Below are 71,862 nucleotides of genomic sequence, written 5' to 3' on the forward strand. Positions count from 1 at the left end.
GCAGCGACAACAGTCTGAACAGCAATGCCAGCCTGCCGAGCGTTCAGAGCCACCGGCGCCACACTGAGAGGAGAGTGGCCAGCTGGGCTGTCTGCTTCGAGAGACTGCTGCAGGATCCCGTGGGAGTCCGCTACTTCTCGGTACTATAACAGCACATGACTGGTGTTTGCCAGTGCATTGACGTAACAGATATGTGCTGTGTTACAGGCTCAGTTTCCTTCAAATGGACTTTCAACAAACCTTTCTAACGTAACAATGTTAAAAGCTAAAACAGCTGTCAGTATTGTGAAGAGCTTATCATATAAGTATATATAAGTAGCGTTGTGTTGGCCATATCTCACACTGCCAGATTTTAGAAATGTGCCTTGCAGCACTTTAATGACACAATTACAGGCTGTATATGAAAATCATACACAGCATTGTTGGATGGGCATATTCTGCACGTCTGTTATTTGACAAATGAGTTCATTTTCAGTTTTTATTGTGTAACGCCTATAGCGTTCAAAAATGTGTCTCATGCAAGTGTTTTTTCAAAATGTAAACCCCCCCCCCAAAAAAAAATCGCAAAATGTCGAGAGATGCAGTACAACCACTGACTGCATACATGCCATACACCAGCTGTGTATTTGTGTATTAATTGATTTTCCTCATTTTCCATCCACATTTAATTCTTTTGCTGCAGGAGTTCCTAAAGAAAGAGTTCAGTGAGGAGAATATCCTGTTCTGGCAGGCTTGTGAGTTCTTTAGCCACGTCCCTGAGAATGACAAGAAGCAGGTAAGGGACCTGCATGAACAAGCACTATTTGATCACGCACATATATCTACTTACACCCCTCTAGAAATAATGAGGGACAGTTGTATGTGTTGATCAGCTCTTCGTTCTTTATCTTCTCCTCTTTCTTTCTTTTCACCTTGTCTCTTTATCCACACCACCACCTCCCCTGCTGCCACTCATGCTGCCTGACCCTCCCACCTCCTTCAGCTCTCTCAGCGTGCCAGGGAGATCTACAACAGCTTCCTGTCCAGTAAAGCTACAACACCGGTCAACATAGACAGTCAAGCTCAGCTCGCTGACGACATACTCAACGCCCCCCGACCTGACATGTTCAAGGAGCAGCAACTGCAGGTAGCGTACACACCAACACACAACAACACACAACCTTAGCAACTACAGCATCTGCCCCACAAGTTGTACTTGGATGGCACTGACCTCTGACCTTCCCCGTGAGGGGGAAGTGAAAAGAGGCTTTCCCCGAAGGATGCGTTTGAATGATTTCCTAGATGCGCCCGTCGTGGAGGGCATGAAGTTACTGAAAAGTTCCATTGATTTCAACAGCTGAGCTCAGATGTTCAAACTCTGATAAGCGTCACAAAGGTTACAAGGATATTCTCACCACCATCTTCCATATTTTTATACATAGAACATGCACACATGTTCTCCCAAAGTTGCAAAGTACTGGGATTGTCAAGATCTTGTGGCACCTTTGACTTACATATAATACCACCACCACCACCAACAGCAGTAATAGTAATAACAGTAATGATAATAACAAAAGAGCTAAGGTGTTGTTATCAGTGTCAGAATCTGCAGGTATTCAAATAAGGTGTTGGAATCAGATTGCAACTGGTCTAACTCTACTTTTGCCCTATGCCCTCAATAACATCCTCATATTTTCTGCCCCATTAGCTGCGTTTTACACAAGAAGTACCCAAATCTAACAGGCAAATTGCGATGGAAATTATAGAGCTCAATGTTCCCTACAGGGCAGATCCATTTGAGTTTTATGACCCATAGCCTTGGCCTTTCGCACTGTGCTTTGGATGAATGTTAGATTTTAGGACTCCACGAAAATAAAATTAATTGTGTTCTGGTAGTCATCTGTGAACACGAGGAGCCTCAAAGGGGCTGGTGGGATGTTAGACTTTAAATTTTACCTCTCTCCTATGTGCTGTCAACATCTATGAACATCTTGTCATTATTTTTTCAGTATTTCCCTCGGTTGTTCTTTAGCTCGCCATCCTTAGACAATAAACTTCCTTTCTCCCTTCCTCCTTTCGTTCTGCTTTCTGAATTTTAGTTCTTCTTGCCTTCCGTCACCTTTCTGTTCTTGTTTTTCCAGCCTCCATGTTATGAGCTCGCTCATTCCACTGATTACTTCTTTCCTTCTCTTTCACATCTTAAGATCTTCAACCTGATGAAGTTTGACAGCTACACGCGGTTCCTCAAGTCCCTGTTGTACCAGGAGTGCATGCTGGCGGAGGTGGAGGGGAGGCCCCTGCCTGACCCCTACCACATCCCCAGCAGCCCCACCTCCAAACACAGCACCACCGGCTCTGACCGCTCCAACCTCTCCACACCAAAGAAGGTAACACTGTTTTACAATTTTGTGAAATTTGTCTTATGAATAAATCCTAGGCTGCACGGTGGTGCCACAGGTAGTGCGCGTGCCTCACAGCAAGACGGTTGCCGGTTCGATCCGCGGGCAGGGCCTTTCTGTGCGAAGTTTGCATGTTCTTTCTGTGCATGCGTGGGTTCTCTCCGGTCACTCCGGCTTCCTTCCACAGACCAAAAACATGCTCATTAGGTTGATTGGTGACTAAAGTTGCCCTTAGGTGTGAATGGTTGTTTGTTTGTGCCCTGCAATCGACTGGCGACCGGTACAGGGTGTACCCCACCTCTCGCCCATTGACAGCTGGGATAGGCTCCAGCCCCCCCGCAACCCTGAAGGGGATAGGCGGTATAGAAGATAGATGGATGGAGTAAATCCTAATGATTCAAGAGCTGGAATGATTCTGAGTATTGCCTTCTGGTAGAACAGATAATCCTCTGTGTCAACCCCTGTTCATTCATTTTGTGTGTGTCTTCTAGGAGGACAAAAAAAGCAAGTCGGGCAGATCTTTAAATGAGGATGATTCCGGAGACCGGAGGAAAGGCATGTTCTTCTCCTGGTCCCGCAACAGGAGTTTTGGCAAAGGCCCGAAGAAACGCGAGCTGGCCGACTTCAACTACAGTCAGTCGTTTTTTAGCATTTAATGCGTTCCTTCAGCTAAAAGGTTTAAGTCTCAACACAATCTCAACAATGACACAGTTGTTTCTTGTTCAGTAACAGAGATTACCAAACAGTGATTCTGTAAAGTTCATGTGATATTTTTAAACTGTGTTGCTAATAGAAGAGACCATAAGATAAAATAAGATAAGATATTGCTTTATTAGTCCCACAGTGGGGAAATTTCCAGTATTACAACAGCAAAGTAAATCATCAGTAAAAAGACATTAAATAGCAAACAAGCACTATAAACAATATAAACAAGGAATATTGACAAATATGAACAATTTAAACAAGGCTCAATACAGAAACTAGCAACCTAGTATGAGGAAATGTAAAATATGGGAGTGCCATGGCACAGAGGAAATACCAATCTTGCACCTTGGAAATTAGAGATTCATCAGGTACTGATCTTGCACATTGGATGATAGTACTCCTGACTGGAGTGTTGATATTGCACATAGGAGTAATAATACACCTGATTGAAAGATTGATATGTTGCACCTTAAGTTGAATAATTTCCGTTCAGTCATCATGGAATTGAATGTAAAATACAGTTTGTCCTGTTGGTTGTGATTCCCTTGTTTGTCTCTCTTCAGGACACTGCTGATAAGTGTGTGTTGTTTTTTTTTAGATTTCTCTGGCAGCAATGGTCGCCGTGAATCCCAGGGTTCGCTGTCTTCAGGAGCCAGTCTGGAGCTGGGGACGTCAGGGTCAGGCAGGAACGAGGTCAGGCTGGAAGGAGACATCACCGCTTAATCAGTTTAGACATTACACCAATGAGCACATAGACGTTCATTTCAGCACTGAGCAGCTTTATCTTCACCTTCTTCCTCTCAGTTTATCTACTTTAAAAGTAACTCAAACAAACAACACTTGTGTTTTTCCTCCTCTCAACCTCCATTTCCATTGTCTCTCTTATTTTTGAAACCCTCCTCTCACTATCTCCTCTCCCCTCCCTGTCTCTGTCTCTGTTTTCCCCCTTCAGGCTGATGTTTCTCGTGGCGCTGTATCAGTGTCAGCAGAGCGAGGAGGGGGCAGCGCCCCCTTGAGGCAGTGTAACATAAGCTTGCCGGATGGCTCGTGTTGCTCAGTGCCACTGAGGGCCGGAGTGTCCATCAGGGACCTGCTGCTCGGCCTGTGTGAGAAGCTCTGCATCAACCTGGCAGCTATAGATCTCTTCCTGGTTGGAGGGGAGAAGGTACAACATGAGAGGATGTGGGGCCGTCTTAAATATCTTTGTTTTGTCTTTCAAAGCTCTTAAACATATTATCAACAACCAAAAAAACAAGGAAAGATGATTTAAAAGCAGCACTGATCAATATTTTCATATCAAGAACAGGTCAGAGGGATACGTGTAGTGTGACAAGTGTCACTCGTGGTGATAAAGCCACAGAATTATCAGTTCATGTCGGTTCCACAGAGCTGCTTTCTGTCTTTCCTCTGGTTTAGCTGTTTAAGTCCACTCTCACTCTCTTCACTATTAAGTTCTACGTCCTCAAACACAAGATAAGACTACCCACCAAGAAGCGTTTCATATCAGTCGGGGTCAGAGAGCAGCGTTGGTCTCAGTGATTACACGTTAGGGTTGGGCAGTTATCTGGACATCTTTCAGAGGACTCTTTTCTGTTTCGCTCCATCAGCCACTCGTTTTGGATCAAGACTGTATGACGTTGTGCTCTCGGGACCTCCGACTTGAGAAACGCACTCTCTTCAGGTACAGTAATATTCCGAAAGGTTTGAAACTTTTCAAGTCATCCCAGGAGTGAAACTGAGAGTAAATGTTGGTCTTGAAACCACTTGAGCTGCTCCTACAGAGTCCCTACATAAAACACTCATTCTGCTTTCTCATTCTCCAGACTTGACTTGGTCCCTATTAACCGTTCTGTGGGCCTAAAAGCAAAGCCCACCAAGCCAGTGACTGAGGTCCTCAGGCCTGTGGTGGCCAAATATGGCCTGCACCTCTCTGACTTGGTAGCACGCATTGTAAGTCCTTCCTCATTCTGACTGCTTGTGGGTGCACAGAAAGAAATAGGCACACAGGTAGAGTGTATGATGTCAATCTCCCATCATGTGTGTGTGTGTGTGTGTGTGTGTGTGTGTCTGTGAGGCAGAGTGGAGAGTTGGAGCCATTAGATTTAGGTCTTCCTATATCCAACCTGGACGGACTGCGAGTGGTATTAGATATAGCAGAACACACTCCTGGTAAAGGTAAAACACACACACACACACACTAAATGAAACAAGTGAACAGAAAACTAGTTGCTTGTCTGTTATTATCATTTTTGAATCTGTATCTCTACATTTGCCCTCTCTCCTTCTTTTAGCAGACAAACAGAAGGTAGTCGTCCCCTCGACAAGCAGAAACCAATCAACAACAGTAAGACCTCCTCCAGCTTCTGATTTCCCATTTTCTCCTCACTCTGGAATGTTCCATAACCCACCGAATGTCTCCACTTCCTGGTTGATGATGTCACGCTACTAAGTGTCTCTCGCTCGTCTTCAGTCACCCATGTCTATTTGCAATGTGTTGACCATGTGCGCAGGTGAATGATGTGTGTCTCTGGCAGCGTTCGGGCTGTGTGTGACTTCATGTGCTCTGTTGCTGTGGGGCCGAGGGCCTTGTCACACTCTCGAGGTTCCTAATATTCCATGATTGTGGTCTGTCTGTCGGCCAAATGCATCATCAACTTCTCTCTCTGGTTTGCTGGTTCTCTTTCTTCCGTAACTCACCCAGTGGCCGGGCCGTGGGAGCCCAGCCTCGCAGACCGTTTTTTGGCTCTCACAACTTCAAAAACTCCTCAGCTGGAAAGGACTTAGCTGGTGGTGGCAGTCACACTTTGGATTGCTTTCAGCCTTTTCTTCTTATTATTGGGGTTTTAACCTGATTGCTGACCTCCAGAAATGGTCATTTATTGCTTTCTGGGTTGATCTAGAAGTACCTTTTTTCATTTTTTTTAAGAACACCTTCAGAAAAGGTTTCCCATTTCAGTAGTTTTGGCTTTGAGTGGTAGAATGTTGGTCCTTCTGGTGTGGTGGTGTGTGTTACTGTTACCCTACAGGTTAGTAACACTTAGTGCGCAGAGTGATGGACATTGTGGTTGTCTGAATGGAACATCCCACAAAAATATATGTTTTTTATAGTATTATTTTTGAAATGTCACTGATTATTAATTACACAAAACCAACAAATTCATTATCATTTTACTCCCATTTAATTGTCCCTCTCAGTAGCAGCATCATTGAAATCTGCACCCCCTATGTCCCATAAAATTGTTCTCATTTTATATCACAAGTTGTCACCCTCCTCGCCATCAGTAGCGCTGCTCCCCACGTGTTCTCATTACTTGTGCCCGTACTTGCACCATCATGACTCACCAGGGCTCTAATGCCCTGCTCCGTTCTCCTTATGGCCCCCAGGGGGAGGACAGGCCGTCAGGGAAAGCCGGTTCAGCCCACCCCCATGGGGAAAATGGCAAGGCTGGGCCCAGCCCTGCCACAAGCAGCCAGCCTTTACCCAACCACTCTGTCTCTCTCCATAAGGCTCCAGAGAAAAGAAAGCAGAAAAAGATAAATATAGACGAAGCTGAAGGTAAAGACTGAACGACCTCCCTCTCTCTCTCTTGTGTTTCTGTAGCTCTGTTGCTGTGACCACACTAACCCTTTTGCCTGTCTGCAGAAGTGCAGAAGCAGCACCAAATGCTTTCAAAGCTAGCTAGCTACATGTAGCACAGTCACCTCTGCTCACACTGTATGTAGCTTTGACTTGTCTAACTGATTAATACACCCTCTGCTGCATGATTTCTGAATTACAACGTGTAGTTTCATGTTTTTCATGACGTCATTTAGGTTGACTATTCATTTGCGTGCGTGTGTGTCTGTGCACGTGGGTGTACATCTGCTTGTGTGTGTCTGTACACCTGCTTCTGTTTGGTGTGTGTGTGTGTGTCTGCAGAGTTCTTCGACCTCATATCCAAAGCTCAGAGCAACCGAGCAGACGACCAGCGAGGCCTGCTAAACAAAAGCGACCTGCAGCTCCCAGACTTTCTGCGCCTGTCGCCAGTGGCAACCAACCAGGCTGCACCTCCTCCCTACAACCCTGAGCCCAGTTGCTCCACCCCGTATTCCTGTAACCCCAACAACGGCAGCTTCTCTAGCAGCGGTCGTCTGGGCAATAAGGCGAACAGCAATGACAGGGGAGGAGGAGGCAGCAGCCACTTGCTCAGTGCGAGCCATCAGTCCCAGAGCTTGGACTCTGCACTGGGCACTGAGAGTGGAGGGGGGAGGAAAGCCAGGCCATCTCCTCCGTTTCCTGGCACCATCTCCCCCATCCACCCATCCCAGGGTGCCCAGCGTTGTCTCCTCCAGGACTCTGTCAGGGGAGAATCGGTCCAGATGTTGGAGGAGGACACCCTGTCTGATCTGACTCTTGTGGGAGAGGGGGACATTAACAGCCCCAGCCTCAACTACGTCACTCCCTCAGCCCTCCAGTGCAAACGCCACCCCCGACCCCAACAACAAGCACAGGACGGTCGGCCTAGCTCAGGTACTTCCCCCGTGTGAACTCGTGAAGCTTTTCACCTCTTCCTTCACCTGACTGCGAGCGTGACTGAAGACCCAGTGAAGTCAGTTTGAAGTTCCCCGTTGGTCACTCTTTGGTCTGTGGCTGAATTTCCCAGAATGCATCCACATCTCCTCCCTCAGCTTCATAAATCACTTTGTCTAATTAGAATTACGGAACATTTAATTCCATATTAAAGTGTAAAATACAGTACATAATGTAACATGCAGTAGATGTGAGTGTTAATTTAGTCAACAGTGGATATAGTGAGTTGATATAGTGATGTATGCTCTACCCTTTGACCAGCATCTACTGTAAGTCAACAGCAACCCGAACAATCAGACGCAGGAAGAGAGGAAAGATGGATGCATTAGGCTCGGACAGACCCTGTCCTTGAAATTTCCCTGTGTGGTGTGTCTCTGTGTGAACTTTGACTGGACTTGCTGTGGATTTCTTCCTGAGAAGTAAGTTTGACGACGAGCGCAGCGTGGATTTGTGATGACCAGTGCCAAGCCCCGCCCCCCTCCTCCCCAATTGTACAGACTCTTACAATGCACTTTAGCCAATTACAAACAAGACTTTACAGGTCTTTACACTTTTTAAAAATCTTTTTCTCCCTGCTCTTGTTTTTTTTTTTTACTTTAACCTTTAAACCCTGCTACAGTTGGCTAGTTCAGAAAACAGTCACTACCCGTTCCAAGTCCAAGGCGGTATGTAGGCGACGTTAGTGCTCTAAGTGGAACGTATATAATTTTCAACTTATTACATGCTTTGGAGCACACTGCATGCTGATACAGCAAGCCTGACCCCATAAATGCAAACATAATGCTTCAGCACTATAAACACATGCATCTGCTCAGCTGTTCTTTATCGTCTGGAGCACAGTACTCTCTGTGTTTCCACCGCATTCCTCTCACCTCAGGCCTTTCTCGTGTCACTCATGAAGACAGACTATAGAGAGTGCACACACGTAGCCTGGCTCTCTGACCAAATGATTCGCAAACTTCTGCACACGAGCTATTTTCTCTTCCTCATCTCCATTTTCCCTCTTCGCAGTACATCACACAGCAGCACCTGTTTCTGTTCTTTGCACAGTTCAACAGTGTTTCAGACCGTCGTTCTCTGCAGGGTTTTAGCTGGAAAAATTGGTTCTAACATGTCAAACCGTTTCACTTTTTAAAGGTTTTACTCTAACTTTATCCCGCGCTATTAATTTATCCCACGTCCTTTTCATTTTTACGATCTATCAGTTAAAAGTATTAATTTGTATATAGTCAACTTTGTAAAAGCATTGTGCGTATTGCTGTAGTCATTGTTGAAATGCAAAGCAGCCATGCTGTTTCTTCAGCTGTACCGCAGTAGAAATCAGTTCTCCTCTGTTCTGTTCAGTTGACTGTACTGTCTGTAAATAGATCAAATAAATGTTTTAAAGGTTGAACTCTCTCTGCAGACCCTCATATGAGCGGCCTCCTTTCTTGTATTTTCTCTTCTGTTTTGAGCGTGTGCTTGAACTTCGTCCTCAGTACTTCTGTGCATGGAGGTGCTGACTTGAGATCAGTGTTTATGTGTAGTTTTTCATCTAAGGTTAAAGTTTGAATGTGCATCTTCATATCTTGATCAAACAGAATATCACCAAGGGAAAAACCAGCAGTGGAATGTAACTGAGTCTTTCCATCTTCTGCTGCACTTTATACTTCTACTCCACTGTATTTCAGAGGGAAGCACGTGTGTTTCAACTCACTACCTTTATCTGACAGCTATAGTTAGACATAAAATAAGCGACTGTTTTATAAAGGTATATAAAATAGTTGAAGTCGGCTCCACCAGCCACAACATTAAAATGGTGCTAACATGTCCATGCCGTAATAATGATCCAAGAACATAATGCATCTTTCTGCTGCATAATGAGTGCTTTTACTTTTGATACTTACTATTTCTTCACTTTTCTTTGAATAAGAATCCTTGACTTTTACTTGTAATGGAGTATTTTTCTGTTTTTATATTTCTGCTTTTGCTTAAGTAAACGATTTGACTATAACCAAACTAAAACTTGGACCGTCTGAGGTTATCACTCTCCAATTTTCTTACTCTTGAATTGATGAACAGCTATCCTAGTTTGAAACATGCCAGCTAAGAAAAAGTGATAGATTCTTCACTTCATTTTTTCTTGTTTTTGACCGCTGACCAGCTCACTCCATCTGCACAACCTCTTTCCTATTTATCTTACTTGATATTCCTGTCCTCTCTCTCTCTCTCTCTCTCTCTCTCTCTCTCTCTCTTTTTCTCTCTCTCTCTCTCTCTCTCTCTCTCTCTCTTTCTCTCTCTCTCTCTCTCTGTGTGTGTGTGTGTGTGTGTGTTTGTCTGCAGGACAAGCCTTTTGTTGCGGGGTACAAAGGCTTTTGGGGGTACTGGGCTATTAGCTATGCATGGGTTCCCCCTTGCTCAATGGCTTGTTAGGCAATCTTTGTCATGCTGGGCTCTTTGGTAGCCCACAAACAAAACTAGGTTCTGTTTCCTCGTCATCCTCACACACACACACACACACACACACACACACACACACACACACACACACACACACACACACACACACACACACACACACACACACACACACACACACAGATACTCATTTCCACCTCACACATGCATGCTCATACTCATTTCAAACCACAGGGTGTCTACATCTCTGTGTCTCTGTTGCATCACATGATGATCTTATTCTGCTGCGGTTTTCTTTAGAATAATTCTTCAGTGTTGTGTTTGTGTTTGTGTTTCCTCTGGGACTGACATGTGACAACAGCAGCAACTGTATTCAACCACTTCATATAATTTAGCAAAGCATGTCAGCACAGAGACAGAGAGAGAGATTTGTATCTTCGCCTGTTCCAGTTCCTCCCCTCTCTCTTACGCACACAGACACACAAAAAGCTTCCTGTCTGGCTGTGATGTATGAGTCTGAGGAATTTTTTGAAGCGTTCACCAGAAGACTGTGTCAGGGACGGTGTGAGGAGAATAGATCGGAAAAGACAAAAACAAGGATCTGTATCTGTGAGCACAGTGGGTACTGAAGTTGTCTCCTTTGTGGTATTAGACATTTCAGATGAGGATCACAGAGGAGCTTTATGGATGCTGATCTGGTCAAACACATTTCTCTGAAATCTTGCTGAAAATCATTATTTGAAAATCGAGCAAGGGCTGCTTTCAAGGAAGGAAATGCTGCAGGACCCAGTGAGTTATCTGATCATTACTGTAATTGCATGGGAAAACCTCGCTCACAGTTCATGAATACAGTTTTGGCCCGGTGTTCCCATTCGCTGGCTCTTCACTGGACCATTTCCCATGTCCACTGGCCAACAAAATAATTTGTGCATCAGCACAATTTAGCATTTCATCATAAATGGCTCCATCTGGTGGTGAGAGAAGGTATTTAAAAATGACAAGCAGGGAGAGGAAAGACGTGAGAAAGAAACCGCTCTTCAGCTGTGGTAAAACAAACTAGACTGTATTCTATTCAGGGCTGAAAGAGCTGTAGTTACTGAATTGACTTCTGTTTTTTAAATTTACTTGTAGTCGCTTTAGTGCACTTTAAAATCAGTAGTCTACAGTTGCACTTTTCTGGCACCATCATTAAAGCCTCTGAACACCCACACAGGTGTTTTCAGTAGAAATGGTAAAGGTGAAATTGACAACAAGTACAACAAAATTAAGAAAAGGAGGATGTCAGTGAAGTGTGCCCACCCAGTGAGGTTAAATCAGGCAGTGAGTGGAAACACGTAGAGGCCAAGCTGTGAGGTCAAGATGTGTCCTCATACCTCCTCTCTTGTAATGACAATTCTGAAATATAAACTTCAACTTTGTCCTCTTGTGGCAAGTAACTTTACCTGCAGTGGAGTCATTGATATTTAAGTCAAGCAGCAGCAGCATTTCAAGGCTTCTATATACTGCATATAGAGTACATTCAGCAGGGAATGCAGGCATGCGAGCCACTCTGTAAGGCTGCGCTTTGGCACAGCAGTGCTGTAGCTGCTGTTAGCATTTCAAGCATGTGCTTGTTAAGCAGGTATGTCTACCATGTTCATTATATTAGTTTTTAGAGTGTAAGCATATGAACTAATATTTGCTAATTAGCGCTAATTAAAGGCCATCTGACACTGATGGGAATATCAAAATGAAGGGACCACCAGAATGTTCACATTTCATACTGAGGGGGAACACGAATATTTACAAATATTTCATCGCAGTCCATCCAATATCCTATCCATCCAAGACATTTCACTCAAAAGAACAGATGTTAATCTCGTGGTGGCAGAGGACATGTCCATTCACACAGCTGGGCTTAGACAAAATAAAACACTGGAATGAGAGCAGCAGGGCACAAAGGGGAATATTATCATTACTAATGATGACCTGTGCTTTTCCTGCTGTTCTATGTCAAAGGTCTGCCGTATGAAACGCCTGTTATTTGAGTGTGTTTATTCTCATCTTATGAAAAAAGACAAAGCAATTTAAAAGTGAGACAACAGTAGATTTCAAATGATTTAATCATTGAGATTGTGAAAAATAACAGAGCTGTTTGAACAAACAAAGCAAATCAGCTGTTGCCAACAAAATGTGAGAACACGTCCCTCTGTCTCTCAGCCAGTAGATGGCAGCAGCCTGTATTAAAAGGGGGGGCAAAGTCTCAGTTCACTCACCCCCCCCCTCCTCTCTCTCTCTCTCTCTCTCTCTCTCTCACACACACACACACACACACACACACACACACACACACACACACACACACACAACAATACAGACACACAAACACACATTCACACTGAGCACCAACTAACCTTCTTTCCCATGATGTCATAGCCAAGAGCCAGCATGGGAATATCTGTCACATCCACTTAGTTTCCTGCTGCTCTGTGTGTGTGTGTGTGTGTGTGTGTGTGTGTGTGTGTGTGTGTGTGTGTGTGTGTGTGTGTGTGTGTGTGTTGCTGTATCCATGGTGCTGAAACAGTTGGCTATATGCAGTTCATGGCTGTCAGCCTGATATTTGACAGAATAAGAATAATCTTCTTCATTTCTCACTCTCTTCTTCACATGCACATAAACATTCTGAGGGATGAAGATCTTTTAGCTTCGTTCAGAGTCTGTGTGTTCTTGTTTTTTTGTCTTTTACTTCTCGCTGTATCACAGATTCATACCAACATTTTGCTCTTACGTTGTGTATTCTCTGAGTGTTCCTTGCATGTGGATTGTTTGCAGTGATGGCGGCAGCTCTGGCATCTGTCTGTCTCCTCCGTCTGTCTTTTTAAAGCAGCTTCTTCTTCCTCAGGTAAAGACAAAGACAGACGGAGAGGGAGGGAAGGAGGAGAAGGAGCTTTCAAAATGCCCAGCAGAAGGACAACATCTTCCAACCCCATCCCTCCTTCTCCCTCTCCTCCTCCACCGCGGCCTCCTCTTCGCTCGCGTCGCAAATCCAAGTCACCTTCATCCCGCTCCAACCGCTCGACCCCAAAACGAGCCTTGGATTTGGACAGAATTGGGGCCTCCCTTGATCCAGAGGACAGCTGGCAAACCCGCAGAGGGTCCCGAGACCTCCGGGCCCCCCAGAGTTCAGAGCTGGACAGGAAGTGGGAGGGTGTGGCCTTGGAGCTGCGTTGCCGAGGCAGCAGGATGAGGTCGGCGGTGTACCAGACTTCAGACTTGCCCTCCATGGTCAAAGCCAAGAGACAGCTGGAGCAGAGTGAGGGCAAAGGGCAGGTAGACCGGAGTAAACTGAAAGCAACGTTTGTTTGAAGAGCCTGATGTTGTGTTGACTCACAGGCTGTCTGCCCCCCTGATGTGGCCTCACCGATGGTCTCTGCAGCAGCTGAAACATCGTCTAGGTTCCAAGTTGGGACAAAGGGCCCAACGTCATCGACTGTGCTGCTGCTCCCAGACTCTCTGTGGAGCACTGCTGTTAGGAGGAGGAGGAGGAGGAGGAGGAGGAGGGCTGAGATTTATCAGATGCTGTGTCCCAATTCCATACCGCACACTCATTGTCAGCGTGTGCTGCAGAGTGGTGGAAAGTAGCTGAATATGTTTCAGCATTCAGGAACTTGTATTTTACTCGAGTATTTCAAGCTAGTGCTGCTCTCCACTCTCACTCCACTACATTTTAGAGGGAAATATTGTACTTTTTCCTTCACTACATGCATTTGCACAGCTTTTGTTGGCTGGCTGCAGATGAAACATTTTCAACACTTTGAGCTCATGTTCTGAATGATAAAGTATTTTTATATCTTGTATGTTAACTGCAAAAACAACATCACAACAGTTACCACACTGTACAAAAAGAGCGTGTGGCACAGAGTTGGGACACACTCCCTGGGCTCAGCTGTGACCTTCTCCATCACTCTCTGTTGTGTCCATGCTGGAGAATTCTTGTAACAGCAGCATTTCTTGGTTTCAGTGTTTTGACATGAGTGTGTGACACTCCAGAGATTTACTCCTGCTCTTCCATGAAGGTGGGGGACTTGGGAACAGGCAAGCTCAAAGCAGCACAGGCTGAAATATTTGGACTTTCAGTCCACAGTACGGCTCAGGCTCCCATAATGCAACTTCACGTCATCTTTTGTTAGACAGCCCCTGCCTGATAAACACATCTTTAAAACTCCACAACGGCAGTTTGCGACTAAAGCCCAAACCAAGATAAAACAGTAAAATCTCCATGTGTAAAATCTGTGGAGCGTCCCTTTAAACAGGTGGAAAGACCTGTGGTAAAGTCTGTTTAAGTTCGTTTTTTTTGTTGAACACATCAATCACCTGAATGACCCTGAGAAACTGCCAGCTGTCTGCATTTTTTAGGCCAAGGTAGTGAAGGAAAGCCTCTGCATGAGATTAGTATCAGTTCCTCTGTTTCCCCCCAGCTAGTTCAATGAATTCACCTGTCATTCCAGGAATAAATGGCCCTGAACTGACAGCATTCCTGCAAGTAATATCACCCCCAAAACACCCACTCATGTGTCAAGTGCCTGGGTTGAGAGCAATGCAGGGATGTTTTGTACGCTGTGATCCAACAGTCAGTCAGTAAACCCAGCTGGACTGACTGCTGCGCCTCCTCTGCCCTCAGTGGACACATCAGGTTCACATAATAAAGAATTTTCTTGACTAGTAATCTCGTATAATCGTTCATTTATTGTTGCGGATTTGAAGCTATTTCTCTCATTTTGCATCTCTTAATTGGCATTATTGTCCAGACAGCGTTTACAGATTAAAGGGGCTTTCCACAGACAGAGCTGAGGCTCCTCTGATCAGCTGTAAGGCAACATGAATCCCTGTCTAACACCCGGCGGAGAGCCAGCCTCAGGAGTTAAGTGAAAGGTGCGCCAGTTATGCGCTTTTAATCGAATTAGCTCCCCCCGTAAACAATAAGCACTCGACTCAGGATGACAACTGTACTAACTTGGCAGGAGCCCGCGGGGGGAGGCCGTGCGGCTCCCCGCCTCGGTGGTGTGATTGTCGGGGAGAGAGTGCATCTGCCGGCGAGGCCCCGGCTGTAAAGGCTATTTTGAAATGTGACCTCTCTCCCTCTACGTGTGTGTGTGAGACACACACACACACACACACACACACACACACACACACACACACACACACACTGAGGGAGAGGCGGCACACACACACATACATACACACACATACACAGCTGCTCGGAACCATGACAGAAGATGACGGATACAGTTGTCGCGGAGGGACAAGTCAAGTTTAGAGATGGAAAAAAGGTTAATTCCTCTAATATTCCTTTTGTTTTTCACCTTTAAAATGTCTCTCCACTATTCAGGGCAAACTTCAGGACTGTGCTTCATTGTCATTTACTGATTCTTTACAAACTTCTCCACAGTGGAGGACTCGGTGGGTCGTTCTTCGGAAGCCCTCTCCGGTCGCAGGTATGTGGCAAACCGCTTTTATTCTTAGCAGGCAGGTCTTATTATCGCCATTCAGAAATGTGCACACTTTCACAGCGTCAGAGAAGTCACTCAGCTCTGACCTCATCTGATTTTCTGCGCTTAAACTAATCACAGCTTGTCAATTGGTTGCTTGGCTGTGCGCCACGAAGGCGCGTAACGCAACATATCCGCGTCAACAGGTGACGTTACGCAATCCAGCAGCTGGATTGGTCGATTGAATTGATTGAATTGATCAAATCCACATTTAAAGTGTGCGCATAAAACCTGACTGCTGCCTTCAAATTAAGAGTCGGGATATTACATCTTTTTTTTTTTTTAGAGCCAGGTGGATGAAAGGTTAATTATTGAAAAGACTTTCAGCTAAAAACATAAATTATGACATTGCCACAGTCTACCAGGGGCTTCTCTCTGCATGCTTGGCATTGAAAAGAAAGCAGGCTTTCTTAAAACTGAACTCAGTTTCACTTGAGATGCTGTGAGGACAGACGCTGTGCCTCCCAGAATACATAACCATATGGCTCAAGCTGTAACATACTGCTGTGTCCTTGAAGACACTGAGTGGAGTGGTGGGACTAGTGTAGGCTACTCTGCTCTGTGTGTGTGTGTGTGTGTGTGTGTGTGTGTGTGTGTGTGTGTGTGTGTGTGTGTGTGTGTGTGTGTGTGTGTGTGTGTGTGTGTGTGTATTTGTGTCTTGACTTCATCAGCTGTTGCACCGGATCAGTTCATTGTTTTAGGGTTTGTTATGACAGCTGAGCCACAAACACGCACAGACAGGCAGCAGAGATTACAAAAGTGACACTGTTGTTAGTCTGCATTCTGCTATTAATCACAAAATTCACTTTCAAGCCTGTCCGTCTTTAAAGCTCCCCACTCTGTGTGTGTCCACCCTGTGTGTCTGCATCAGACTGTCTGTCTCTGCTGGTGTACAAGGAGAAGAAGAAAGGAAAGGAGAAGGGCAGCGGCCAGAAGGAGAGGCTCAATGTGACACTGGAGGTAGGTTCAGCTGCAGGAGGCCAAAGGCTCGCTGCGTCTCCTCTCAAGTGCGAGTGAACCGCACTGACGGCAGGATTGTCACAGCTCCGTAGTGTGGTTGCATCACACGACCAGCAAGGCTTTCTACTACTGTCACAAAACTGCTCTTGCATGTGCAGAGCGTAGAGCGAATAATGTGAATGCCACATGGATGGATTTAGGGACTTCAGGTGGGTGACGGTAGGGCGCACAGATGGAAGGAGCATTGGTCAAAAAACTGCAAGACAAAGTGCCAAAACAGAAAAACAGCAAAGAGGAGCAGGGACAAGACTAACAGGGATAACCCCCTCTATAAAACATATAGGGGATTGGCCACAAGTGTGATCCAGAATATCATATATTTCTTTTTTATCTGTATGATGAACTCATTCCAAAAAACCATCTGATCTAATCTCAGTGGTCCACCAGACCAAAAGGAACCAGAGTCACAAGATCAACTGCAAGATTAATGAGAGTCTGATATCTGAGATGGTTTTGTGTTTTGCTCTCAGGTTTCAGTTTCTCTCTTCCTTCAGCTGAGGCAGTATCACCACCTGACATCAGATTTCATGAGGACAAATCCACCTGACCTCAGTCAAGAGCCAAAACGCTTTTGAGTTCAGCTGATAGGATGGGCGTTATATTTTGTCAAGTGCACCTATTTCCTTTGTGATATTAAAAAGAACATCAGTGATCCAATCTCACATCTCAGTTTAATTCACTCTGCCCCTTCAGGGGATCTGTGGAGTGGAACCAGGGCCTGGGTATGACGGGGTGTCCTACACCCTCTCCATCCTCTGTCTGGCGCACACGCTGGTCCTTGGCTTCACCAGCCGAGACGCCCTGCTGGCTTGGGACGCCCGCGTCCGCTACAGCCTGGGAGAAGGTCAGTGCTTTGGCCCTGTGTGGACATCACAGTCCTTGATCGTTGGAGGATGAAGGATCAGTGTGCTGAAGGAGAACATTGGGTCACTAAACTGCAGCTGGATAACACATCAAAAGATTCAGCTAATATCAGATCAGTTTTTGTGTTTGGATCCCAGAGAGCTGCATACATTTGTGTGGATCAGCAGGACTAGCACCCTCTTATAGGTGGTTTATTCAGTATTAGTGTTGCTTAAAGTCTTAGAATGATATCAGATGCTCCATCACCTCCATGAGCCACCATCAGCCTGCCTCCCCTGTCGGTCTCATTACTTCTGGTGGTCTGAAATCAGAGCTTTGTTTCCATATTGTTGTCATATGCCCTGTTGGTTTGTTTTTGTGCTCCATCTCATTCTTGATAGGATTGATATCGTCTGTAAATCATTACGACAGAGTACCTGAAAATCACTCTCTCCACTCTTGTCAAACTTCTTCATCAGTTCACAGGTTCATTGTCAACGTCGAGCCAGGTACCAAACTGGAAAGCGGCCCCGCCTCCCTCCACCTGTGCAGCAACCTATTGGTCCTCACCAGAGGTGTCCCTCCAGTTGTCATTGGCCACTGGAAGTTGTCTGCGTTGCGTCGATATGGTGCCGTGCCAAATGGCTTCGTGTTTGAGGGGGGGACTCGCTGTGGATATTGTGAGTAACTCGTGCACTGGGAAGGTTTACCTGCTGTTTGAATTTAGTCACTGCAGGCTGCAGCAAGAAGGGCAACACTTTAAAACTAATAGCTGAAAAACTGCTCTAGACAATGTACAGCAGCTCATATGTATGGCTGTGTTTTGTTGCTGTTGGTCGTATATTGTCTTATTTGTGGGTAACTGGTCAAACTTAGATGAGGTCAGGGTTAATCCTGCCACAGCTACAATGGCCAAATGTGGCCTAATGGGGAGAAAAATCAATGGGTCAACGTCACATTTTGATGTCCGTTCCTCAGATTCAAAGAGTTTCATGTAATGCTCTCAGTTTACACCAATACTCAACAATCAGACGGCAAGAAATCCATCATGATTGTTTCATTTCTCAGTGAACGCTGAGATTCTAGCTGCTTGTTTTCAATATAAATTGAGGATTAGACCTTAAAAGATACCCTCAAATATTGATTCAATGTTCTCACTGCTGTTCTGAACCTTTCGATTAGAAAATACAATCTTCAAGAATTACGATTCAACATGCGATAAGATGGAAAGCTCTAGCAGAGCAACTTTACTGTTTCCAAGTTGAATCTCTGCGTGTATAATTTGCTTTCTCTTACAGAAAGCACAAATACTATTTATAAAGTTGTTTGTTTTATAAGTCAGTGAAGGCAGCCAAGAATTTAACTCTTGTCCCATGCATATCAAGCCTGTCCTCCAGCGACTGCCCTAAGATGTGGTAAGAAATGCAGGAAGTCACAAACTGAAGTTGATGCAGGTTGAAGGATACAGCAAAAGGGTCACAATAACCATGAGAATGCATTCAACCATCAGCGACTGATGTTCAGTGTGAGAGTCAGGCTGAACTTTAAAGTCTAACCAACCAAGAAGTCACTGGAACAGTAACTTTGCCCCTGTGATATACAGTCAGTGCAGCACACTTGTGCACACCAGTGCTTCTCATAGATAAGGAAATGCTCCGTTTATTTCTCTCTGCTGCTCGCAGCTTGGTAAGATCTGTCATTTCACACTAACAGACTTCCATAAAAACCTGTGATTTATTGCAGGTGTTTATAGTGTAACTTCATCCATCTAAGAAATGACTTTCTATGTATGAACCCGCTGAATAATGCTGTGTGTGTTTGTGTGGTTGCCAGGGTTTAGGTATCCTCTGAATGTGCAGTTGACGCGGGCATGAATGCGACGAATGAGCAGCGGTTTTATGTTTTCGGGTGTGTGTGTGTGTGTGTGTGTGTGTGTGTGTGTGTGTGTGTGTGTCTGTATGATGAGTGTTTAATGGGACAGTGCTTAAAGTATTCATTGTAGGGGAATTTAACTTGGCAACAGCTGCAGAGCTCCTGACTTTAGTAAAATACCGTAAAATGTGTTTTGCTAGTTCTCCTGTATAGTGAGAGCAATCTGCTCAATGTCAATCTGTTTTACAGCGACGTTAGTGTTAAGAGAAGTACATGTATGCACTTATCCTGTCTTGTCTGAGTATATGTGTGTGTGTGTGTGTGTGTGTGTGTGTGTGTGTGTGTGTCTCATGGCTCCACCAGGAATAACCATGAGGTCCACAGGCTCTGGTTTCAGTGCTCTGATGGGCAACATCTATAAATACCAGCCTCCCCTGTAGTGGCCACTCAGCCAATCACATGGCACCTTCTGGCTAGACCTCCAATCACGGTTTTCTCCTTCACCTGCATCTACATATTACCCAGCAGCCACTGGAGCAGTAGCAAGAGGCCCTCTTGGCTACAGACACAGAGCGACAGACTTTCCTTGCATGAGTTCAAGGTGTTAGTGAGTGTTAGTTTACATTTGTACATGTTGATGTGTGTTTGGTGAGGGCATGTGAGACATACCAGCACTCAGCAGTCATTTTTGTTGTTTGGTTTCACCCAAAGCAGACATTCTTCTGGGAATTTACACACTGAAACCAACAACTACAAAATGTACAGAATGAAACCCACAGACTTTCTCACAGTCCTCCTTTTGCTTCTGGTCGGGTCAGTGCATAATAGATGCTCTTCACAGCAGGCATTTTGCTGTGTCATATGTAGCAGGAAAAACACAGGTGTAAATCATAACATTAAAAATGACTGCATTCCATTTAGCCGCTTCACTTCCACTGTCCATGCTGGCTTACTGTCACGGCATACTGGGACACTTGATGGACCGGAGCCACTGTTAATGTTATTAAGTGCCTCTCCCTCTCTGTGCTTTTCCTTCTATGACAAGTCAAAATGTTTTTCACAGCAGTGAAAAGGGTCTACAGGCCTTTTCTCACAGGAGCTGCCCTTCAACATAATGCTTAAAATCTGTGTTATTTCCCTTTGATTTGTCACCCATCTGATCGGGAATCTCCGTCTGTCTTGGTGAAGTGGCTGCTGGGTTCTCGATGCTGTGCAGGGTTTGATAAATCATGCAAAAGAAAACAGATTAAATAGGACCTGACACACTGTTGCTCGTAGACGTCACAAACCCCTGCAAAGAAACTCCTGGAGCTTGATAGAGCACACAGTGCCTCAATATGCATATTTACAACAGACTATCAGGCCATGATCATTGCAAATGGTGCAGAATAATTGTAATAGTCGGGACAAATGCTTCCTCTCTAGGTTGAACTTTTTGAGCACTATACTTTGAACTGATCTCTTAGACAATAACTCTCTTACATTCCAGCTTCCTAATTTCCCTTGAGGCCTTTTTTGCTCAAGCAAATCAGTAAGCCGGTCTCTCGGTCATCTAATGCTGCCGTATAAAAATATTTTACCCTTGACTGCCACACTGCTCTCTGCTGCAGCTGCACTTTAGAAGTCAGCTGTGCCTCGGACGATATGATTACTAGCTGCAGAGCTGAAGACGTACACCCCATTGACATGACAGGCCTTTTTACTGCCATGGACGCACACACAAACACACACACACACGCATGCACAGCCAACTGACCGGTCCTGTGGGATAGTGGGCAGTCGGCTGCGCACAGTTTTTTACTAGGCAGTAATCAGTTCGTGGATGTGTGCCTTTGGTTGCACAGTCACACGCACACACTGTGAGTCAGTACACAGTGATATCAGCACTCAATGTGATAATGAGGCCACGGTGTTCTGTAATCGATGATGTTTGGAGCTGAGTCTGCGTCTTAGCTAGACAGATATTTTCTGCAAGTTCACATGTGTTCGCACGCGCGCACACACACACGGCTCATGCAGACACCGTAATAAATAATGCTCTGCAGAGTTTGGATGGCTGATCAAGCCTTGTGATCTAGATAAAAACAATTCTAAGCCGACATACTGTCAGCAATCTTTCCATGTTCCTCAGTGGGCACACGCACACACACACACACATACACACACACACACACACACACACACACACACACACACACACACACACACACACACACACACACACACACACACACACACACACCCTCAGTACAGTGGTATGTCAGTGCACGTGTGTGAGTGTGTTACTTGTGTGGTGTTCTGAAGTGTTATGCAGCAGTTTCGGTGTCATCACAGTTTGTCCATATTCTCATTCATCCAGAGATGAAGGTCATGTGACATGAAGGTGCGAATGATTCATTAGTCAAAATGTCTCCAACTCTCCTCCTGTCAACAGAAGTGTTGTCTCCTCTTTGACGAGTGGTGAATCTTTGTCAAGACACCACCTGCCTTTGACTCATTGCTTCTGGAGTATAGATGTTTTATAATGCAGAGCGGTTTAGAGAAACATGGCCCATGTCTTAAATTATGTGGACCAATGTAGAGAATGGAAGAAGCCTGTGTGCACAAATAAGATGAACATTGGTCCTGAGCAGACAGAAAGCTGGTCTACATGGTCTAATCTGACAGAAAAGCGGCTTATATATCCAATACAATGCATGAGTGCTACAATAAGAAAATAAGATCTGTCTCTTTTAAGAGGAGCTGTCATGCAGCTGAACTCAGCATATTTGTGAGAAATAAATGAGGATCAGGTCCAACAAGGGCCCTTGGTGATCATAACAAATAGAAAATTCAAAGATGACTGCCAAAGAATGTGAGAAAAAGACAGAAAATAGAGAAATGCAGCTTATTTCCAACTGGTTTTGTCCTACAAAGTTTATATCGTAGAGCTGCTTATGCAGATTTTCCTGCTCCAGTGATGAATCAAGGTGGAGTCACCTTAAAGCTCTTAAAGCACGGCACTTTGTGTACCAGAGGGTAAACAGATGATGTAACTGAACTGATGAGCAATCCACAAAGGAGAAAAAAAAAAGATATCAGTATGGGAATAGCCCACACACTCTCAGTTGCCAGTTTATTAGGTACACCTTGCTAAACCTGAGGCTGCCTAATACAGCAGCTCTGCAGCAGATCCTCCCCTCATGAAGGACAGCTGTCCATTCAACTTTTTTTCTTTCACACATTATCTGTCACGTACTACTGTCCGGATACAGTTGCCGTTTCAGCCAAAATGGCAGTGATTTTTTAAAAAGTTATCTCCTGGTTTGTTTTGTTTTTGTTGAAGCAGCTTTCTGACATACTGTACATTCATAATGTTGGCATTTATTGCAGGGCTATTGCCAATGATTGCACGAGAGGTTGTATTGTGTTTCTATTATTTTCTCTGAGCCCCGTGTCTGTGACGGCACCAGCTTTGAGACTCAGGATTTTGTTTATTGTCTGCAGCTTTGTCAACCTCACCAGAGCACCTCAGTCAGTTCAGATTAGTCGTTTAGATTACAAAGCAGAGCATCAGCTTTTGCTCTTTTCCTTTTTTAGTGTCTTGCAGATTTTGGTGCAAGCACCATATCAGCTAATAGCCTTACACTGATATTATCTGCCATTGTAGTTTCATTCTTCATCTTGTTCTGAGTCGATCTGAAGGCCAAGCATTTCCACTGGCTCAAGAAAACCCGATAAAATACACAATGACTAATAAAGCTAATAGGTTTCCATTACATTTTAATGCTTCATTAAGCGAGAAAGTCTTCAGTTATTCAGCTTGAAGAACGCAGCAGGGCTCTGAAAGCGTGTTGTAACAGCACTGAACACATACTCAATGAGAGTTAGTCAAATGTTAAGTCAGGCAAACCTAAACTTCCAGTCTGATGGATAAGTCGGATAGATACGGTCATCCAAGTATTGAATGTTGTTTTTTTCTAATCAGGTGCTTGAAATTACGTTTAAAGCGGAGCAGCTCTGCTGACTGGTGTTACTGACTTCACTGCTCCATTTTTCTTTGCTGCTTTCTCTTTGTATTAGCAGCAAACTCAGCGCCATGAGAACAAAGCAGATTTTTATTTCTTTTTTTCTTTACTGAACCCCTGAGTAAGGGCTTACTTTGCGGCTGTCTTTTCAATATCTCTGCCACGTGAGATTTTGATGTTTCATGAGTTTTTTTTTTTTTGCTTGTCTTGTGTTTTCACAGACTCCTACCTCTGTGTGGGCTTGACAGGAGAGTGGGGGCTGAACTGAGAGATGTTTTATGTAACCTTTAGAAGAAATGGTTGTTGCTGACTCAAAGAACAGCCTTGCCTTTACAATAGCCTTACAACCTCACTGAATATCGTTTGGCCTTGCTCAAAAATCTTGATTTTACCCTACATTCATTACACCATCTATTGTGACGATTCTTAAAACATTTTAAAGTTATTTCCTCAACTCCATCAGCTTTTTCCTCCAGTGTATGTCTCTTTTTTATTGATGCTGCTGTCTGTCTCTCTCCTATCCATCTTGCAGGGGCTGGTGTTTTCTTCTTGTCCTGTTCAGAAGGAGAGCAGATCAGTTTTCTGTTTGACTGCATTGTGAGGGGCATCACCCCCAGCAGGGCCCCTCATGGCCTGCGACCTTCCCTGCCAGGTGAACACACACACATACATGTATGTATGTATGTATGTATCAAATTCATACAGAATATGCCTACAAATATAAATCTGTATAAAATAAGGACACATTTCATTATGAAACAGTAAGACTTGTAGTAATAATGTCTGCTAAAGAAACTCATCTGATAGAAAACACTGTCACACTGGTATGTGACTCTGTGACTTCCATTGTGAAGGTTTACTGCCTGTTTAGTGGGCATGTTTCGCATTTGTGTCAGGCGCCACGCTAACGGAAACGCCGCATGCTTGAAGCCCCGAGGGTCACCGTGTGGATCAAGGGGTCATGCCTTGGTGTGTGACTTGTGCACTATTGTAATGTACTGCTAATTTCACAGGCATCTCTGAGAACACAGATATGAAGACAGAGAGCTTAGTGACAGTTGGAAAGAGAAAAGTTGTGCAGGACACATGTCAAGGATCAGACAAGTCTGTCATACCTCTGAATAGACAGGCCTACAGTACACACACACACACACACACACACACACACACACACACACACACACACACACACACACACACACACCTCAGAATCCCTTTTTAATCATACTGTTGCCACCATACACATAGATTTCACACAGTTCTCTGTAGAATCAAATCTTGGTTCTTGGGGAGTTCACTTTTTGTACTGCTTTTGGAGACAAAATCAACTCCAAAGCCTGTCTTCTTCAACACATGGATGGCTCACTCTGTAAGCCATGCCTGAGGTGTTTTGGTATCTGTAAGCACTCCACCCAAGTCATGGAACATAACTAGATTTACTGAAGCTGTGTTCTTAAATGTGCCCTGTGGAGTTTTCTTGTAAACAAATATATTATTTATAGTCAGTCAGAGTGATTCCTTGAGGATGAACATACATATTGAATCCTTTTTCTTCCTTGAAAAACATTGCCAAATATGTTTTTTTTTAAAAAAAAACCCAAAACATTTCAAGATCTGCTTTGTTTCTGTCCATGTTTACAACCCTGATTCTAAAAAAAAAAAAACATACTTAAAACAGAACGTGATCATCTGCTAGTCCGTTTTGACATGTACTGGACTGAAAACAGGACAAAGACAATAGACCCCCTCCAGACATGTTTTAGAAAACGCTGTAATTTGATTAATAATGTGTTTCTGGTCTATCCCCCAAAAGTTCTATTATCATGTAAAAATCATTAAAAGTTCCTTTCACTTCGTCTCCCTCATTCAAAAATCCTGCATCTATGATAATGCAAGTATGTGTCCTTTCAAAAGTTAAACTACTTCTCAGGAGATGTTTCTACTTCACTGAGAAGTCCATTCTTAGTCATCCACATCAGAGCCGTATCATACCTCTACCTTGACCAGCTTTTATTAAAATGCTGTTTATTCTGTATACAATAGAAGTTATAATCCAATAATATAATATGATCATGCGATGCTGCTCTGCATGATGACTAGTTTTACTTTTGATACTTGGTTTTTTCGTTGCTGATACATCTGCACTTAGATTATAATTTTCTTATAAGTAAAGAGAATTTCTTTAAATGTGACTTTAAATATATGTATATATAGTATGTGCCTTGTGCATGTTGCAAGGTCAGCATTAATATGCAGGAACATATATGACTGGATTAGACAGACAAAAACACTGGCTAACTAATTATATGCGTAGCTGTATAGGTGGAGAGATCTGGGTCACAATCAATCAGACTGAGGGAAAAACATGAAAAAACGCCTTCAGCTTGAACATGTCCAGAGTTTAACTTCTGCCTCCCTGTAACGTTTATGCCAGTGTCAGCCAACCTGCGTCAGTCTGCTCTGAGGCCCACTGTAACCCCACGACATTCAGTGCTGTGGAGCAGCTATAATTAGCGCAGACCAGCAACGTTAGCAAATGTTAGCTGACACCTCACATAGCATAGTGAAGAAACTTGGCATGTGCACATTAGTGTTCGCTGCTGCAGGCCAGAGGCAGAGATCCAGGGGTTAGGTTGTTGACACCTATACACACAAACACCCTGACCCCCTGCGATGTGTGCACGCTGGCCAACATACACACACACACACACACACACACACACACACACACACACACACACACACACACACACACACACACACACACACACACACACACACACACACACACACACTGTATGTATATATAGCAGGCATTAATTGTGTAATTGGCAGGGTTTTACACTAAATTGATGTTCCCACAGATAGTCGAGGCGCCTATAACCTTCACTGGGAGATGTTAAATTTACAGTGTAACAGTTGGAGACACACACACACACACACACACACACACACACACACACACACACACACACACACACACACACACACACACACACACACACACACACACACGTGTCAGACATCTTAAAGAGGAGGCTGACACATACAGTAGCACTCTCACAACTTCTGCCTTCATATTTCAATTTGTATTGTGATACAAAACTGTTTTCTGTGCTGGTTTTGTCAAAGTCAGAGTGCATTACCTTGAAGTATTTATCTACACATGATATTCAATTCAACTCAGTGTGCTTTATTGGCATGAATGTCAGGTGAACAATATTGCCAAAGCATCAAAGATCATGCAACTCAATATTGATAAAGAAAAAAATACAACTCATTAAGTAAAATGAATAAATGAAAATGGATGAGAAAACAGTGAACACGTGCTTTGTGGGCATATATCTGTTTGATGACTGAAGATTGTTTTGGCCAGTCTAATCTGTGCTTGTGCATGTGTGCGTGCTCTCTCCTTCTCCTCAGTGAAGGAGTTATTTTTTTTAGTTTTAGAGGTCATGAAATACAAAATCTAAGATCACAGAGTGGACTTCATTAAAGTAAACACTCCTTCTTTCCTTGAATGTTTAAAACTGTGGAAGTGCATCTCTGTCTCCACCTCACCTCTCCCACAGCAACCACATACTCTGTTTTCTTTTCGATTGCTTTTACCTTCATACCATCAAACCTGCAGTGGATTCACTCACTCCAAAAACTATTTGAGCTGCATTCAAACAGCTAATGGGCAGTGAAATGTGTTTTCATGTCTGCGGCTGTGTTTGCACGCTCTGAAGGTCTTGTGTTTTTGTGCTCTTTTGTTTTTGCATGTACTGTACGACCTGCAGATCTCAATGCTGACCCAGCGTCAGCAGAGGAACGGATCAGCCAGGAGGCTTCAGAGCTGGAGAAAAGACTCAGCATGTTGTCTAACTGCAGCCTAGCGAGCAGCACAGGTACGTTATTCAGTTACCTTCACCTTAGGCTAGACTCAACATGCAATATGTGACTCGTGAACACTCTCCTTATATATCAGAGGGATAGCATGCATCATCTTAGGACCTTCAGACGTTGCTGTAGTCTGTCATTACCTTTTGGCATTTTTCTCTATACATCATCACGCTCTTACTCATCATTGCCCCTCGTGTTCTGGCCCTTCCACAACAATGGCTCTATCACTGGTGGCTATGTTTCTGAGGCAATTCTGTGAAAGGTTTGTGCCATAATTACGTGTGTGTGTTAGTCAGAAATGTGAAGCTCAGTGGAGTCAGAGGTCCCATGATTCATTTTTGCTGATGACCTCTAATATTCAGAGAGATTTTGGAGAAAACAACTTAATGATTTCTGCTCTCACTGCACAGAAATACCTGCGAAAGACACAGTCAGTTGAACACTGATTTCACAAGGTCGTAATCTTTTGTATCCAGAGCCCAATTAAAGACATGATTTATATAATAATTAATAAATGTTGTTGGTGTTTAAGGATGAATGGATTTCAGTGTGTGTGTGTGTGTGTGTGTGTGTGTGTGTGTGTGTGTGTGTGTGTGTGTGTGCGCAGATTGGTTAATAAATCACCTCTTCACGATCTAATAACTTTCTCCTCACTTCAGCTTCCACTTATAGCTGCAGCACATCTGTTGCCGGGGACGACCAAAGCAGCATGTCCAGCTCCTCCTCCAGCCAATCAGACGCGAGCTATGGAAGCAGACTTCCATTTTGGGTGGAGCCGTTAGCTAGGCTGCACCTCTCTAACGAGACAGCGTCAAGCTCCGCCACGCTGAAGGCTTTGACCAGTTCAGATGAGCGGCTTCACGCTGCTGTGATGGGGAGCTCCGGTCCTCGTCCTTCCTCCGCCCAGCTCCATCCTCGTGGTCTCCATGACAGCGGGCGGCAGAGCTCACTAGACAGTGGGATTGGGATAGCGACAGGCAGTCAGTCATCGTACTCTGGGAGCTTCTCTTCATACACAGGGAGTCTGGACACGGCCAGCCAGGGAGAGGGGGAGGTGTTTGGCTCCATGGCCAGCCTACCTGCTCGTCCTTTTTCACCTCCTCCTGTACCTCCCCCCACTCCTCCTCCTCCTCCTCCTCCTCCTTTTCAGGCCACACTAACACCAGAGCACAGTTCTGCTACCACCTCCTCCTCCTGCCCTTGTGACTCAAGATGTAGCTCTTGTGCCTTCCGAAGGCACAGTGAGGAGTATCAAATCCCCAGCCTGCTCAGACTGCGCTATGACACACCCAGGAGTCTGCTCCAGCCCCTGTGCATGAGGGAACCCTCCACCCAGGAAGGCCCACCTGAGCTGGCCAGGGACAGCAAGAGCAGTGTGGATGGAGGGGGTAGTCAGGGCCAAAGGTTGAGCGACAGTCCCACAAGACCCAGGGCTCAGCGTCTGGCCATGATGCAGCGCTCACACTCCTGGGGCAGTGAGAGGGCGCCCTCTGTGGACAGCGAGGGGAGATCCACCCCTAGACCTCTGCTGGTGCATGGAGGCTTGGTTTGTGGACAACCACAGGTACTGGCAGTGTGACAAAACCAATCAATGAATCAATCAACTAAGCAGAATATAGCATATCAGGAGTGTCATTAAATAATGTATAATGCCTTTTCAGTCCTCTTTAAAATTAAAACACCTGTTTAGAAATTGGATCAAATCAGTTACACAGGCTGCATCAGTGGAACCAGAGAACATATGCTTTTAGAAACATTTTCATAATACCAGAACCTAATCATCCTCAACAGATTTGGTTAATCGCATTACAATATAGCTGAAACCAACAAAATGAAAACAGGTTTTCATCATTACGTAATTGAAGCTCAGCATCACAGAGAAATTCTCAATCTTCAGGTTCACTGTGGGAGTTTTGCTTCCGTGCTAACAGTTACATTAAGTATGGACTCTTAATGAAATGGAGCAAAATGTTTGCAATTCATCATGCTAATCGCTTTCTCCAGCTCTTGGGTTTGCTCCCACAGATGCTAATCTCTCTTTAATGTTTCTGCTCACATTTATTAAGCCCACAGTGGTATTTTTTTATTCTTGTGCTCATAAATGCGATCTTATGTAACTATCCCTTGTGCTAATAAGCCAGAATGAGCTTCATGGTAGAACTGTGGTTTGGATGTTGAGGGATGAGGAAGGGTGGGAATAAGCGATATCGCTGAGGTAACCATGTCAGCTCCTGCTGTCACAGATCTGTATCTGTGTTAGTTGCAGCACCTCGCTGAGACACTGCTGTGGATTGATGTAAGCAAGTATTTGTGTCTTGTTCCAGACCTGGCTCATATATTTCTACAGCAATAGATTTGGGAGGTTCTCCTCCTGGGGACCTGTGGTCCTTTGTTGTTTTAGTATTCCACATCTGTTTGATCCTGGGCAAATTTTCACTTTTAAACACGGAAAAAGAGGCACTGCACATGTAGGCCCAGCCTTAGGTACCCTCATTAGACCAAAAAAAGGGGAAATTTCAAAGCTTAGAATAACATAAAATAGAGCAAGCCTGTGCCTTGTCATGCAGTTTTCCTTTTCATGCAGTTCACAATTGTACTTCCCAAGCTCCAAAGATACAGTATAAGACAAGCGTCTACAGCCATGCAAGTGGCTAAAAGTGGAAAATAAACCGATACTGACAGCAATCTGGAATTTGAAATAATTGAATTACTGCAGGGGTAATAAACGGAAAGGAAACAACTGGAATAAAGTGCAGCAGCTAGTAAAACAACCCTCAAACACAATGTTTAACTCCATCTATAGGTCAATGCTCACAGCAAAGCCTACAATTAGACTGAGCCTAACGTTTGGAAAGCCTAACCTGAAGTGGAACCTGCAGTGGCCGCACTATACAGTAACACTGCTGGGGCCAACTTGCTGAGGCTTGCAATGGCTGTTTGTTTTAATTGATATAGTACAAGATGTCAACTAAACTTTGAGGCCAGAGGTCAGAATGTTGTTCAGCAAATCTCCCATTAAGTGTCTTTTAGCCAGTCTCGCTGAGGGTCTACTTTTCTAATGTAGTTTTCCTCTATTTGGCCTTTGGAAATCTTAACTTTTGCCTTCGCCATATTACGTAATTTTGCAGCATTTGCGACTGATGCACCAGTAGTTCAAGCACCAATTATCGGGCCTCTTCACATACACACTACTTCACATTCTTCACATTCACCCTAATGACTCACTTAGGTGGCTGCCTTTGTAATTGTGATTTACAGTACTCAGTGGCTTAAAGGCTCACGGAGAAGCTGGAAACACTGCAAAATGCTGAACAGCGGTCACCACAGGAGCAGAAAAGCAGCTTAACGTGATCATTTCTATATAAAATATGCTTCCGATTAGCAGCATCATTAGCCATTAGCATCACACTAGAACACTGAAACAACCAACCCTTTTTAAACCATTTGTCAGCTCGCTTTTTGAGACCATACAGCAGCTCATTCTGTACTGCAGTGTATCCTGCGATCACAGCACGCCTCCTCAGCTTCTTCCATATGGCCAGTTTAGTCTGCAGTCCAAGTGACTTTGCAACGTGAAAACCACAGGGTGTCGAAACACGTGTGAGAAGAAAAGCCAGGGCCGTCTCGCTGCGAGGCGACAGCGAAACCCACGGAGGCACTGAGTCACTAATATAGAAAAACAATTATTGTCAAAAATTCGGCGTGTGTTTCCGTCAAACACCTGTCTAGAGCTGCTTGTTTTTCCTTTGATACCTTTGTCTGAACCACGGAAGAGACTTCTCTATGTTGTCTAATTAATTTTCTGATGGGCTGTGAAAAGCGTTTCCCCCTTGTAGTGAGCAAATTATCATCAGAGCAGGAGAGGAAGCAGCATGTCTTGTGATTTCTGACAGCTTGTGTAGGCGTGTGTGTGTGTGAGTGTGTGTTCATTATACATCATGTGTATGCTGGAGAGAGAGCGAGAGCAAGAGAGGAAGGAGTAAGTTAATGAGTAGTGATGAAACTGGCAGAAACCCTCGGAGAGGAGAATCCTGTTGTATGAAACACCAGCGAGTTTTCTCTATTCATCATTCCTCAACTCAGAGGTGTCAGCGGTTCCTTCATGTCGGGTAATGAGACGACGCCTCATTCTACAAGTTGTATTGTGTCTGTTGAAATAAAACCGTGGGACAGATAATATTCCTGAAGCTTGAGCCCGCTGCTAGTTATTAACTGCTGTGGGCAGGAGAAAATGGCAGGCCTAAATTGGGACACATTGTCAGAGATTTCTCATATCTGAGCCGGCCACCCTTTTATCTCCCGTCTGCCACCTCCTGAAGACGTCTGCTCGGTCTCACTCTTTCTTCTCCACCTCATGCTCTCACACTTCCCCACAGTTCTTTCTCCCAATCGATACTTTTCAAAGCCTCTCTGTCCGCAGCCGCTTACAACATGCCCAAATCTCATTTCCCAGCAACAATTAACCCTGCCACAACTATAACCTCTCTTGTCTCCCCACCCAGAGTGGCAATGGTTCAGACAACTACATTACACCAGAGCAGTGGCGGTCAGCGAGGAACAGATGCTTGACTCAGGTAAGATTTTATGTGCCGATTTTACTTCTGGGCCTTATAGAGCCATGAAAAAGAGCTTTGAAATGCTTCAAGCGTGACTGTGGAACATTTGAAAAAAAGAATCAATTCACTCTGTCCTCTTAAAAATGAAATGTTTAATTCATAAGCGATAAAAAACACCATTGTTTTCAGTATACTCAGAAGTTTTGCATCTATAGCCTGATTTGGTGTGGTCTGATGTTAGCTATAACTGATAGGAATGTCTGCCTGAACAGCCCCATGAACATAATGATATCTCTAAAGAAGCGACTGACTAAACTTGTTATGTAATATAGCTTTAATTAAACACAACAGAAACATCAAAAGCTATGTACACTGTAAATAAGGTGTGTGTATTTTAGCCATGTTGTTTATTTTCTAGGTTACCAACTCACCGTCCGGCCTATCACCATCTGCAGATACACAAGGTGTGTTTGTGAATGCAATTAATGTACATTAACTTAAGTGCTTTTACTTAACTTGAGTCTTTCCATTTTATTTCTTATACTTAAGTAAATGATCTTCAGACTTCCATCACAGCCACGTGGACTTAAGAAGTATCAGTGTAAAACACTATTGTGCTAAACATGTGCTCTAGACGCTCCTCTGTGTGTGAGGGAGGAACATGAGGACATTGGAGATGCTGGTGATAAACTGGCAGGTCTGAAGAGGTCGGTGCCCTCTCTAACACCCTCTGCGCCTCCACCTCTGCCTGTTGCACTGAGCTTGTATAAGCCAACATCAGCCTGCGGTAAGAAAACTACACACTTTCTGATGAGTGACATGTCATGTGTGATGTCTGCCAGACCTGCTGGTGTTTTTCTATTCACTTTATCCTGCTGGTCCTGGATCAGCCCGTTTAACTGCTATGCTTTTGGCTTTTTCCCTTCAGGTATGTTCCAGTCTGTCCATCCATTTGTGTCTTTGGACACGGGGCTCCATAGTGACAGCACTGTTAATTATGTGAACATCCCCGTCAGCCCCCTGCCAGCAAAGACTAACAGAGAGCTCCTCTACACAGAGCTGGACCTGCAGGAGCCCGGCTCAGCTCCAGTCTCCAGTCTGTACAGTGCTGTCAGAGATAACAGTTCACAGCTCTGCAGACCCAGTAAAAACAGTAAGAAGCCATTTTAGATCTCCATTTGTCTTTTCCTGCCTCTGTTTTGTTTTCAGTGTGGCTTCAGCTTTTGCATCCCATGTCTCTGCCACCCCTGGACCTCATGCATTATTAGCATACAGCATTATAGTTTATGAAAAACTGTGAATTAGGCTAAAATTAAAAATGTTTTGGCTGAAATATCCTCAGTCTGGCTTCCTTATGCAGTTACCTTTTACTGGCAGGGCACCTGTACTGATTCTTACTGTATGATTCTGTACATGCAAAGAACTAGATTCCACGGTTAACATTACGGGCATTTTTAAATTAGGTTTGGTTGAGAGTATTCTGCTACTGCTGCTTATTTTCCTGCACACCTATGTCTCTGTATCTATTGGCTGTATTTGGAATATTGGATTGGATTGCTTTCTTTGTAATTTGTGACAGTGGCAGTGACAGACAAGTGCACCGCATGAATGGCAAGAAACAATTTATTTATGTAAAACAGACATATGAATCAGATCAGATATGCATATTTACAATCAGATGAAAAGAATGCTTAATAGTCAAATTCCAGCACTGCCAATGAAGAACATATGACACAATGTGAAAACACAATATTTTCTCTTGTCTCCCCCCCCACCGCTGATTTCCCAACCAGAAGAGGGCTCCGTCAGGTACGCCCACCTTGACATCAGCGCCATGGAAACAGCTCAGAGAGTGGGGGCGGAGCATGTTCAGGGCAGGGAGGACAGACTGACTCAGCTGGAGAGCAGGCGGCGAGGGCCACCAAACTGACTCTGCAACGCCCAACTCGATGACACTTCAAAACACTTTTCACTGCTGATTCTCTTCGAGCGAGCTAAAGCGCTCGACTGCAGTTGTTCGTCATGCCGGTCGTTGCTGTACTTAAAACACACTCACAGTTGTACCTATGTACAGCAATTTCCCCCATCAACAGTCCATTCCACTGAAAAGAAAAAAGGAAACGTCTGCGATGTCTCTTATGCAGCTGCATCTTGGATGTGTTTTGTGTTGTGTTGCGTTCTCATATACTTGTACTCACGCTTACCCACGAAGTGTTACCTTTGTTTGGCTGCATGGCACTTATGTCTGCTGTGGTTGGAGGAAAAGCCATCCGCCTCCTTTAAGACTCTCTCAGGATGACCGTTGAGTATTGAACGGCCTTAAGTATGAGTGAATGGCTCCAAAGACTAACCTTTACCACTGGTATTACAGAGACAAAGGCAGACAGAAGCTTTGCTTGGCATCAAATTGTACTTCAAGCTAAAAGTTCGATGTACTTTCTTCAGACCGTTTGAGCGTGGCTCTATTTGTTGTTACCTCTCTTGCCAATTATTATTTAAATTGAAATGATTTATCGCAGGGTTGAAGCAGATGATCACACAATGAGATCAAGCCCCCTGTCACAGCACTGACACCTTACAGGCGACTGTTAAGAGTCCCAGCATGCTTGGCTATCATTCCACATCAGAGCTTCAGAGCATTTGACTGAAATAAGCATCTTGGAGTTATATCTCAGGTGCAAATGACATTAATCCGTGCCCATGTGGCCCAAGCAGGACATGACTGAATAATCAGGCAGCCAGTAACATTATTCATGACAGTAATCAATGGCTCTGCTTCGGCTCTGTGAGAGGGCAGGGATTGATAAATGGAAAAGCACAGTGTGTGTTTGTCTGTGTGTGTTCCAATTTCACACCTCCTTCTTGATATCATCGGGACAAATTGTCCAATATTTGATGTTGATTTATTTTTATGGTGGCGGTTCCCCACCGGTGTGTCTGAGGCAGAGGCGACGAGAAAGAAACCACATGAGGATGAGTCTGAAAAACTTTTTACTAAGATTAGCTTGTTAATGTCACTGCAGGGACTGCTTTCCTCCACTGAACTTGTAAATAGACTGCTTTTATTGATGCCAAGACAGTATGAATGATTTTAAACTATATTTTTAAAATACTAGTCTGTATGTTGTTGGCATCTTACTGAATATTAAAGATTGCTGTTACATTTTCAGGTTCCCAGGTTTCAGTGCTTCTAACCTGAATGTGCAAAGCGTGCTTCATTTTACACTGATTAGACAAGAACAGTGAAATTACAACATTTCAGGACACCAAGACATGAGTTACTACAGTAGTAACAGGCTATCTGAGGCAGCATTTACTATTCGCACAGCTAACGACAGACGGGTGTGGACAAATTGTCTGGCCACCACCGTGCCAATATTCCTACAGGATGAAGTACTCATGCAGTCAGTTGGCGGTTCCCCAGGAGCTGAACCATCCCTCAGGAGCTAAACTACATCATCATGAGTCAAGTGCTGCTCCATCCCTCACCAACCACCCCCACAAAATTTGGCTTTCTTGGAGCGTTGCCACATTATCAGCCAGACGTTTCTTCTACACCTGTCTGTCTTCAGTTGCTGCTACAGGGTACCAGACTAGTATGAAGCATTTTTTATTTATTTTATGTACCACGACTGATAATCTGACCTTTTATTTACCACAAAATGTCCAGCTGATTTTTAAGAAATCTCTCTACAGACAACCCACAATTCATTCATTCGCTCCTTTTTAAACAATCAACAACTAGTAACACTAGAAAAGTAGAAAACACAGATTTTTTTTTTTTTTACAGTAGTTGAAGGGGAATGGGAGAATGTAGCGTATGTGGTGTGAGGCGGACGAGGGAATCATTTCAGTTCATTCAACCTTCACCGACGTGGCGATCCGAGCCTCTCAGAGCTCATTGTGCTCGAGTCCCTGACGAGAAATCTTGTTGGACAAGTCCTGCATATGCTTCTTCATCTGAAATCAAGACAATGAAAGACATGTGACCATTTAACTCCAAGACAAATTTCTGTACAGAAGAGACATTTATAACCAAACATGCTCTACCTCGGCACAAAATACTCAGAATCGTGTAGTGTACTAGCTGATGGTTTGGTTGCTTTCATGGCAAATGTAGTCAATCTTCTTCAATGTTCATATTTTAGAGAGGGAATCTTGATTTTATTTACAAAGGATACAAGGAAAAATAGAAAAATAAAGCAATGTGGTGTTACATCACAGGGGTTAAGAAGTCTGCAGATAAAACCTCGCAGGAGACACAGGACAAAGATGTGGTGGTCAAAAAAAAATAAAAAAATCCTGTGATTGGTTAGTTTATGAGGACACAAGCCAGACAATGTTCTGTTCAGTGTGTCGTCAACGTGCTTTGGGTGGCTATAAAACTGGAAGCCATGAAAGACCGTGAATCATCCAAATGACACATCAGGTAAGAAAGACACTACAGGGAAAATCAGCCTGGGATGTGGCTGCCATGAGGGCACACATGAAGAGGATTAGCATACTGTTGAGGAATGACAGCGCATTGCTTCATTAGCTCATGGTTTGTTTGTGTGTGTGTGTGTGAAAAAGAGAAAGTCAGTTTTAAGAGATTAAATATTGACCTTATGAAATGCAACAGTCTGCTTGGATACTGTAGATCATGTTTTATTGTTTTCCACATGCAGTTACACACTGCCGGTGAAAACAGTAAAAAGGACAGTAAAAAAAAACTGAGTGGCTGGCAGATTTTGAAACCCACCCACCACAGCGGCAGGTGGACAACAAAGTTAATTTCCAACCCTGGACAGGAACAGTGTCAGCTGATGTTAACCTTTGTCCCCTCTTTTTTGGTAACTACATTTTCCCTGCACTGCAGTAATGTTTTATTCTTTGCCCTTTTTCTGACATCATTAGCTTTTACTGCCAGCAAGCAGTCAGCCATTGGACAGCAGTTTTGTAGTGTTTGATGGCAGAATGTGCAGTAAGAAGCTAACAGATGACCTTTTATGTCCCTCCTTACCTTGTAGCCCATATCCCTGGTCTTCTCAGCGAGTGTGTTGTACTTTTCCTGGGTCTTCCTGATGTGCTCTTTATCTCCTGAAGTCTCCACGTGTTGCAGTTTCTGGTGGGAAAGCTCCAGCTGCTCCTGGTAGTGGCTGTGCTTCTCCACCTTGGTCTCAAAGTGACGGAGCTCCTCCTAAGTGAGCAAGGAAAGGAGGGCAGCAAACTCAGAGGGGGTGTGAGTTCAGTTCACCTTCAATTACACGCACAGCTGCACAGAATGAGCTGATATGCATCTCAAGTACTGACTCAAGAGGAAATGTCAGAGAAACGTCGAGCTGAATGCTTCCCTGTGATACATCTGATACTGAAGCCAGATAGCTTTAAAAAGGATTGAAATTTAAAGTGAGTTATTCACTGTGAGTCTCTGCTCATGGGACAAAGGGTGAAAGGAGCACAGACGGATAGGAGAGTGGAATACTTGTGCATTTCAAATGTGTAATGCATAAAATGTGATCATAATAATGTGCACTCCAGGCTTTAAGGCACAAGCACTAAGCTACCGAGCACTCTACAAATGTTCAAGTTAATTGCCGTAAGAGCACTTGATCAAAAAGTTTCTGAGAGTTGTGTTTTAAGGGTGACGCTGGAGCACTCTGATAACATAACAAGTGTCATCCAGAAACAAATGTGTGAACGCAGAAACGTCCAAAAATGCTGCCACAAGTGATGTAAGAGCTACCTTGAGAGAGTCCAGTTCATCTTTGCTGAGGTTGGCTCTCTTGGCAGCCTCCCACAGTTCAATCACACGGGGCTCCCGAAACTCTGCAGAGGGCGAAGCGAAGGAGGGAAAGATGAAGAGATAAAGAGTCCAAGGAGACAGTTTGGAGCCTCACCAATACATGTACACTCGAGAGGAGCGGTCACAGCGGATGTTTTGTATGATACAATTACATCAACAAGCAACCCAAGTTGTTCAGTCATTTGGTAAACACACACGATAAGAAAGAGAAGAAAACTGCTTGCATTCATAGCTCAGCTTGAGGTGCTGTCACAGATTTCTCTTCGCTTGCACAAGCCCGAATGTATAAGAACAACCAGACGGAGAAAACAGGGAGGAGATCAACACTGTTTTGTGCAAGAGGAGGCAGGAAGTGAGGGGAGGATGAGAACAAGTGGCTGCGAGAGACGAAACCTGCAGGGAAGTCAGGGGAGAGGAAGTAGAGGAGTCCGTGTGAGTGAGCAGCAGGAACACCCCCTTCATCTAAACTCCCCGACAGACTCCCGCTGAAACCTGCACAACTGAGACTCCATGCAAACTCTGCAGTGCACTCAAGCAAAAGCAGCAAAACATGAGAAATAAAAGACGATGAACTATAAGAAAATGAAATCACAAGAGAGTGACTGAATGTTTTCCTCTGAGTTGAACAGCAAGCTGGTGTATGTGACTGGGTGGATGCAGCAATGTGGGCTTCTTTCAACAACCTCCATCAAATACTTTTCTGAGGCATACTCAATTTGAAACTAAAAGCACAAAACAAGTTAATCCAGTAGCATATCAACGCTCGCCAACTGTGATACGACAGAGTGAGTGTGTTATTAGGATTACAAATCCTAGTGATTAAGCTGATGAGATAAATGTGGAGTGAGCCTGAGATGTGGAAAGAGACTAGCTCTGTGTGGGTTTCTCTCTCACCGCTGTTTTCAGTGAAGCCCTCGTGGCTGAGCTTACGGAGGCGATCGAAGCCCTGGTTCAGATCTCTCATTTTCTGCTTCAGGTCTGTGTGCTTCTGGTGCAGCACGTGCTCTTTGGCGTCGCCCTCCAGGGGAGAGATCACATTCTTGTGTATTTCTGTAGAGGCAAACAGACAGAGGGAAACAAGGTGAGGTGATGGGGCAGGTTCAGAGTCAAAGGGCGATGGGAGCGAGAGGAAAGGAAGGTGGGATGAAACAAGAAAGGAAGAAGAAGGAAAGGAAAAAAGAAACTAAAGAAATAAAAGAGACAAAGAAAAGCAGCATTTAATAAGGAGAATTTAGTCGTGGCTATATCACCTTAGCCCATGAGCCTAATCTTACCGGTTTATAAGACATTGTGCTTATGATAAAACCTGCCTGTCTCAGCTGAGAAAGGGAGAGGAGGTAAAATGTGGATGAAAGCCAACAGGGCAGAGCCACAGACTCTACAATAATGGTGGACATTTGGATGGGAAAAAAGGCAATGTCAGGATGAACTGAAGAGCAGGGAAACTTGACAGGCAGTGAAAGTGTGTATAGATGGAGGTGGTGTTGTGGAGGTGTGTGGAGACTCCCCTGAAGGAATCATGTGATTGGCTCAATATCTAAATGCATCAGACAAGCAGAAACCCCCCCGGCTTGCTTGGACAGAGACACAGTGCTGTGGAGTGCTAACAGTAAAGTTCTGGCACGGAACAGCTGCAAAGTGTCAGTCACGTCCGAGGGAGACGTGTCCCCCCCCCCGCCTTTCTGAGACTCATCTCAGCTGTGTGTGTCAGCTCAGCTTAAAGCTCACAGCTTGATGTGATGTGACGAGCGCTGATAGAGCGCCGAGCGGTGGGTGGCAACATGTGATACCTGCCACCTGTGTACATGACCACAAGACTGAACAGACAGACAGACAGAGAGCACTTCAGGCTGGTTTTTGGATGACTGACTTGCCCAACAGCAGACTTGCTAACAGCCAAATGAGAGTAAAACAGAGTGAGAAGGTGCATTTCTTTGCATTGCTTTACTGTAGAAGCTGTCCTGACATATAGTGATGAATAGTAGAGGCTCATAAATGTGTATAAAAAGAAGAAATGCACATATACTTGGCCTCTGAAAATACAAATAAAACTGAGAAGAGGTGGTGTGACACCTCTGCTGGGCAGCAGAGCAAAGGGAGTGATTCACACAGCTCACCCTCGGTCCTGCTGACGGTATCCATGAGGATGTTGTACTCGTGGATCTTGTCCTTGTGATGCTGGAACTCCCTCTTCAGGCTCAGCAACTCCTCGTTGGAGAACTTGCCTGAGCTCTTGGCCTGGTGGAGGAGCAGTCATCGGAGACAGAAAGGAGTTAGCTTCAAAAGCAGCACAAGAGAAACAGAAACATTGGAGAGAAGGACAGCTAGAGGTGTTGCAAAGAGGATCACCACTTGGTGAAGCTAAAATTCCTTGACTAGATGTTTGTGAAGGACTACATGGAATATGTTGTATATGGTAGCAAAATTTCTTACAAATCTATAAATATATCATCCCACGTTTGCAACAGCAAGAAGCATTAAGATTTTGCATACATATTTGTGCTGAAACAAATAATCCAACTCCAACAGATAGAAATATTAATGGCCAATATTGCTCATTTTCATTGCTTTTTTCCAGACACAACTGGTATAAATTGATTCTTTCAAAAAAGTTGTCACAAAAGATATGTTCTGCTCTGGTCCTTTAAGAGCTTCACACTTAAATTGTGGGAAATAGTGAGTTAGAATAAAACTTTTCTCTATTTTCTTTGGCTTACTAGTTGCATACGTCCTGTCCAAGTTCCAAACAGTGTTTCCACAACATGAACTTTTACAAATTTTTAAGCACAAGAGTGCAGTGACTGTGCCAAATGTAAAAGCTGCCTTCAAAGATATCTGCTGGGTGAGAACTCTGCAACCTACAAAGCTCTGCAAATCACTGGGTCTTTTTTCATTTCTGTTTTAGCTGATTTGAGGTTTGTGCCTGTATTTTATCTGACAGCCGTGGTAGAGTTTCAGGGAGACATAACAGTTCAACACCAACACTACAAGAAAAGAGGGCATAAAACCATTTCAAAAATACATTTCAATACTTTTCTCCCTCCCTCTTTTGTACACACCTTGTTCCAGAGCTTGTCCAGCCTGGGATCATCAAATATATCTTCTTCATTGGTGTTGTGGTCCTTGAGGTAGTTGCTCTCCAGTGGTCGTGTGTCTCTTTTCCCATCCATCCCATACTTGGCCAGGATCACTGGACAATAAGACACAGACTTCTTTCTAATGCTCTGATTCATGATCCTGACATATGCCTGGCTGTTTGATACACAGGGAGAATCTAAAGTGACTAAGACACAGATATACTCATCATTTAAACAAGACGCTAAAGTATTTCACATCAAAAATAACCCTGGGGACGCCAAACCCTTGACAGCAGCATTAATTTAAAAGTCACCACTCGCACAGGGAGGAGCAACTCTGAATAAGCCTCTGAAAATAAACTGAGCGGGCCGACAGACACGGTTTAGAACCTGATGAGAACTTCTCAAAACCAACTTCCCTTCTTTCTTGACACGAGCGGCACACAGAGGGTGAAATCCACATGCTTTTTGTTGTGCTGCTCCTAAACTGAAAAACTTTAAGATGAAGATGAGAGTGAGAGAGGAGGAGAAAAATGCTCATTTACCCTCCCACTCACTAACCTAACAGAATACTACTCAACACAGAACTTGGTAAGAGGCCTGAACATAAAAGATAAACAAATATGAAGAACTAAAAAATAAAGATTTGAAATGCATCCAAAGATTTGTTCTCTGGGACAGGCAGGGGAAGTTTTTGCCACATATTCGGTATTTCTGTGACTCATTTGTTTAATATTGTCCGTTAAGTTCAGAAATACTGAGCGACCCAATATAAATTAGTGGTTCAGTCCTTTCTCAACATTTCAGACTGCTGCATAACAATACAAATCTGGACTTAGCTCTGAAGACGCTCTGCCCTCATTACTCTGCTCTAGTAAACTGTTATTGCAGCAGCTGATTCAGCACCATCTCAACCTGTTGGTAACCTATCAGTGTCACTAATTAACTAGTGATACTTCATTACGGGAGTGTCTACATGCAGAGGGCTAGTTTAAAATCCTCATTAACAGGATGCGAGACCTCGTGGACAATCTCTGCAGCACTGATGGGCTTGTATACTTGACATTTTATGGCTTCAGCTGAGGCTTATGACCCAAGTGATGTACAAGCAAAGCAAACAGTAAAAGGCTTACAGGTCAACAACAAGCAAGGTGTTGGGATCTGACTCCTGGAATATCAAATTGAGAAATAATAAAAAATGTCTATTGTCTATACCCCAAGCTGTCATTGGGCGAAAGGCGGGTTACACCCTGAACCGATCGCCAGTCAATTGCAGGGCAACATATATAGATATGCAGCATTCACGCTCACACTCACACCTACGGACAATTTAGAGTCACCAATTAACCTAATGAGCATGTTTTTGGTCTGTGGGAGGAAGTCAGAGTACCCGGAGAGAACCCACGCATTCACGGGAAGAACATGCAAACTTCACACAGAAAGGCCCGACCCGGGGATTGAACCGGCGACCTTCTCGCTGTAAGGCACGCGCACTACCTGCTGCACCACCGTGTCACCCTTGATAAAAAATGTTATGGAAAAAAAAAAAAAAAAGAGACAGAAATGATTTTTGAGAATGACTCAAGCAGAAAGTAATGATAAAATTGACTCTGCCAGCTCCGCCTGCAGCTGGAAGGTCACTCCACCACTGGGGTGAGAGGGAGGAGGAGTCCTGGGTGGGTGGACTGCTGCCTGAGGAAAGTGTTGACTGGCTGCTGGCTGCAGAATGCTAAACAGACTGCTGTGTGGCTGGGTCAGTGCCTGGTGCTGAGTCAAAGATCCCTTCACACCCTCCCGTCATCAAAACATGCCCGTCCCGTCCTTTTGCCACCTCAGAGCAAACTGCAGGTACAGCAGCTGTGTCTGAATTGTTAACACATTTGTTTCCTCTCACGTCCATGTGTGAGTGACACAAATTAAAATTTAGCTGGTTTGCAAAACTGAAAATATATCTTACCATTAACACTGCTTAAAACATACACACAACTGAATCTGCTGGTGCTTGGGGCTGTTAATCCTGTTTCATTCCCCAGCATAATGTTTACTCAATGAGCCCTGACTTCTTTCTAGCTGCAAAGAATCATGGGATATTCTAATCCTCTAATGACCATGAGACTCACAATGAAATAAATATTTCTTTGACGACGTTTCATACATACTCATATATCTGCTAAATCTGTATGCTAACAATGCACATCATCAAACTTTCTTGTTTGTAGTGAGCAGTATGGATACAGCTCCAGCATTCATTTTAAATTGAGATTTAGGAGATGCTGGCAGTATAACCTTGTTAGGAATAAGGAATTATACTTCCTGACACTTGGCTGATGCAGAGGAATGTAACACATTAGTTATTCAAGCAGCCAAAAAGCAGAGTTTATCACATAAACTGTCATATTCAGAACACTGCATGTGACTGTGACAGGTACCTTTCAATATGAAACGCTTCATGATATTTGATACAGAAACTCTAGACATGATGTGCGTCCTCTGTCATTAGCTATATCCTCTGTCTCTTTTATTTTGATAAGGATTAACATACTGTATTCCTTGACTAAAACAACTCAACCCCAACCTGCTGTCTCAGCTGATCTCTTTAAACCACTGCCTTTAAACGGCCTCACTAATGAAGTTTTACACAGAATCTACAAGGTCTTAACCTTTAGTCTGTCAAGACGGTTTTCCCCACAGCAGCCTCTAAATACACAAGGTTATAAAAAATCTTGTATTTTTTAATGGCAACCTCTGCATCACTTTCTCAGTGCAAACACAGATTCTGGTTCTGAATAAGTAGGGCTGAATAATATGTAGGGAACAAAATTGATTATTTAAAACAATAAACAATAATTTTGACAGATAGTGTGATTGAAATATGACTAACAATTTCAGTGTGAATGCTAATTTTTGCATTGCATTTTCACTGAAAAAATATAACAATTCTAAAAACGCTTTTTTGCCTGCAATTTCTGCTGGGGCCTCAACCAACCAGGCATGCTCTCTTACGTCTGGAGGCATCTCAGGGCGTCATTTATAACACTTTGCTGTGACACGTTTTACCTTTATCAAAAAACTGCAGCTCCTGCTACTTGGATATTGCACTTGGTCATATTGGATAATATTTCGATTAACTGTTCAGCCCCACTAAAAATGCTTCGTGCTTTATTCAGCTATGTAATAAACGTATCCATGTAAAGCATGTGCAGAATCATTTAGGAACAAAACTACTGAGGATTTCCATTTCCATTTTGTGACATTCTGCTGGTGAAACTCACCATTCAAGGCAACATTTCAAGCATAATAACTAACAATTTGAGCAGAGTGGCGTTAGCACGGTTGCTGACCAAACATTTAGGGCAGACTGACTCTACAGTGAATTCTGAAAGTGAGGACGTGGTTCATGCCATCACCGGCTGCACTGGCGGGCAGAGACTGTCTCACCATTGAAGTTACGTCGCAGCTGGGCCTCTTTCTCCCCGTTGTCATCCAGCCCCTCCACCTTCATCTTCTTCCAGTGCAGCTCATCTTTCTCCTGGATCTTCAGGTCACTGTGCAGCTCAGCCAGCCGCACCGGGGACAACTGCATCTATCACAACCAAAAGCAAGAGCCAATATAGCATTAGATAGACAGAAGGACAGTAAAGATGGAGGAAAGCCAGACAGCAAAGGGAAACTGAAACAGAGACAGAGCAAAGACAGTGTAATTGTGTTAGGCAGAATTGTTCACTACAGGTTATTTGATGAATGAATATATTCAATCTCAGCTCCTACAGAAACTTGTCTTTAGGTGGAGCTGGACGCAAACTACACATGCATGGTGGAGAAGAGTTATGCGACTTTGTTCATTTTTTTGGATTTGTATTATAGCTCACTCTGGTCTAACATTGGTTTGAGTACCACAGTCTTCTAATGTGGACCATTAAGGACTACAGGGTAAAGAACTAACCTGTTCGAGGGCTGTAACTGGCGGTGACCTCGAAACAGCAGAATTACAGTCGTTCTCTCTCAACATTTTCTCAACAACCCTCTAGTACCAAGCTTCATTCCCCATCTTCTTTAATGTACCCCTCCTTTATCACAATGAACAAAGACGAACTTATCTAATTGAGAAAAAAGCAGTAGCGTTAGCCAGGCTAAGACTGTAACATGCCAGCTAACGTTACTTGTGTCAGTGTGGCCGTGCTGCTGCTACTGACAGCTGTTTGCTACACATTCACATCAACCATAGATCCTGTAGGTCGCCTCCTATAACATACGTACCCTTTTAGCCTTCTCCCACACCTGGTTCAGTTTAGCTATCCTGAACTCCATCGTCTGTTCATCACTACCGGTCGGCTTATCCTCGTTCATTTCACGAGAATATTTCCCAGCCATTACACCCACGCCGAAGCACAAAGCAACGACTAAACACTGAAGCTTCATTTTAAAAATAACTATAAAGAAGCAACGACAGGGGAAAAAAAATACCGGCTGGAATAAAAACAACGTCCGACAACACTACGAGTACTCCTGTTGTTGTGGCTCACCGAGTACCACAAGTCATGTGCTCAAGATACGAGGACGCTTCCTTTATGCAGGCATTCTGGGATATGCAGTTTCTTGTCTCAGGTCGTCTGTTATTTGTAATGCGGAAACCACCTTTTGTAAACTACAACTCCTGGAATGCCGCTCTGTGCCGTTACATGGCAACGGAGGCTACAAAAAGCCTGAGCAAATAGAAAGCCTCCACGCGTATTACGTGATTGGATGCTGCTCACATCACTATGTACGCTACAGTACGATGGAGCGCTGTCCGTTATAAAGCAGCAGTTCAAGGGATTTCCTGGAGTTCTTTTTGGAAGGTGGGGGTCGTAATTAGGTAATTCACTTTCAAAAATGACTTCCCGCCCGTGGACTGAGATAAAGCTCCCACAAATGCCGTGTTTCTAAGGAAGTTCACATTAACATGCTTCTTAAAAGATACTCTTGCAACAATCCATCAGCAAAATTCAGACTTCTCTGATATTGTGATTGAATATCTGATTAAAGTGGAACGATTTAATTTATTGTTATCGAAATAGTTGGTAGCTTAGTCTTTTTTAAAAAAAAATGTGATTTAATATGTTACTATAGTACCGAATTATTGGACATTTTTATTCTTAGATGTCAAATTCTAATGAAGATTTTTGTCTTGAAAAAATTTTGAAGATTGGACTTCCTGCACTATATTGTGTGTTGTTTTTGATTTTTTGATTATTTGTTTGATTGTTCCGTTATATTTTATTAACCACATGAATTTAGCCAGACAATGGAAAAGTATATTCATATTGATATTTATCCATCCAGCTGTTGTTGTTTCTAAACATTTTATGAAAAAAATGCCAGTACTGGACCAAAGAGTTAAAAGGAGTTACAGTGAACACACACACACACACACACACACACACACACACACACACACACACACACACAGTCTTTATGAAGCAGGGATCGACATTATTCATGCCAGTCAAGCTAATTGAATTTAGTAGGAGACAGAATGAGAGCAAGCTTTTTATCATTGATCTTCTGAAGTGCTCCTCCTTGAACTGCCACCTTATCGTGGTGGAGGAGTTTGAGTACCCGAATGATCCTAGAGGCTATGTTGTCCGGGGCTTAATGCCCCTGGTAGGGTCTCCCAAGGCAAACAGGTTCTAGGTGACGGGTCAGACTAAGAGCAGTTCAAGAAGCCCCTATGAAAGAAATTAAAGCAAGGAAGCGTACGTCGCCCGGATTGGCGTCACCGGGGCCCCGCCCTGGAGCCAGGCCTGGGGTTGGGGCTCGCAGGCGAGCGCCTGGTGGCCGGGTCTTTGCCCACGGGACCCGGCCGGGCACAGCCCGAAGGAGCGACGTGGGCCCGCCTTCCCGTAGGCCCACCACCCGCAGGAAGGATCAGAAGGGGCCGGTGCTATGTGGAATGGGTAGCAGTCGTGGGCGGGGGCCCCGACGACCCAAATCCTGGACAACGACTCTGGCTATGGGGACATGGAATGTCACCTCACTGTGGGGGAAAGAGCCTGAGCTAGTGCGGGAGGTTGAGCGGTACCGGCTAGAGATAGTCGGGCTCACCTCCACGCACAGTCTGGGCTCGGGAACCCAACTCCTTGAGAGAGGCTGGACTCTCTTCTACTCTGGAGTTGCCCGCGGTGAGAGGCGGCGAGCTGGTGTGGGCTTGCTTATAGCCCCCCAGCTCAGCCGCCATGTGTTGGAGTTCTCCCCGCTGAGCGAGAGGGTCGCTTCCCTGCGCCTTCGGGTTGGGGATAGGTCTCTCACTATTGTTTCGGCCTACGGGCCGAACAGTAGCGTAGAGTACCCGGCCTTCTTGGAGTCCCTGGGAGGGGTACTGGAAAGTGCTCCAACCGGGGACTCCATTGTTCTGCTGGGAGACTTCAATGCTCACGTGGGCAGCGACAGTGACACCTGGAGGGGAGTGATTGGGAGGAACGGCCTCCCCGATCTGAACCCGAGTGGTGTTCTGTTATTGGATTTCTGTGCTAGTCACAGTTTGTCCATAACGAACACCATGTTCAAGCATAAGGGTGTCCATCAGTGCACGTGGCACCAGGACACCCTAGGCCGGAGGTCAATGATCGACTTTGTAGTCGTATCATCTGACCTTCGGCGGTATGTCTTGGACACTCGGGTAAAGAGAGGGGCTGAGCTGTCAACTGATCACCACCTGGTGGTGAGTTGGATTCGCTGGCAGGGGAAGAAGCGGGACAGACTTGGCAGACCCAAACGTACCGTGAGGGTCTGTTGGGAACGTCTGGCGGAACCCGCTGTCAGGGAAGTTTTCAACTCCCACCTCCGGGAGAGCTTCAACCAGATCCCGAGGGAGGTTGGAGACATTGAGTCCGAATGGACCATGTTCTCCACTTCCATTGTTGATGCAGCCGTCCATAGCTGTGGCCGTAAAGTCGGCGGTGCCTGTCGTGGCGGCAACCCCCGAACCCGGTGGTGGACACCGGAAGTAAGGGATGCCGTCAAGCTGAAGAAGGAGTCCTATCGGGCCTGGTTGGCTCATAGGACTCCTGAGGCAGCTGATGGGTACCGGCAGAACAAGCGTGCGGCAGCTCGGGCGGTTGTAGAAGCAAAAACTCGGGTCTGGGAGGAGTTCGGGGAGGCCATGGAGGAGGACTACCGGTTGGCCTCGAGGAAATTCTGGCAAACCGTTCGGCGCCTCAGGAGGGGGAAGCAGCTTTCTGTCAACACTGTTTACAGTGGAGGTGGGGAGCTGTTGACCTCGACTGGGGATATTGTCGGGCGGTGGAAGGAATACTTCGAGGATCTCCTCAATCCCTCTGTCATGTCTTCCGTAGAGGAAGCAGAGACTGGGGACTTGGAGGTCGATTCATTCATCACCGGGGCTGAAGTCACTGAGGCAGTTCGCAAGCTCCTCGGTGGCAAAGCGCCGGGGGTGGATGAGATCCGCCCTGAGTACCTCAAGTCTCTGGATGTTGTAGGACTGTCTTGGTTGACACGCCTCTGCAGCATCGCGTGGCAGACGGGGACAGTGCCTCTGGACTGGCAGACTGGGGTGGTGGTCCCTCTTTTTAAAAAGGGGGACCGGAGGGTGTGTTCCAACTATCGGGGGATCACACTCCTCAGCCTCCCTGGTAAAGTCTATTCCAGGGTACTGGAGAGGAGAATCCGGCCGATAGTCGAACCCCGGATTCAAGAGGAACAATGCGGTTTTCGTCCTGGCCGTGGAACACTGGACCAGCTCTATACCCTCCACAGGGTGCTTGAGGGTTCATGGGAGTTTGCCCAAACAGTCCACATGTGCTTCGTGGACTTGGAGAAGGCATTCGACCGTGTCCCTCGCGTCATTCTGTGGGAGGTGCTCCAGGAGTATGGGGTTGGAGGCCCTCTGTTGAGGGCTGTACAGTCCCTGTACAACCGGAGCAGGAGCTTGGTCCGCATTGCCGGCAGTAAGTCGGACCTGTTCCCAGTGCATGTTGGACTCCGGCAGGGCTGCCCTATGTCACCGGTTCTGTTCATCATTTTTATGGACAGGATTTCTAGGCACAGCCAGGGGCCGGAGGGGGTTCGGTTCGGGGGCCGGCAGATTTCGTCTCTGCTTTTCGCGGATGATGTTGTCTTGTTGGCTTCCTCGAGCCAGGACCTTCAACATGCGCTGGGGCGGTTCGCAGCCAAGTGTGAAGCAGCTGGGATGAGAGTTAGCACCTCCAAGTCCGAGGCCATGGTTCTCGACCGGAAAAAGGTGGCTTGCTCCCTTCAGGTTGGAGGAGAGTTCCTGCCTCAAGTGGAGGAGTTTAAGTATCTTGGGATCCTGTTCACGAGTGAGGGAAGGATGGAACGTGAGATTGACAGGCGGATTGGTGCAGCGGCTGCAGTAATGCGGTCGCTGTATCGGTCTGTCGTGGTAAAGAAGGAGCTGAGCCGAAAGGCGAAGCTCTCGATTTACCGGTCAATCTACGTTCCTACCCTCACCTATGGTCATGAACTTTGGGTCATGACCGAAAGAACGAGGTCCCGGATACAAGCGGCTGAAATGAGTTTCCTCCGCAGGGTGGCGGAGCGCTCCCTTAGAGATAGGGTGAGGAGCTCTGTCACCCGGGAGGAGCTCAGAGTAGAGTCGCTGCTCCTCCGCATCGAGAGGAGTCAGCTGAGGTGGCTCGGGCATCTCTATCGGATGCCCCCTGGACGCCTCCCTAGGGAGGTGTTCCAGGCATGTCCCACCGGGAGGAGGCCCCGGGGAAGACCCAGGACACGCTGGGGTGACTATGTCACTTGGCTGGCCTGGGAACGCCTCGGGATCCCCCCGGAAGAGTTGGAGGAAGTGTCCGGGGAGAGGGAAGTCTGGGCGTCCCTGCTCAGACTGCTCCCCCCGCAACCCGGCCCCGGATAAGCGGAAGATAATGGATGGATGGATGGATGGATCTTCTGAAGTGGTCGCTTTGACAAAATTGTTTATATAGCGTTCATGCCAATACACCACAATAACTGGACTGTATTCAGTTAAACTATAGTGAACTGGGAGACAGAGAGAGGAAAATGAGACAGAGAGAGAAAAACATTATATTGTTCTCATTCGCCTTGACAATATTGTTTTAGAACTTTATGTCGATAAATCTTATTTAACTGCAACTGGATTGAATTGAAGAGAGAGAGACAAAGAGAGGATGAATGTTGGACTCGTGGGTGAGTGCCATGTAGCATTTCTCATCTGCTCGACAAAAAACCAAAACACATATTTTTTCAGTGAAGTTTTAAAAACAGAAAAAAAACCCAAAATCCTTCATTTTTTACCTGACAATGGGAAACCAATTAGAAGTGTTATTTGACTGTAAATTACATATTGTCTGAAAACCAGCAATCAATCCTTAGCAGTAGTCAATTTAATCGTCTAAAAATGGATTTAATTCAGATAATCAAATTTGGAGACAGAGTAAACCAAATCCAAATAATCCAGGTGTTTCATATGTCATGAATGCGGTGCTGTGTTATTTTACCGTGCAGTCCTGTATATTCTGTGGCACTTATTTGCTGTGACAGAAATTGCTGTTGGCAGGATCAAAGACAAACATTTAGGATGGGAAACTTACCAAGATGTGTTAGCAGAGCAATAGCTGCCAACTTATTGTCTTATACACTGTAGGTCCTGTACTAACAGACAACCTGATATTTCAAGGTCTGGCAGTTATAGGGGACATTTTCCCAGTGAAAGAACTTCAACTTCTTTGTATGAAGTCTTTAGAGACAGAGGGAGGTGTTTATACTCTGTCCTGAACAAGATTAAGTTGTTGAGAGTCCAGATTCCCAGGCTTGTGGAGATAGAGAACTTATCAACTGCTCATCAACTGGCCCATTCTTGGACTAAGGGGGACACAGTGTTCACAGGACTGAGACAGGATGTCTGGCTGCTGACTGCATTCATTCTTCCTCAGGGATCACAGATTTCATACCTTTTTTAATTTTACAACACACAGAAGTTCATGGTGCAAGCTCTGAGGTGAGCATTCACTCAGGAAACTAATTGAGATGTAAAACAACAACAGAATATTGAGTGATACAACATTGCCATTACTTTCACCAGTGGATAATGATGTTCTAACAATATATAATATAACAATATCTAATAATAATATCATAAACATGATTCTGAAATGTGCCGTTCTGTAAGATGACCACTTAATTCTTTTTGGCACTTTAAGTATATTTTGATGCGGATAGATTGGTCTGACAAATGCATTTTTTTTTTTTTTTACTCTGTGCATTGCTTATTTCTGAACGTCATTTTGACTGCCTATTTTAAACTGGCTAAACATGGACCTGCCGCTCTCATTGAAACTACCCCACAAAAATGATTTCTTCAAGACAAGGGAAGAGGGGTGGAGGGACAGCCACCACATGTACTGAGCAAAGGGATGTTTCTTTTGATTCTTTGGTTCATTTGAGTACCATGCTGTCATACTGAAGTGTCAGGTACCCATTCTTGCAGTTATTGTTTATAGACCACCAAAGCATTGGCAAAATTTCTTGCCTGACTTCTCTGAGCTGTTATCTGTCATCAGCTCTAACTATGACAACATAATCATTATTGGTGACTAATTTACACAATGACAATAACACAACTGAAGGGTTCCGACTTTTTACATCTATTGGAAGATCTGAGCTTCATACAACATGCTCACGAACCATCACAGCTGTGGTCATACCTTGGACCTGTCATTACACAAGGACTCTCTGTTAACATGTCATCAGTCATGGATGTGGCTTTGTTCAATCACTACTTAACTGAATTTGCTGTCTCTTCATGTGTTGAATTGTGATTATAGACTCACTGTGAAACGCCAATATCTTAGATCTGAATTGGCAGAAAATGTTATCTTGTATATAAATAACAGGCCTGAGTCTTTGCCAACTCTCCCACCATCTGTCGATGATCTGGTGGATAAACTAAATACAAAACTACAATCAGCTATTGACCATATTGCACCACTTCGGAGCAAAAAGAGAAAAAAAACAAATCCTCAAAAACCAAAAAACACCAAGGAGAAAACAGAACATCAACCAACTCAAAACAAAGTGTAATACTGTAAAGCTGGACGGGGATGGAAGAACTCCAAGCAGAAGACAGTTCAGCAATCACAAATGCTTGATCACATTTCTCTCAACTTATAAAGAAAAACTAAGAGTTCTTTTTTCAGCTGTTGACAGTTTCATGAATCTTGCCTGTAACTATGACTCAGATCACCTGAGCGCTACAATCGGGCAATGAAATTTCTGCCTATTTTAGAGAGAAAATCACAGCCATCAGAACAAACATTACTCAGAAAAGGATGGACAATGAACCATACAGTATTACCAAACGCACCATGCTTTTACTTTTCAGTCTTTATATGTTACCACTTATCAATATTTTTAGAAACATCAATTTCCATAATTATGCAGATGATACCCAGCTATATATGTCTGTAAGCTCAAATGACTCTACTGACAGTTTTTTTTTTTTTTGCAGGTATCTCAGACGTCAGCTTGTGGATGATTCAGAACTTCTTACAGCTAAATCAAGACAAAGCTGAGGTCCTTATTGGAGCAAAAGCTGAGAGAGAAACTGTCTGAACACCTAAATCTACTTGCACTAAACATCAAGGAATGTGTCAAAAACCTTGTTGTTATCATTGACTCACACCTACATTTTCAACATCACATTAGAAACATGACTAAAGTGTCATTCTATCATTGAGGGATTATTGCCAGAGTCAGACCGTTTCTCTCCCAGGCAGACGCAGGAAAGTTAATACATGATTTTATCTGCAGCAGGCTGGAAAGCTATTGGTCAGTTGCAGCTCATACAGAGTGCAGTAGCACATGGCGAAAAGCAGACAGAGCGCCCAGACTATCTTAAAATCTTTCCACTGGTTACCTGTCTGTCACAGGATTCATTTAAAATTTCTTTATTGGTTTTCCCCCTTCATCCTTTCTTGTGTTGCATCTCTATTTGCTGTGGTTCCACGTAACAGGTTCTTGCTTTAACAAGCGAGAAAGTCTGCCAGAGACCTGCTTTTGACACAGCCACACCTAATGAACGTGTCTGCCTATAGGCTAGCTTGAATTCAAAAGGTCAACAGCAACCAAAGACTGGGAGAAACCGTTTCCACCGTCACATCTGTCTCAACTCTTGACACACCTGCAGCCTCCCTGTACACATTTTCATGCTCAGTGAATGAATGAACACTGTTGACATGTGACTGAGTGATCTCATGAATAATTAATGAATATATTATTTAAAATGTCCATGCATTTATGTGTGACAAAATCAAATGAGCAGTTTCATTGGTAAAAGACACTTTCTTACAACTCCTATCTGTCATAGATCACAGAGGGAATGAACATAGAGTGTGTGTGAGATGTTGGTGTGGTTGTGAGTGGACGTGAGCCTGCACAAATTGGGAGAATCTCTGGAGCGGAAAGTCAAGAAGGAGAGAGAGACATTAGGTCTGTGGGAGGGTGCAGCACAGTAAACAGCCCACAGTACCATGACCATTACATAAACCATGTCTGACGATGGCATCATTTCATCTCCCCTTTGGCTTCCATTAGGTGGAAAGAGAGAAACTGACTGAGGTGGGCTTTGAGAGCAGCGAGACAAGAAAAGACAGAGCAGAAAAGGGAAGGAAAGAGAAAGACAGAAACAAAGAGACTGAGTTAGCAGCTGTTTTATCAGCAGGTTGTGTTGTCCTGTGGGTGTTAGGGAGAGTCATAATGAAATAAAGGACATATTCAATCACTGTCCATGAACAAACACAGTCATTAAGACCAAGTGACTGCAGCCTCAATCATCTTACTAATTGTGCTTTAACTGTAGGGAACAACAGGAGCAGACATCACATTAACTTGGCTTGAATTAGCTGCTCACTAATAAAACTTCCATCATTTCAAAATCTTCTAAAAGCTATTTGATTTTATTTTCAGCAGCACTGGGAATAGTTGCAGCACATATACTCAGCGGCAGAGAAGAAAATCTTAAAACAGTAATGCATATTTAACTGCAAGCTATTTATGCCGATAAAGGAAAATAATAAAATGTTGTTTCCCTCGTTGTTTACATTTAATTACATTTCCCCTTCGCACAGTTTTAATAACCTTTCCGAGTTTTGTAAAAAATGAATGTATTTGGTTGTTTGGTTAGGTTTATGTCCATGTTGCAAATTCTGGCAGAGAAAATGTATATTACTGTATGTACAAAATATACAGAAATCCAATGAATGTAGTACCCAGGTCATTTACTCAGCTTAATGCATTGAAAGTATAGTAAAGTACTTGGTCTGCAGAAAGATGGTCTCTGTGACTAATATACTCTGTATGCATACTGAATTATTACATTAGCTGGTTGAGGTGGGGTTAGTTGTTTCATATGCAGCCTGTAGCTTAGTCCAGTGTTTCTCAACCAGCCGTGCCTCCTCTATATGGTCACAGGATAAATCTGAGGGGTTGTGAGATGATTTATTCAGCATGAATGAAGAGAAAACCAAGTTCTGATATACAAATATGTTCTCAATTTTCAGGCTTTTCTCTAATCTTTGTTTTTACAAAGATCTCTATCTATCTATCTATCTATCTATCTATCTATCTATCTATCTATCTATCTATCTATCTATCTATCTATCTATCTATCTATCTATCTATCTATCTATCTATCTATCTATCTATCTATCTATCTATCTATCTATCTATCTATCTATCTATCTATCTATGACACTGCAGATGTAGATTTTCTGTATAATTTTAAAGTCAGCTGGTGTCCCTGTGTCATCTGTCTGTCTGTGGATATTTGAAAAAGCTGAAAAGGACATGCCAAAAGTCTCACAAAAACAATAAGAAAGAGAGAAAAAGGCTCATCTTGCTTGACATTTGTAGGCTAGTAGGCTGCACGATGAGTCATAACTAGTCCAAATGTATCATATGTCCAGGTAATGGACTGGGCTCGTCCTTCTTGAGCAGGGCTCATGTTCGACATGTTGTTCTATGGACCGTACCTGCCGCATCAGCACAGCTCAGCGGAGGTCAGAGCCCTCCTGGAAGGGATCATAATATATCCTGAGTTATCCTGTATGCCTCTAACAGTTTGGACCACAGTATTTGTACATTTGTACTTTTGTTTTTCACATATTTGTTACTGTTTCATCCATCACCTTCTGCTCCTCTTACTTACCCTTTTAGCCTGAATGTATCTATGCAGTTGCTGCCCAGGTTTCAGTTTCAGTACAGCTGGCTGCCTAATAATGCTATCTTATTCTATAGATGACTATAATTCATGAGGGAGATCCTATTTCTGTGCCAATCTTAGAACATGATTTCAAAATACGATAACTATTTTTGCATACCTGCAGCAAGTGTGTAAGTTTGGTTGTCCTCATTTTGAGCGTTACAAATGATCAGTTCTTAGTGTTTTTTCAGTCCGTCAGCAGTGGGGACTTTCAGCTCATGACATCTTTGATGCAGACTCCAGCCTGAAATGTCACTGTGAAATACTGTTTCCTTTTTTTCGCAGGCAGGGAAGCGATATGATGTTGTCAATTTTTGAAGAGCTGAAAACTGCCAAATTTAGTCAAGGAAATACATTATGCAAAATGTCATTTCATCATTCAAGAAATGAAAATAGAACTATTTAAGATGTTTAAGCTTGGTTTAACAATAAAAATGTGCTTTGGATGACAATCTACAAATGATTTTTATGCAGCACTGTGAGTACTACTGTTCTTTCAAAGTTGGTGACCCAGACTCCCCATAAGTCTTTCAGCTATAAGATTTCTTATCTAAAATGTACTGGCATGGAAAGGCAATGCATTTTTAATGGGAAATGGATATGGTTGATGTGTCACTAATAGTATGTGTAATATAATGTGCAGTACTGCCAGTAACTTGTCCTCCTGCCTTACACTCGACTTCACTGCAGTGGAAGAGACTGTACTGTGCCTTCATCCTTCATCCAGTGCATGCTTCTTTAATTTCTCTGCACGTCTAGCTACACATTCCTATTCTTATTACTCACTCTTACCTCACTACTCACACTTAAAACCCAGAATCCCATCATGCTTTGCACAGAGGAATTGTTGCTTCTAATCAATTAGCTGCATCAACAGCTGCCCCACCGAGCTCACTGAGTTTGATGGGCACTGTGGCTAGTTCTAAACTGTGAACACTGATGCAAAATATGTTAAAAAAAAAAAAAAATTAAAGCTGCCGTGCAGTGCAGCACATGCAGACAGACAAAGATTTTTTGTTCATTTACTTATCTATTCGTCCGTATATTCCTGGCATGCCAACCGTTGCTTCTTCACTACCACATTTAGTGTATACAGCTAGCAATATTCAAGAAATTCCTTCAGTGTCAGGAAATTGAAATGTCACAAGGAAATGGCAAGAAGCTACAGTTTATTGGTTGTGGACACAGATGATGGAAGATGAAGTTTGTGGTGAAAACTTTTGGTCAAGTTGAGTTCAGGGAACCACAAAGGTTATGACGCGGTAAGTAAAAACTCTCAGTGGTGGATGAAATCATTTAATAAAGGTCATGGTAAAATTTTATATAAGTAAGGTAAGCAAGCAAAGCACTGAAAGTGAAATGGATATGGCGGGCTACAAGGTCAACTTGGCCTTTTGTTGCATTGTGCTATTTAAATGTCAAAGCACGGCCTGTTTTTAGTCATGTCTCCTCCTCTTATTGCTGTTGTGGTGGGGAAATGTATTTTGCTTACTGACTGTCTGACTTACTGCGCAGAGAACATTATTGGTAAGTACAGATTTGGTTGTAATTTCATTAAATTTCAAGGACAACATTAAGTTGTTTTGCTCTCTCTGTTGCCTCCCTGACAATGTGTGGGGAGCATTCAGCTCCTTATTCACACAGTCAGAAACAAAGCAACATCAGTATTTATATGTCCAATATTCACTCTCCTTTTAGGTCTGTTTTTTGCCAACTCTGATGGAAATATCTGTCTCATTAACTGTGTCCATCTGCCATTCGGTGCTGCAAGTAAGCATAAATGGATTTTAGAGCTTTGCACTGAAATCAGGCACTTTCTGCAATTGGAACTGACACTGAGAGAGGTGACAGTGAACCGAACTAAGAAGTCGCAGCCTGGCAAATCAAAGCAATGAGCTGAAAGATACTAAAATAGTCCGAGAGATGAGAGGAATAGCAGAGTCAAGAGTGAATCTCTGTGGATTCATCACCATGAGTGACCCATTGCATCCATCTTAATGAAAAAAACATTGTTTACAGCAGCTTTAAGACTTAAGTTTTATCTATAACCTCCTAGGACCTGGCGTCCACATATGTGGACATCACATTTTGGGTTGTTTAGACCACAATACTAAATTTTGCTCTACAAGGGCCTGATGTCCACATACAAGGACATTATATTGCTTTTTGCTTTATTATATATATATATATATATATATATATATATATATATATATATATATATATATATATATATATATATATATATATATATATATATATATATATATATAAATTCCCTTCTTGCTCCAGGCGAGAAAAAAATAAATAAATAAAAAAAATAACAAAACATTATATATATACTGGTAATTCTTTGTTTTTACACTCATCAGGTCCCAATCAGCCGAAAAAGCAAAGAGAAATTAAAAATGCATGCCATGCAAGAGTTCAGGTCTTAGGAGGTTAATGAAATGTAGAAAAAGACACACAACATGGTCATCATAGTCCTGTCCTTTCACTGTGAGAAAAAAAAAATCCATCCACACTGGATTCACACAATGAAACTGGTTGCAGATGCATTAAACTAAAAACAGACTGTAATTCTGTACAGGCAATAAAGAAACAGAACAAAAACAGAAATACAAGAACAAGCACCTATTCCTTTATGGGCTCTGGAGAAATCAATAATTTCACTTTCTACTGTGCAAGAGTTGTAAATATTCCACTTTTTTTCCCCTTTTATAACCTGACCTGTCCGATCCCAGTGGAAAAATCGTGTAAGTACATTTCTTTATTGATATTATTTTTGCTTTTATGCACATATCTTCACAGACATACTCACGGGATACGGGGGATTGAAACATCTACTGTCTTGTGTGTGTGTGTGTGTGTGTGTGTGTGTGTGTGTGTGTGTGTCAAAGAGGGAGAGTGGTGGTGGATTCAATATTCATTAAATGTTCTCAGTCTGCTGACCTTTTCCTTCCTGAGTCCATGCTTCATTTGATTCAATAAGAGACGTTAATTTTCAAAGCAAACCTTCACTTACAGACTTATTCCCTGGGGATACTGCTTTGTGTACAGAGACGAGAGGAAAGAAGAGGAATGATATAGATCCGCTGGGAGGAGACGGTGAAGGTGGAAGGGAGAGAGAAAAGAAAGCAGGTGACTATAACCTGTTCATTGCAGCAGGACCGTCTTGAACATTCAAGAGTGGGAAGAAGTACAATACCAATAATTTTGCGCTCTGACATGATCCTTAAATCTATGAGGGTGCATTCATTTTTCAACACTGCTGAAGAAGATATTTATAGTAGAGCTGAGAAATAGGAAAAGTTTCAAGAAGATGCATCCATATCAAGAATATGGAGGAGGATGATGACATAGCTGTTTGACTGAGACAATGGAAACGTAACATTAATGCATGAGTGCACAGTATGCAGTCATTACCATCCACCTGAGCTCACCTGAGATGGCAAAATGCAACAGCTGTCAGCAGTGTCAGCAGGAATAATTTAGATAGTTTGTTGACAGGTTTATGTCAAAGCAGATGCTTTTTCATATATTAATATAAGACTTCAGTTCACTCGTGCATTTGGGAATCTGGTAAAATGCATCAGGGTGAAAATTGTATGGCTGTAATTTGACATTCAAATGTTGACCTTTCTGAATTCACTGACAATTTTAACAGAAATTTTAAAGAGAAAATGAAGCTCTGTGTGCTCTGTGTGCATGTGTGTATGTGTGTTTGTACATGTACTTTGCTCATAGCGAAAGGCCGAGATACCTACTGACCACAGCCAAATGTCCTGACTGCCGTGGGTAGAAAACTGTAGTCAGAGCTGACACAACAACGGAAGCAGGACAAGACAAACACAGCCTGACTGTTTCTGCAAAAGAGCATCTTTGTCCACAAAAATCCATTTCTCAAAGGCCAGCTGAGGCCCGGGGCTGGCTCTATGGAGCCAACAGTGAAAATCTGGTTTCTCTTGTTACTGTGCAGACCCTGCTGCTTGTGTTGACCTGAAACCAGCACGGATGCAGGCAGGCAGCCGGGATTCATTTCTGTTGATCAGTGTGTTCCTGTCACAGATGGACTGTTGTTGGGATACAGACTCTGCAACAGCACTTCCCACAACATATAGTATTTACTGTTTCTTATATGCACGTGATTACATCATGAATAATTATATGCAATTCAATACAACAGCTGTGACAAACACAACATCCATGTGGTAAACATTAATCTTGTATAAGCCCACATTACCTGCACGGTGGCGCAGCAGGTAGTGCACGTGCCTCACAGCAAGAAGGTTGCCGGTTCGATCCCCGGGTCAGGTGGGGCCTTTCTATGTGAAGTTTGCATGTTCTTCCCGTGCATGCGTGGGTTCTCTCCGGGTACTCTGGCTTCCTCCCACAGACCAAAAACATGCTCATTAGGTTAATTGATGATTTTAAATTGTCCGTAGGTGTGAGTGTGAATGGTTGTTTGTCCTTACATGTGGCCCTGCAATCGGCTGGCGACTGGCTCAGGGTGTAGCTGGGATAGGCTCCAGCCCCCCGCAACCCCGAAAGGGATAGGCGGTATAGATAATGGATGGATGGAAGCCCACATTACGTCTTTGAAGTTGTTACAAAATTTGGGAACAACAAGTGTGGTTTGACACCAAAGGTCCCCGCATTCTGGGGGCAGCAAACACTCCAGTGTTTGTGGTGTATCTGTTTACAGTGCAGCAAAACAAACTCATATTGTTTTAATAAAGAAGGTGGTGAATAATTGGCCTTTTCCATCATGCCATTATTAACCACAAACTGATTTCAGGCTGCAAACTGCTCGTTTAGTCTTTTAGTTACCTTCTGGGAAGTTAAAAGAGTGCAACCTGTTGCCTGCAGCTCTGATCTGAAAACCGATGCAAATAATTCTGGTTTTGTAGATCTCTTTTTAATGAATGACTGCGACTAGCACTAACTTCTAACAAAAACATTGCAACCCCCGTGACTGCTTCACATGCCATCCCATGTTTCATCAGCTGAATTATTTAAATATAAAGCAGCAGCAGCAGCAGGAAATGTTTGGTGTCCATTAGCAGTAGCATTAGCAGCAATCATGCGGCTTTGACATGGTGATGGGAAAAAGAACAGTTAACACTGAGGCTGAGATCAGTGAGCTGTGTATCACCTGAATGTGTGTGAAGGCCATTTGAATGCAGCACAGACACAGGCAGAATAACAGACTTGACCCTCGAAATTAATTCCATGTTTAAAGAGAGGTAAGTTCAGTAAATACATAGCAACTGTTAAACATGCTGACTATAATTTTTTTTTTTTTTGGGGGGGGGGTAAGGGATGTGGCTAGATGAGTTTTGAGGCTGTGGTTTTTGTGTTGCTGGGAGGTTATGTTGGTTTGGAAGTTTACTGTAGTTCATTGATGGGATTCAGTTCCTACCTTTCATTCTGGTTCAGCCTCTCCTCTCTCCTCTTCCTCCAGACACTTTTGTACTCAGATCTTCTAATGCACCTCTTCTCATTCTTCACACCTTCCAGCAGGACTCACGACTCCACACTGGAGGTGGCTCAGGAGCCCTCTGGCAGAGCACTGCCAGGATCTGCACCGGGGAGTCAGGATCTGCAAAACATCCTAAATACAGAATTTCCATCTCAGTTTCATGAGACAAAGTCCCTTTATGTTGAAATTGGTATTATGCCTCCCTTTTGCTCCAACACCTCAGCAAAATATGCAAACACATCACAATATTAAGGATTACATTAGACAGGTATTATCATACCCTGTCCTCCCCCTGGATTTTCACTGTGGATGCTACATCCTTTTAAAGTTTCTCTGCTCTCGCTGCTGCAGGCATGCTTGCTCTCATTAAAGATGTAGCTATTGTAAATGTTCATCAGTAATTTCAGGGATAATCACATTTTTGCCAAACTGAACTCTTGAGGTTAGGTATGCCAAGGTGATAAAAAGGCTGATTTTTGCAACACGATTTTCAATGACAAATTAGCTTTCTGAGATTTTCCTGGAAGTTTTTAGCATGTTTGAATAATTCATAATTTCTCGTAGCCTGGAGGTAACAAGTTGCATAATTACCCTGCAATATCCTTTGCTTCAGAATTGTAGCTTGCTAAATGTTTAGTTTCACAAACTACTTAAAGGGGGCCTCTGTAAATTTACATGAATTAGACAAAAGGATCAAGCCAAGTATGAATATAACAATAACAAATGAAAAGCTGAACGAGCTTCTCTTAAGCCTGCTTCCCAGTGCATTAGGGTACTTGTGAGATGTTTTTCTAATGACATTATTAGCAAATAGGAGCCTTGTAGAATATCAAAATCCATTTAATGTGAAATGTAGGGACTGAAATCTGCCATACCTCTGGAATTTAAATGTGTGTTTTGTCAAATAAATGATGAGGCTTCCAGAGAAAAACACACATGCAGCAGCCCCCTCTGAATCACTGCTGTGATCTGATCCCAGCGTGGTGCCACCTGTACATATGTAGCTTTTCCATTTTTGTGACAGCCAAATCCTCAAGTCCTCAAGGTTTATCATGATAAACCACGGATCTCATGCGCAGAGGCATGCAGCCTGTTTATCCATGTAATGCATGTGATTGTATACAGCCCTGCCATACACTTGCCCTTGGAATTCAAAAAGAAGCTAATAGGAAATGAAAGCCCCTGGGTGCTGGTGAGCCGCACGGCAGATAAGGAGAGGACTGAAGCTGTGAAGTGTTTCTCTGGGGAATCTGTCACCAAGAACCAAAGACTGTGGGATGCCAAGTGAGCTTGGACTGGGGGAAAAATTAAAAGACTAAGCTTTATACTGCCACACAAAACATAATGCATAAGCCATACAGGACAAGATACTTGGAAGTTCTGAGTGGGGGTAGTATTTCTGGATGAGGAAGGGGAGGAGATTATACAGAGACCATTCCCTTTTCTCTCTCTACATTAATTATAAATTGCTGTTGAACTCATCCTGAATGAGATGAGTGTCCCTGGATAACACAAGGAGGAAGAGGACAATGACAAGTTCAACGAGAAGTAAAGAACAGGAGAGAGAGAGAGAGAGAGAGAGAGAGAGAGAGAGAGAGAGAGTGAGAGACGGAGTGAGAGAGAGAGAGAGAGAGAGAAAGAGAGAATTGAATCCCTTTTCATGCAGCAGACGAGCTCTAGCCTGAAAACAGATCTTGAAAAACTTCACGCCATTCAATTTCGAAGTCAAGCTCCAAGAATTTGTCTACCTCATTCATCTTCTCTGCTGTCCTAATGTGCACGCTGCTGTTTGAAAAAAGAAAACACCCCGGCTCTTTCAAAAGCTCACTCTATTCAATTTCCCACTTCATTTCTTGCCGATGTCTTCTCATTGAACATTATATTCTACTTCTACTGACTGTGGTCGAAGAAATTATCATTTAAATGCTAAGGTGTGGAGAGAATTACAGTTTTATTGAATGTGTGTGAGTTCTCACAAAAGTTTGTGGGAGATGTCAAAGAGCAACTGGCTACAGCTGGAGTGAGGAGAAACTGTTATCTTTAATTCATAAGGAGCAGGGACATCTCTGAACATAATGTTTCAGAGAGACAGAGACTGAGAGCGACGAACAACAAGGGCAATGGGAAATAAAGGATGAGAAAATGAAAACAGCCCAGCGGAGGGTGACCTTGCTCAAAGAGAGGACAGGTTGACCTTTAACGTGTCGGGTTTCCTCCAGGGTGCACTTGTATGTGTGCAGTATCCACACCCTTTTTCCCTTTTACATTGGAATATACGGTTTCAACTGGGCACATTTACGTACAAGGCTCAGTTTACTTGTCATGGGTAGCACAACTCCCATCAGGAACACCACAAACTTAAAATAAAAAGCCTGTGTTACAAACTAGTGGCATGGAGTTAAAAAACAAACAAACAAAAAGCTGAAAAAAGCAAAGGAATAAATGTCAGGATATGTCGGCCTCTGTGCCATCTTTCTTAAACATGTCTTTGGCGAGCCTCTCAAACTTGAGGTGCAATACAAAATCACACACGTAAGTAACATGCCAATACACGAGAAACCTCAATGTCCTTTTTTGTTTTTAAGAGCACAATCATAAAATACTGTGCATGTATTTGTAATAGTGGTGACTAGATTTGCAGTCACTTTGTTTTGTGGCAAAGAGAAACAAAAGTTCAGCCTGACATATGTGTCTGCATTTACATATTTGCTGCCGTGCAATAAGGGACAACAAGGCCATTTTCCTCCCACAGCGTGCGTCTGTAATCGTTTGCGTTCCTTCTTGTTAAATCTCGGTGAGCATGCATGCTGAGTATAACCAACATGGCACTGTGACTATGTCACTGATGTTCTGTAATGTAGCCATGTGTTAGCCCTGAAGCTACGAGGAGCCCTCTGCGAATAACATTAAAGCAGACAGTTGGGTTCTGCAGCAGTCCGCTAGCAAACTGATATGTTCGACAATAAAAGCAGACAACACCCAATTTGTTCTCTTTCTCCCCTATAATGTCTCATTATTGTACTCTTTTTCTTGCTCCGTTTTTTTGTAACTTTGCGCCTGAAACCCTTAATAAACATGTCATTGAAGATGTATGTATATACTTTATACTACACACATTGCTATCTGCTACATGAGAGAAGACTCCCACTATGCTGCAAAGCATTAGTGTTCAGGCACAAACACTAATTTCTATTTACACTATGTTCATGACAGCAGACATTCATCTTTCAGTGCTGCTGATTATTTCTAAGTTTGGTTAGGGTTAGGGTTTAGGCTCTCATTTCCTAAGATGATACCACAACCCAGTGAATAAAGCTGTAACATGATTTAAACGCAAAAATGGGACCCAAACACTTTGTTTCTATTGTGTTTTACTTCTTTAAAACTTCTGAATGACCAGGAAATGACACAGTTATTGTCAATGCTGCCAGCACTTTCATCCACCAGAGAGATTTGAATATCTTTGAAAACTTTCAGCCTTATTCAGACCCTGCATTCATTGAAATGGTCTGACATTGCTGTTAAACTCAAATAGTGTCTAATACTAGAGAGGTGGCAAAACAGGATGAAACAAGCTGTCTGATCTTTGAAAAATATTTCTGCAAGTTTTGTTTTACTTAACTGGACTGAAGTGAAATTAAGACATGAATTTGACATGATTTACAAAATGTAGTTACTCTATATCATCACATTTTCTTTTAAGAGACTAAATTCTAACAAAACAGAAACTGTTATCTTTGTTCCTGACCATCTGCGTACTCTGATTCAGTCATTTTGTGCTTTTGTAAATGGTAAATGGACTGTATTTATACAGAGCTTTTCGAGTCTGACGAGCGCTCAAAGTGCTTTTACAACATAGTGGGTAAGGCACCTGCTCATTATGAGCATTAGCCATTCACACACACTCACAATGGCACAGCATTGGGGGCAATTTGGGGTTCACTGTCTTGCTCAGGAATACTTCGACACGTACACTGCTGAGGCCAGGGATTGAACCACGACCTTCTGATAAGTGGATGACCGCTCCACCTCCTGAGCCACAGCGGCAAACATGTAGTAGTACACCATATGTGCTTTTTGTAGTAATCAGCAAGATCTTTCGTGCTAGCAGCATTGGCTGCCGGATGGCGTTGTCAGTCTTTCTCTCTGTTGGTCAGTCAGCCATTTCAGTCCAGGCAGAAATATCTCAGCAACTACTGGATGGATTGCCATGACATGACTTTTCCCTCTAGCGCCATTTTTTCCTGTTAGTGAACTGTCTTGACTTGAAATCTGGTACAGACATTAATGTCAGCCTCGGGATTAATTGCTCACTCTGTTGATGCCTTAACCTTTCATCCAACACTTTGGTTGATTACTACGTATCTGCAAAACTAATTGTATTCCTATTGGCTTCATCAACACTTTAGTACTAATGTTAGCATGCTAATATGGCAAACTACAATGGTGAACATTATACCTGCTAAATATCAGCATGCTAACATTGTTAGCATGATACCTTGCTGATGTGAGCATTTAGCTCGAAGTATCATTGTGCTTACAGGAAACTACCACTTTCCTATTCTTAGACACTTAGCTTGTCAGGCTTGGCTCTAATTCACCATGAGTTTATGATGGCTCATGTGTTCCAATTAAAAATTGACAGCAGTGATGGGCCACTAGAGAAAAGATCATGAGGCCATTAAAATAAAGATGTTTCAAGCAACCTTTACAAACAGGTTTTGGCTGCCCTTATGTGACTGTGACTTGTGAACCAAAAAAGGCTGAGACTTAACACTTACACCAAGGCTGCTAAGTTTTCCTGAGATCTTCATGACAAAAAACTGTTTATACTAACTTCTTTGATATCCATAATTAACAAATGTTGTCAATATTGTTAAAAAAATATGATGCTGTCCACTGCATTTTAACATGGTATGCATGTATGTTTTTAGGCACATTTAGCTGTCTTCAAAATAAAAGCAAAAACTATGAATAAAAGCTTCCTATGAGAACATATAGAGGCTTATACATTAATTATGACATGGACACTGCCTTTGTTGTTGTGTTGGAGGTGATTAAATGGTTGCTTTGGGTGAGCAGTTGCTTGGGGTGTTTTTCTTGTTTTCTATAAGCAGTAACATGACCTGATTGTGGATGGAGAAAAACAGCCATAAACTGGGAAGATACAGTGAAGACATTGTGTGTTTGTATATGAGTGTGCATGAGAGAGAGAGAGAGAAATGAATGTGAGTGAGTGTGTGTGTGCGACCCAAGCTGCACACATTGATCTTCTTCGATCTGCATGCCATTAAGAAGGTTTTATTTTCAGTTTTGGTGGCCGTATTTCAGTATGTAAATCTGTTCATGCGAAGAGACAAAGAGCTCACATACACACAAAATGCTTCTTCAGCAGTTTCACAGTACTCAGACTATTGAATACACCCGCCACATTAGTCAAACATTGACACACATACTAGTAAGATCATTAAATCAATGTTTATTTCATGTTTCACTACATTGATTTCATGGCCATTGTGGTGCTATATACTGCATGGAGGACACTAAAGAATCACATAGTTTCTGTATTGTAAGATATAATCATTTTATTGTTTCGTTACTGTGCCCACTTTTGCTTTCTCTGAGGACAAAACCTGGTTAAAAACTTTCAATACTAGTTCAAAACGTACATGCTCTGAACGGACCCATTGCTTGGCCTCTGGTATTGCTGCTTGCAAAAATGGCGTTCAAACGTAACGGCCAATGTGAGATAGTTAACCGGCTGCTGTCACTGCCAACAGCTAGCTATTTATTTGGGCAGAGGCTATTTCTGGGAAAAGAAGTATTCATTCTGTGTGAAGTCAGTCAGATGAACATTTGTTAAAAACAGGACAGGCATACAGACAGACTAACAGAGAGTCCCTCTATCTCAGTTGGATATTAGTTGGACTGAAATACAGTGCAGTCAGGCTAGTTTCAGTGGTCACGCAGTATGTCAGACTGCAACGATGTCCTTCAAGATGAATTCCAGTTGCATTCACAGAGAAACAGAAAGTCTATTCCTGTCAAGCATTCTCTGTTTTGGTTTTAACAAGAGGCTGTTTTTTCTATCTATAGTGCAAGGATACAGAAACTCATAATGTACCACTGAAACATCAGACATCCTTGCTTACAATATAATTAATATGTGAAAAGGAAGAATACTTTGGTTGCACAAGTCATCTCGTGATCTTGTGAAAATGAAGTGATGCTGTATAAAGACGAAATATTCTTTTCTTTTTTTAAAAAAAAAAAGAAAGAAAATTGCTGTATTTACTTGATGTGTCTTCAAAGAGTTTTTGGTCCTTAAGACACAGTAACATAGACAACAGTTGGCTCAGTTAGGCTCAGCTGATGGTGGACATGTTTGAATCCATGTGTGTTTTGATAAGGGACAGACATTTAATCATGAAACCATTCCTCCACCAGAAAGACACACATTTAAGTGTATTTTTATGAGGCATTACTGCAAAGGGTTTATGGATTATGGCTTTTTAGTAGAAGCAAACACAAAAACAAGACAACTAACAGGTGGACATATAAACTTTGAACACTGATGGATCTTATTATATTGTTTCATAATGTAACCATTGAGGGGAATATCTGGATCTTAGTTATTACACGTGAAATATACAGGAGAAGGCTACACCACCTTTAGTTTCCCTGACTTTGACCAGCTGCAAATAGTCTGGTATTTACTGTTAACTCATGTGGTAAAATCACATGATGAAACTTTGATTCACCTGCAGCACACAGCAATTTCTTTTTCTGTTTGAAGGACTGGTGGAGGAGGCCTTTAGTGCATCTTTATTCAGATCCAAAGCAGCAAAGAATCAGTATTGTTTTTCATCTTTTAATAAAAAAAGTTTGCGACTGATGGAGAGATGGATCTTTTCCTGACTGATGGTGTTAGAAGCAGACGGAGTGACAGAGATGAGGAGAAGGAAAAGTGAAGGGCAGAATGAAAGAAAGAGGACACGGGCACTTGCCAGCACTAATGTAAGACAGGGTGTGAGGTATGAGGTTATTTCATATTTAGATGAAATGAATTTTTCACTAAAGCTCTGGCACCCTTAAATCTGCCATGTGGTGTTTGGAAGCTCATAAATATGAGATGGCCTAAAGAGGACAGGATAAAGGTCGAAGTACAAAACTGTATCATAGATTGAGGAAGTAAGCAAAGTGACTGATATTGTGAATAACTTTCCATCTCCAGAACCCAACTTTTGAGACTTTTGGATCACATACATCGACAGATATACACATACAGTATGTTTTTCATTGGTTTATTGTAACCTTCACCTTAACAAGTGAGAGTTTACTGTAAATACATGCCCATTACACAGATTCCTGTTTAACTATGACATCTAATAATGACTGCGTTTCAGATTCTTTCTCAGGGATCAAACTAAAGCAGATTAAAGCCTCCTGATCTTGAGCTCAGACAACAGGAGACCTCATTAACATCTTATCAAGGCTTAATAATAAATCAGAATCAAATGGCAGTTCACATTGCAAACACCCATGTCAAATTAGTTCACCAAACGTGATCCCGCGAGTGATCCGTTTAGTGAAATCCCTGGGCTGTGCTTTGATTAAGTGTTTTAATGGTCACAGGAGGAAATAATTGGAAATAATTAATAATTATGGTAATTAAGGAAGGGACTCTTCATAATACATGGTTCAGCTTTTTTTTTTTACTGAGGCTATTCAGAGCTTTTGCCTCTGGCAAGCTAAAAGATTTTTCAATCAAATAACCAAAAGTGCAGGTTTGGTGTCAGAGTCTGGGCAACACAATAAGGAGATCAGAGGTTTATAATGAAAAAATAATTATACATATATACATACATACATATTGTTATCTGTCTGGTTATCTGGTTGCTTTTTATAATAACCTGAATAATGTCGCAGATCTTCCTTTTGTGCTGCATGTGGCTGCAACAATCTCAACAAATCAGGATTAGGACAGCTTGTATTTATCCTGAGAGGCAAAAGCCCAGAAAAGCACCTGTTGCCGTTCTAAAGAAGGACATCTGAGCAGGAAGAGGACTGTTTGGAGAGACTTTAAAGAGAGAATGAACCCGAATGGGAGGCAGTTTTTCCAGTTCAATTCCTCCTATGGAAGTAACTTTAATGCAAAAAAGAGTTTGTTAAAAGAGTAGCTTAGTCCAGCAATTAAGCATTTCACTCCTGCAGTATAACATAGTTGGGCTCATGATGGGCAGTTTTTAAAAAACGTATTACAATCAGTGCAGCCGAGCCAGAGATTTTGTCTTTTTCATTCCACGCACTCTTCATCTTTCCTCCACAATGTCATTTGACTGCCAACATTTGGGTGTGCTTGTAGTGGCTAATATAGCCTCAAGCCTCTAGATTGAAGCAGAGATGAGGAGCGGGCTATAGAGGTCTGTTAAGGTCTTCTCTTCATCAATTTTCACACCAATCAATGCAGAAAAGCTGGATGCTGCTCCCCCCATTTCCATGATTTTTTGGCACAGAGTGCGTGTGGCTTGATCGCGCCGTCCTCTTTGATGAAACCTTAAAAATTCACTTGGCTTGAGTGAGATGAAGGAGATGACTGCGGGTGGGCGGAGACAGCCTGTGTGTTGAAGGCCAGGGTTTAGAGGACTCGGATCATTATGATTCTCTTTTATTATTCATGCAATGTTAATCACGGCAGTTATTACATTAGAATTTTTTTGTGACTCAGCATTTCATATCTGACTGAGTGTCTTGCCATTTATTAGTATGCATTCTCCTTGTTTCCCACCAAAGATTAATGCTGCTCACATATTGTAGGATTTGAGGCATGTGAAGAAACAAGCACATATATTGGCTTCTGATTTACATGTTTATTACCTCTAGCTTCATGCATCCCTGCGCATAATGTAAGTATTGAGCTGGGATTTGAAGATAAGTCAGGACAGATTTTTGTCTGGATCTTAACGTCTGAATCTGGCCCTATGGTTTGTGTGCATGTGTGTTTATCTGCTGCGTGGTGCCATGTACTCCCACTGGCCATCTGTACCTGCTGTTCTCTCTCTCTCTGGTCCATACAGGTAGAACGTGGCATCAACCTCTACGCTTGCCAACCCAACATGGTTACCTGGCCTGAGTTGTGCTTGTCCACAGGAGCACACATGCTCACAATCATGTTTTTTGGGTGAGCATTTAAGTTGGATTTAATCAACAAATGCTGTTTTCTGAGTGTGCTTTAAATGGCCTGACAGTATTCTCACAAAGACAGCTTACATTTCCACCTTTCTCACAGTGGTGTTTGCAGTTGCTATTTGCTTGAGGCAGGTGTCATGTCAGGTAGGCTGTACAGAAGATGACAGCTGGTCTCCGTCAGTGAGAGGTATGATGAATGTGTCGCTCCCCCTGACAGGACCAATGCACCACTCACTGGGCTGTCACTGGTCTTTTGGTCTGATTTTCATCAGAAATGTGGTACAAATCTGAGTTGAGACACAGGTCATGAAGTAGCAGAATCAGTCTTTTTTGTATCTGCATCTGGATTAAACCTCCAATAATAAAAATTCAAAACTGACAAATAATCACATTTGCGTTGAAACAGCTGAAATAGTCTGCAAACCGTTTCCTATTCACACATCTAGACACAACATGGAGCAGCATTAGCATTCATTTCAAGTTATGTCCCTGCCACCCCATGAATTTGAGACCAGCCTCTATTGATCCAGAGGACAAATCTGATTGTTGCAGCAGCACAGGGACAGAAAAAGTACACACAGAAAGTAAAAAAAAAAAACAAAAAAAAAAAATACAAATATTTGCTCTCCTTTTAAAGGTCCTGTGTGTAGTTGATCTACTCAGAAATAAAACATAATATTCACAGTTATGTTTTCAATGGTGTATAATCGCCTGACAATAAGAATTGTTGTGTTTTGTTGACCTTAGCACAAGCTCTTTGTAACTACAGAGGGAGTGGGTCCTCTTCCATGGAGGCTGCCATGTTGTAACACCAGATTTCTACAGTAGCCAAACCAAACAGTGGCTCCAGACAGAGCCTTTTGCATTTTTTGTGAGTTTCATGGCCATTGTAGATTCTACACCCTTGGAAGGGGAGGTTTAGGGGAGGGGTCTTTAGCTGGTCGCGACCTCACCATTACCTTGCAAGTAGGCTGATTTGCAAGATCACAAGATCACGTGAGATGACACCATGTGAAAAATCATCTTACTGGCCTCAGTGGCCTGTGACAAACTACTGGCAGCGACAGGTGTGATTTAGGTGTGACAACAGCGAGACTAGCGTGAATGTTGAGTCAAAAACAGCAATAGCGGCTCCTAAAGAGGTCAGCGAAGTTGCTACAGCGTCAAAACTAAAGGGTAGTTGTTCACTGACAGAAGAGCAAAGAACGAGACTGAAGGCTTTTCTCAGTAGAAAGGATGTTTTTGCTCTTCTCCCAACTGGCTTTGGCAAGAGTTTGGCTCACCTACTGCATCATGTGGTTCGTTGATCTGACTGGGTGAGGTAACTCTATTTTATTTATTTATTCTCTCCACCAACTCCTGGGGGATATATCTGGCTTTTTAGCTGCAACATGATCCACTGTGTTCACTAGATAGGTGATCATTTTGTAAGTCTGCCATTTGGCATTTGTCAGTTGTGTACAGTTGCCTGCTGCTGCTGAAAGTGGTGCAATAAAAGCAGTGAGAGTGAACCAAACCCATAAAGGTGGGGGCTAGAAAAGCAAAACTATGAGCATAAACAGGGTAAAGCTCCACAGAAAAAGGAACTGCAATTCTTTCACACACAAGAATCCATGTGATCCATTACTAGTATGAAAATATTGATTAGTCACTTTAATTGAAGTCACTGACCACTCTTCCAGCTGCTGCACTCAGTCGTCATGTGGATGTTCTCCAGACTAGAATGGAAAATTGATTCAGGTTTGTTTTGTGAGCATAAAATCATACTGATAAATGTAACAACCATGACATGACGCAAAATACTAGCTCCACAATATATCTCGAACTTGTGTGTCTGTCTCTTATTTCTCAGCTGACTTGTCTTCTTCCACTCTCTCTACTGAACTTTATTTGTGCTGAGCAAACAGAAAGCATATGCTGATCCCCTACACTTATGTGGTTTGTGTAATTGGCCGCATGTCAGTGACGGATGAATGCATCTCTGACACTGAGATCAAGGAGTGTGAAAGCTGAAATAACTGCAAAATTGGATGAAATTTTGAAATGGAGCGATGAGGACGGATAAATGGATTCAGAATGAAAGATGGGAATGAACGGCAAGAAAAACAAAGAAGCAAGCAGGGTAGGCGAGACGATTGCTGCAGCTCTCCTCTTTTAACGAAATTTCTCTGCCATTACCTGCTTTCTAACTCAATTCCCTTGGGTGTAGATGATGAAAAATTAATTTAACACTTTTCATTCTCAGCTCATTTACAGCAATCAACTCTACCTTGTTTCATCCAATCTCAGCTGAATTCAACAATAATCCATTATG

General features: G+C 43.2%; 3 protein-coding genes across 10 annotated transcripts in view; 2 read left to right on the forward strand and 1 right to left on the reverse strand.

Moving 5' to 3' along the window:
- rgs12b (regulator of G protein signaling 12b) overlaps nt 1-9,064 on the forward strand; it is a 40,766-nt gene extending 31,702 nt beyond the window's left edge. For 2 of the 8 annotated variants that reach the window (XM_070978867.1, XM_070978874.1), the window contains exons 7-19: nt 1-140; nt 683-775; nt 983-1,126; nt 2,184-2,366; nt 2,870-3,011; nt 3,682-3,776; nt 4,036-4,248; nt 4,691-4,764; nt 4,907-5,033; nt 5,162-5,258; nt 5,375-5,427; nt 6,468-6,639; nt 7,003-9,064. The exon at nt 1-140 is cut by the window's left edge and continues 30 nt beyond it. In XM_070978867.1, coding sequence (XP_070834968.1) covers nt 1-140; nt 683-775; nt 983-1,126; nt 2,184-2,366; nt 2,870-3,011; nt 3,682-3,776; nt 4,036-4,248; nt 4,691-4,764; nt 4,907-5,033; nt 5,162-5,258; nt 5,375-5,427; nt 6,468-6,639; nt 7,003-7,610 — 2,141 coding nt within the window. In that variant the 3' untranslated portion in view covers nt 7,611-9,064. The remainder of the gene's footprint in view (nt 141-682; nt 776-982; nt 1,127-2,183; nt 2,367-2,869; nt 3,012-3,681; nt 3,777-4,035; nt 4,249-4,690; nt 4,765-4,906; nt 5,034-5,161; nt 5,259-5,374; nt 5,428-6,467; nt 6,640-7,002) is intronic. The other 6 variants (XM_070978883.1, XM_070978891.1, XM_070978901.1 and 3 more) reach the window with 6 other exon arrangements.
- A 6,244-nt stretch (nt 9,065-15,308) lies between these two features.
- Nucleotides 15,309-33,694, forward strand: LOC139337306 (protein Dok-7-like). The gene is made up of 12 exons (XM_070971844.1): nt 15,309-15,362; nt 15,482-15,527; nt 16,453-16,541; nt 17,295-17,445; nt 17,924-18,124; nt 23,856-23,975; nt 27,106-27,213; nt 27,868-28,772; nt 31,711-31,782; nt 32,422-32,551; nt 32,693-32,917; nt 33,558-33,694. Exons 1-12 carry the CDS (start codon nt 15,309-15,311, stop codon nt 33,692-33,694), a joined length of 2,238 nt encoding a protein of 745 aa, XP_070827945.1.
- Nucleotides 33,370-45,185, reverse strand: lrpap1 (low density lipoprotein receptor-related protein associated protein 1). The gene is made up of 8 exons (XM_070984261.1): nt 44,884-45,185; nt 44,065-44,209; nt 40,609-40,739; nt 39,667-39,787; nt 38,444-38,599; nt 37,490-37,572; nt 36,767-36,943; nt 33,370-35,724 (listed from the first exon to the last, which is right to left on the reverse strand). The coding sequence occupies exons 1-8, from the start codon at nt 45,043-45,045 to the stop codon at nt 35,656-35,658; spliced, it is 1,044 nt and encodes a 347-aa protein (XP_070840362.1). The 5' UTR covers nt 45,046-45,185; the 3' UTR covers nt 33,370-35,655.
- Nucleotides 45,186-71,862: the final 26,677 nt, after the last annotated feature.

This window comes from Chaetodon trifascialis, chromosome 2 (genome assembly GCF_039877785.1).
Source record: "Chaetodon trifascialis isolate fChaTrf1 chromosome 2, fChaTrf1.hap1, whole genome shotgun sequence".
NCBI classification, from domain to species: Eukaryota; Metazoa; Chordata; class Actinopteri; order Chaetodontiformes; family Chaetodontidae; genus Chaetodon; species Chaetodon trifascialis.

Bases quoted from the DNA above. Each gene is read 5' to 3' on its own strand.
- LOC139337306 (XM_070971844.1), top strand. From the start codon at position 15,309: ATGACGGATACAGTTGTCGCGGAGGGACAAGTCAAGTTTAGAGATGGA. The intron at 23,976-27,105 runs GTGAACACACAC...TACGACCTGCAG, and splicing joins CCTGCGACCTTCCCTGCCAG to ATCTCAATGCTGACCCAGCG. The intron at 32,918-33,557 runs GTAAGAAGCCAT...TTTCCCAACCAG, and splicing joins CTGCAGACCCAGTAAAAACA to AAGAGGGCTCCGTCAGGTAC.
- lrpap1 (XM_070984261.1), bottom strand. From the start codon at position 45,045: ATGAAGCTTCAGTGTTTAGTCGTTGCTTTGTGCTTCGGCGTGGGTGTA. The intron at 40,740-44,064 runs GTGAGACAGTCT...CTTATTGTCCAG, and splicing joins GCTGCGACGTAACTTCAATG to TGATCCTGGCCAAGTATGGG. The intron at 37,573-38,443 runs GTGAGAGAGAAA...CGCCCTCTGCAG, and splicing joins GGGCTTCACTGAAAACAGCG to AGTTTCGGGAGCCCCGTGTG.